The sequence below is a fragment of the Vombatus ursinus genome, unplaced genomic scaffold, assembly GCF_900497805.2.
Source record: "Vombatus ursinus unplaced genomic scaffold, bare-nosed wombat genome assembly UNPS02014806.1, whole genome shotgun sequence".
Classification (NCBI taxonomy): domain Eukaryota; kingdom Metazoa; phylum Chordata; class Mammalia; order Diprotodontia; family Vombatidae; genus Vombatus; species Vombatus ursinus.
Genome location: NW_020954584.1, coordinates 572,145 through 644,233, shown reverse-complemented (window position 1 = coordinate 644,233; position 72,089 = coordinate 572,145). Strand labels below are relative to the sequence as shown.

Here is a 72,089-nt window from a genome sequence, read left to right as displayed (position 1 = left end):
TCTTTGTATCCACAAAAGCTAGTATTGTCCTTAGAATATATTATATCCTAAATAATTTCTAGCTCTTTTACATATATTATTAATGTTTTTTCTAATCATGATTGCTTCATTATTCTCATGCTTTAAAATCTTTTGGTATCTTACTTTTGTCCTTCAACACATTAAGCTTCTTTCCCAGTTTTCTGTTTTCTCATCTTTGGTAAACTTGGTGATTCCCCACATTGTCTATGCTGTTCTCCAAGAGAAAGATGTAAGTGTTTAAGAGAAAGCAAAGGTCTAGGTATCACTTGAACAGAGGCCATCCAGAATGATGCTGACCAAATAATGCCCACTGTTTTGAAGTCATCCTTAACAATATTCAGAATCCACCTAAATATATCGTTCCACTCATATCTCCCACTTTTCACCTGGACCTTTTGTCTGTTGTGTTTATAAAATACATTATTACTATGGCTAAAGCATTCCACTATTATGTCCATCATTGGAAAAATAAAAAAAAAGTTTTATGTTCAATTTAGCTATCAGAAATAAAATTTGGGCAAAGAAATATTTTTTACTATTATCATTCATGTTAATATCCACTTCCAATTATTCTGTTTATTTCTTATCCTAAAGCATTCTTTGTTTCCATAATTTTCTCATGGCATTTTTAACTTCCTCATTCCTTAGTGTGTAAATTAAAGGATTTAACATAGGAGTTATCATTGTATAAAACACAGCCATGGCCTTATCAATGGGGAAGGTTGTCATAGGTCGTAGATATGCAAACATACATGGTACAAAGAACAAAATGACCACCGCAATGTGGGATACACAAGTTGAGAGAGCTTTGTGCCGCCCTTCTGAGCTGTGAGTCTTCAGGGAGTTCAGGATGATGATATAGGATATGAGAAGCATGAAAAAAGTGAGTATACACATTATTCCACTACTGGCAGCAACAAAAAGGCCAAAGGGATGGATATCAACACAAGAGAGTTTCAGCAAAGGAAAGAAATCACAAAGAAAATGGTCAATAACATTGGGACCACAGAAAGGTAGCCAGATAATGAATATAATAATTATAATGGCATGAATAAAGCCTCCCATCCAGGCCAATCCCACCAAAAGAATACATACTGATCTACTCATGATGGTCAAGTAATACAGGGGCTTACAGATGGCTACATATCTGTCATAAGCCATCACCATTAGCAGGATGATCTCAGCTCCAGCAAACAAATGTTCTGCAAAAAGCTGGGTCATACATGCATTGAAAGATATCATGTTCCTGTCAGAGAGTGAATCAACTATCATTTTGGGGCCCATGGAAGAAGAATAACAACTGTCTAAGAAGGATAAGTAGGAGAGAAAGATATACATAGGGGAACTTAGAGTCTGACTGGTTGCAATGGTGATGACAATCAGCAGATTTCCTACCAAGGTCAACAAGTAAATGAATAAAAATACCACAAAAAATATTTTCTGCATCTCTGGATTCTGTGTGAGACCCAGAAGAATGAATTCAGTCACATTATTTGCACCATCCATCTTTACATTTTTGGTGATAGTCACATAAGTGAAAATTGGTTCACCTGAAAAGAGAGAAAAAAAATTACAATTAGATATACATTGAATTAAAGAGCCAGGTAAGACAGAATCCAAATGTCAGAATTTCAATCAAATCAAGATATGATTAAGCAGCCATTAAGTAAAAACTATACCTCAAGAAGACTCCCTTCTACACCATTCCTAAATAAGGTTATTCATATTTTTTTTGTTTAATGGTCTCCAATGAATGTGAATCTGTTTCCTCATGAAGCATCACATTCCAATTGGAAATTATATAGCCTCTTTGCCTGTCTTTCTATCTTTGCTTATAGAATATAATTCTATTTTTTGTTCAAACAGAAAACATGTATAAGTAAAAAAAAAAGTTGTTCTCAGAATTCCGTTGCTGAATAAGTGGAGGAATATTACTTATAAATCCTAAATCTCCAAAACTCCAATATCAGTTCAGTATGCACCTCTACTTTTATAACTAAAATTATATAAATTCTTTGACTTTCTGTCCATGAAATAAATTATATCAACATTTACAATTCTGATCTGTTAACTGAAGAAAATGATCATCAGCGAAATGAACTTTGAACTCAAAAGAACATACATTTTGAATTTGAAGGGCATTGTATCATCATTGAGCCTAATTCCCTCAATTTACAGAAGAGGAAACTGAGAGTTCATGAAACAACACGATTATTCAAAGGTCACACAGGTATTGATAAGAACTCAAAATTTGTAACCAAGTCCTCTAAACCCAAATCCAGCATAAGTTACGCTGCATCATTTCTATCTCTCATATTTCATCTAAAAACTAACTACATATTCATTTTATTTTTCTACTAATTTTATTATTTTTCCTTTTTTTATACTCATTTAAAAGTCACTGACATATTTTGAATTTATATCACTTTCATTTTAGAATATATCTTTTTTTTTCTTGTCCACTCAGTGAGCCATACATTACATCATCAACAACAACAACAAAAATAAGAGTGAAAACAATAAAAATGAGCTATCCAATATAGTGAATATAAAAGTATATAGTGTTCTTCACTCATATTTCTCATTTGTAAAGAAATGAGGGAGATATATTTTTCTTCTATTTGGTGACAAGCTTTGTTGTTATAATTACATAGTATATATATTTTTTCTTTGTTATACTTCCCAGTTTTGAATTTATATATCCAATATCAAGATGAACACATATTACAGAAAGATATCATCTACTCTATCTCTCTCTCTGCCTCTCCCTCTATTCCTCCTCTATACACCAAAGCACACATAATCAAACATAAAAGAACAAATTCATAATGAACTATGATGCAATGAATAAAAAAACACACTTTAGAATCCAAGAGAGTTTGGTGTCTTCTCATCCCAATGTAAGCATAAAAAAATAAATTTATATTTATTGAGTATAACATTTTTTCCCTTAAATTTATTTTTTAAACCAATGTTAATTCCAATCAGGCAAAATCAGTTTCAAATACTTCTAAAGTGCTGTGGTCTCCAAACATATTTGCATTGATATCTCAAATAGTCTTTGATATTATTACCTTTATTTAGGTATTCCCTGCTCTGGAAAGTTTTCAAGTTTTTCACATTCTAGTAGAAACATCTATAAGTTATCCTGGTGACCAACTTTCTGATGAAAATTCCTTAAAACCAACCTGTACTACTCAAGTCCTAATGATATAAAATCATGCTTGACTAGTTACTCTTTTGGCAAAGCCTTCAAGAAGGATGACTTTACCTCAATATTAATACATAAAAAGAAAGAAAGTTGAGTGGAAAAAGTTGTGAATATAGAATTTTCATATAGAATAGAATAAGGAGACATTCATAGCAAACATAGATGGCAGCTGCCAACAAACAATTCAAAGAAGAATTCTCCTCAATAGAATTAAACTACATACATAGCAAATTGTTGGTTTCTGTAGAAAATTGGAATGGGGAAAGTCAGTTAGCTTGGAAATAACATACTGCTTGTAGCTGGTCACAATTGGCTTTATCCAAATGACACAACTTGAGACTGATTAATCTTTTATTAATTCACACTAGAAATTGCAACTTCAGAGAAGGAGCAAAATCAATTCAACAAAGTTGAATTGGCTTTTCAGAAAGAGTTAGTTTCAAATGCAGATGTGAGAAAGCCTGTGTTAGTTACTTTGCTTGCTCAAAAGAACAAAAAACACATCACTATCATCCCTAGGTAGCATTTGCATGCCGCTTTAAGGTTTACAGGTACTTTAGGTATATTATCGCCTTTGATTCTGATAACAACCCTGGGAGTTAGGTCCTAATAATATTTGTATTTTACAGATGGAAAAATTGTGGCAAAGAGTAGTTAAGTTACTGTCCCAGGACCACACAGCTGGTAAGTGAGTCTAGGTTTGAACTCAGCTCTTCATGATACCAGATCTAATTCTCTATCTACTATATCAATTAACATTCCATAGTCTTATTTATAACCTTAAAAAGAAATATTTAACTTTAAGATTAAAAAAAGAGAAAATATGAAGCTACCTCATGCCTGAGATTTGATTGTCTTCTTATCCAATTACTCCAAATTAACATCTCAAGGCTTGGGAGCACATTTAATAAATCACTGATAAAATGGATACCTTAAAAACTGCTGAACTAGAGGATCCACATGATGTGATACCAGAGAATACAGGATCTGTTTTTAAACAGGAAAAGTCATGGTAAATGGTACATTGACTTTAACAGTGGGACATAGTTTCCTGGATTTAAAATCTCCTCAATACAGCACTTCCAAATCCTGTCTTCAGAACATCAATGCTCAGGTTGGAGATATTCTTTCAATTGTAGGGCTTTAGCTCTCCTTCCCCTTCTTCCTTCCTCCATAGGCAGGATCAAATTTAAGAAACAGAAAAAGTGATGGCATTATTGATAGAGAGATACTTCTGTTATGGATAATTCTTTTTGTGAAAACTCCAGCCTGTCTTTCATATCTTTCTCCTTTAAATGCAAATATATATTTAATTTGCTCTTTGGGCACTACAAGGACTTGGTGATGCAATGATCACAGAGAACTCAGCAAATGTATAATTGCTCTTATTAGGAATTTTGCCATAGTTGCAGCAAAATTGTTTCATCCTCTTACAAATGCTGATATTCATAAAAAAATAGACCTTATTCCTTTGCCTAAGCAAAAACTTTCTGTGATTCTCTTTACCCTTAGGATAAAATATAAACTTCTCTGACATATAAATCCTTTCACAATTTGGCTATTTCTGAGCTTTCTGGACTGGTAGAACATTTCTCCTCAAAACACACTTTCAAACTAGACATCCTTTGGACATCTTAGAGATAAGATATATAAAGTAAACTCATTTTCCACTCTAAACTCTTCTTTCTTCTGAACTGTCCTACTATTATTGAGTAGTAGGAATCATCCTCCTAGTCACTGAGATTCATAACGTAGGTATTACAATTGATTCCTCACTCTCTCACACCTTATATCCAACCTCTTTTGAAGGTTTGCTGATTTTACTTTCATTAAATGATATCCATATCTATATCAGAGGCCCTCATGCCCTCATGCCATGACTATCACCATAATTTACTAGTTGGCATCCTCACCACAAATGTCTCCCAACACTGCAGTCCATCTTTCAGTCACCTATCAAATTGATGTTCCTACAGGACCAATCTGACTAAGCCACTTAAATTTCAGTGTTTTCTTATTATTTCTAGAATTTAATATAATATACTGTTTGGTGTTTAAAGTTCTTCACATTCTGCACCTCTCTCAACTTTCTAAGATTTATGTACCTTATATTCCCCCCAACACCCACACACATTCTAAGATCCAGTGACACTGACTTCCTTGCTGTTTCTCATATAAAACCTTCCATAGTCTTGTTTCTGGCATTTTCGCTTGCTGGCCCTAATGCCTGGAATTTTTTCCCTCTTCATCACAATATCTGGGCTTCCCTCTAATCTCAACTAAAATTCCTTTTCCTACAAGAAGCTTTCCTGAATGCCCTTTACTTTTAGCATCATTCTTTCATTGATTATTCCCCATCTGTCCTATATATGTCTTATTCCTAAAGGATGTTTAAAGTTTGTCTCTTGTAGTAGAATGTGAGCTCCTTGAAAATGGGGAGATAATTCTGCATTTTGGGGGGGTCTTAAGTGTTAATACTGTGTTTGGGAAAGGGTAGCACTTCCTAAATATTTATTGATGGACTGATACCATATCCCATCCAGACTGGTCTAGTTGCTATTTCTTATGCACTAGATTCCCTCTCCAGCCTCCTTAACTTTGAACAGCCTGACCACCATCATTAATGTCATTATTGTTCATTCATTGCAGCTATGTCCAACTCTCTGTGATCTCATTTAGGGTTTTTCTTGACAAAGATATTTGAATGGTTTGTCATTTCATTCTCCAGTTCATTTTATACATTAAGATGCTGAGACAAACAGGTTTAAAAGACTTGACGAGGGTCTCACAGCTAGTAAATTTCTGAGGCCAGGTTCAAATTCACAAAAATGAGTCTTCCTGACTCTAAGTCCAACACTCTCTCCACTGCACCACCTAGCTGCCCACTATCATTAAGACTTTCCCTCTTTGTCTCTGCCATGAGGAATTCTTAGGATTATCCTGGCAAGGCTGAGATCAAGTGCTCACTCCTACACCAAGCCTAGCATGATGGCTCCAAGTTGTTAGCATTCTCCCTCCCACATATGACATTATCTATCTATGTATCTATTTATCTCTCTATCAACACACACATAATCACATATATAACATATATAGGTACACATCTATATATGTGTGTACATATGTATGTATATGTGTATGTGTATATGTATACAGATATAGATATAGATGTGTGTCTACATCTTTTTCCAAAGAAATATAAAATTTGTAAGGTCAATGATAACTTACTTTTTGTTTGTTTGGTTTGTTTTTGGGTCATCAGAACCCAGACCTACATTCTTCTCTTAAAAGAACTTTTGAAATGTTTGTAGAATTGAAGTAAATTCAACTGACTAAACTGAAATGTATTTGTGAATTAAATCAATTGTTAAGATTTGTATAATGGGTTAAGTGTCTTGGAGATCCAGGATGGCTGGCCAAGTTTTGGCTTTCAGATTGTATGTTGAGTAGGGTTAGTGTAACATAGTGGTAGAGGTGGAGGTATATTAATGATAAGGTAGTGTTTCAGGATAGGAGCTCATCTATGCCTAGGCTGACAGTTGTCCTATACTCTTTAGATAGCTTCTTTGTCAAAATAGGGTTGAGAGATGAACTGCTAACTAGGGTCAAAGTTATGCTTTACAGGAGTCAAGGGTAAGATTGGGGCAAAATTGTTGGGCGGGTGAAATTTTTGACCAAAAATTGAATGTATAATTTGAATTGATTCAGGTGGTTATTTTTAATTGATTCATTCTCTCTTTTAGAATCTAACAATGATGGGGAGGGAATTATCTGTTTGATGCTATCTGCCCTATTAAAAGCATCAAAAGTCATGATACCTTTGCCTGCTAAACCAAACTGAGAAAAATACACTTGACTGTTTTGAGAAGCATTTAGTTTCATCTTGTTTCTTCATACATACTAGGAGTATTAAGTGTCATCTCAGAATTCAATTGGTTGAATTTTGCAGATTGGGGAAGGCAGGTTGAATATCATGGTCAATGTGTATGGCTGCTGAGATCAGACAGATGGCTGGATGCTTACAGATGGATCACTACCCTCAAAGACAACAGCTGCACAATACAAGAAAACTAATATTCTCAATCCAAATTGCATCATGTGACTACATTGAAGGGAAAATTGAGCTCACAAAATATTTTTCAAGGGATAAAGTAGAAAAAAAAATTGAGGGAGCCAAATGCACACCTCTGAAATTTGGGAAAGATATTTATAAGTTGATAAAAATATTGATGAAGAAATGTTTAATATTTGTGTGTGTTACAAAAGACATTAAGGTAAATTAAGATGCAAAATTCTGAACACAATTTATTAGATTAACAGTAACCAGTAAATTTGGTCAATTGCCTCTCTGGATGACCAAAGACCTTCAGTGAGGACTGACAGCATCTTTTATAACAATTGGTAGAGCAAAATCTCAAACAACATAGATGTCATCTTCCAATTGTCTGTTGATAACATAGTCATAATTAAGAACACATCATTTGGACCTCTCCTTCTGAACCCCCATAACCATGGCCAAGCTGTGATTTGAGTCACTAGACAAAAGTTCTCAAGTGATGGGATTAGTCTTCAGGCAATGGGAATTGTTACAATGGTTTAAATGGGTGAGATTTGATTTTTTAGCATAATTAAGTCTCTCTGGATAGTGGGTAATGGGTGGAGTTGCAAAGGTGGAGGTAATTACAAGATAAAAACTTGACCTTTAGTCTAGTTTCTCTGGAATGTGAGTAGTGGGTGAAATTTACAAGGATAAGGAAGCTGGGAAGGGAATATTAAATCTAGCTTCATTGTTTTAGCAAAACAATTAAAATCAACTTTCAATTTTACATATATGCAGGTATATATGTGTATATACATGTGTGTATGCATATATGTATATATGTGCATATGCATGTTGCTATTGTTCAGTCATTCAGTCATGTTTGATATTTCTTGACCCCATGGACCAAAGTCTTCATGGAGTTTTCTTGGCAATGATACTGGAGTGGTTTGTAGATTTTCTTCTCCAGTGAAATAAGACAGAGAATTGCCTATGGTCAAAATGCTAGTAAATGTCTGGGGCTGGATTTGAATACTAGTCCACTTGATTCCAGTCTCTAGCACTTTATCCGCTGATCCACCTAGCTGATTTTATATGTGTGTGTGTATGTGTGTCGATACATGTGCATGTGTATGTGTGTGTGTTTGTGTGTGTGTGAGAGAGAGAGAGAGCACACTTTTGGCTTGTGTTCATCACAGTGAGTTATTATCTAAGCATTACATATTCTAATGCATTTACATATATATATAGATCTCTTCTCTGCATATATTATATTTGCAAATGTATATATGTATGTATCTGTTAAATATATACATATATTTATAAGTACACATATACATGTGTTTGTATATACACATGTGTGTAAATATATATGCATATACACACATAAATTGATACGTGTATATATGAGGTGTTCAAGAAGGACTAGCACCTCTGATATGAAAGCTTGCCAAGCTCTTGTCAGGGTTGCTAATATAACTTTGGTGTCCACCTGTCACACAACTCTCACTTGTGGCTCCAAGAAGCTATTTTATGTGGGGCAGCTAAGTGGCACAGTGGATAGAACCCTGGCACTGAAGTCAGGAGTGCCTGAGTTCAAATCCGGCCTCAAACCAAACACTTGACACTTAATAGCTGTGTGACCCTGGGCAAGTCACTCAACTCAATTACCTAAATAAACAAATAAATGAAAAAAATAAAATAAAAAGAATCTGAAAACATCCATAAAAATTATAAAAAAGAGAAGATATTTTATGTGCAGAGGTTACACCCTGGTAGACCATTTCAACTGAGAGGCTAAACTGGGTTGAAGTGAACCGATAGGCATCAAATCTGTCAATAAGTTAGGGGGATATCTTCCCCAAGGATGTGAAGACTTTCTGCAGTAGAATGAGTAGATGAGAACAATTTGTTCCGACAGAAATGCAGGCAACTGAAGCAGGCACTGTGCAGTGCTTAGAGATTGGTCAGATATTGAAGACACCAAGGTGATCCACTACATCCTGGCCCATCACCAGTCTTTCTGACTTTTGTCTTGCCACTGGGCTTTGATGACTCAGGAAGGGAGAGTGAAGTTGATGGCTTTGTGGAACTGTAATTCACTTAAATCCAATTCACATGAAACTCAAAACACTCCATGATGTCCTTTGTCCTCTTTGAAAATTAAGGATGAACAACATGCATATAAACATATGTGTGTACCTATATCTGTGTATATTAAGATTTGTCTGGGTTCAACATGATTTATATTTCTATATCATCTCAATCTCTATTTCTATATTTATCACCCACATATATATATTATCTATATATGTGTATGTGTCTTTGTAGATGACACAGAAGTTAATATATACAGATACAGATAAAGCTGATAGAGATAAACATGGAGATAGAGATGGATTTGCACTCCTACCTCTGACTCATTGTTGTATTGAACAGCAGCCAAAGCCTGAAAAACCTTGCCAATTTAGGGCAAAGAATCTCAACATTGCTTTGCTATATAAAGTTTTCCTTGATTTATTATGTAGAAATTTCACATAAGGCCTAAATACAGTCTCAAATGACAGTGTGGGAATTCTGGGTGACTAGGAATCCTTTACTTGTGCCACATATTAGAGCAGGTTTCCGACCCCTGTCTTAGAATCTACGTTTGAATATCCCCAAGTTATGTGATCATTTATACTTGAATACCCAGAGAAACAGAATAAGAGCTTAAGTGTATAGGTTGTATTAAATCATGTCTGTATGTCATGTAAAAAAATAAAACATCTCATAGAATAGTGGAAATAGAAGGGACTGAACTAGGAAAAATATTGTCCCCAGTTGCAAAATTAAATAAAAGGGAATTGAAACTCATGAAGTTTAATTTACTTTGCAAATATCACATAATTAATGATTATCATGTGTAGGATTTGAACTCAAATCTTCTGACTCCAAAGTCAGCATTCTTTCCACTATAGTTTCCTTGATTTCAATCCAACTAGCCCCATAGACATTTAAGTATTTGTTCAGTCATTTCAGTTGTGTCCAACTCTCTGTGTCCCAATTTTGGAGTTTTCTTGGCAAAGATACTGGAGTGCACTCATTTGCCATTTCTTTCACCAGCTCTTTTTATAGAAGAAGAACTAAGGAAAACAGGGTTAAGTGACTTGCCCACGGTCACATACCTAGGAAGTGTCTGAGGCTGGATTTGAAACCATCAGGATGAGTCTTCTTAATTCTAGGCCCAGTGCTCTATTCATTAAGCCACCTAGCTGGCCCTATATAGGAGAGCAAATGAACCAAATCCAAAAGACTCTGGCCAGGAATTGGAGCAGCCCAAGGTTTCCTCCTCTCAGGCTACATTTATTAGTCAAACCACACCTCCCCCTTTACCTCATCTTTACAACTTTTTTTTTTCTCTCTACGATATTCTAAAGCTTTTACTTTAAGAGACCACTTGGGTCAAGTGAAGACATGGAAGAAAGATTTTTTTGTTTTATTTTGTGGAGATGATGATGATGATTATAATGATGGCGATGATTTTGGTGAATTTTCATTGTTAAAAAACTCATTCAAGAAAATATTGGTGTCTTAAAGATAAAGTGTGACAGAAAGTTATTCACCATGGGAAAAGAAATATGAAAGGGGCAGGCCAAAAGGCTAAGATTTAGAGTTGAACCTAGTTGAAAGGATAGATATCAGGGAGGAGATAAGGCAAATAAACATATCAGCAACCTATTATAGAATTGCTAACATTTGCAATTGTGGACTAAAGGACCTAGCAAGTGACTTTGGAGAAAAGAAAGGAGAAGTTGCAAGCCTCCATAGAAAACAGGGGCCTGATCCCCTTTTCTCTTTCCCAAAGAAGGTTTATCTCCTTGATATGTAACAAAGAATCTTCCAGGCCCATTCAGTATATTCTTTTTTCTAGGAAATGTTTGCCATATCAACTAGACATTCACTCTCCATGAGGCATAGAGTTTCTGCTGGACAGTACTCTGGTATTTTCATCATCTTTTCCTTGAGGTACTCTGCTTATCTGTAGTTGTCACTAGGCATTGCTCTCTTTGACACAAGATTGTATAATTTCTCTCTCCTCTGGCAAAAGGGTTACCTTCAAGCTATTTCAGGAACCTTATTTTAGGTGCATGGACAAGAAAACTTCTCCCTGATTAGGAAAATCTGAAACTGTTTTAGTCAGTCAGATTATGAACCACTAGATCCAGGTAAAGTGATTGCAAAACCAAAAAGAACAAAAAAGAAAAAAATGGGAGGTGGAGGAAAGAAAAAAAAGAAAATGAGAAAGGAAAGAAGGAAAAAAAAGTAAGAGAAGGGAAATGATTCAGAAAACATATTTTAAAGTAAAAAATAAATGAATATTTCCCCAAAACACATTCATTATGGAAAATATTATGATATACAGATATTTTCTACCACATACCTGTTTTCTGAGTTTATAATATATTGGCATGTATGGCTTTGTGTATACATATACTCCATAGATAGAGAAAGAGAGAAAGAGAGAGAGAGAGAGAGAGAGAGAGAGAGAGAGAGAGAGAGAGAGATGGATAGATAGAGATTGAAAGATTGAAAATATCTTTTCTTTACAATTATAGCTGTATTCCTATATTTATTAACTATAGCTATACCTCTATCTATCTCTCTATTTGTCTGTCTGTTTCTTTTCATCTGTTTCTCTATTTTTTATTTATCTACCTATATCACACATGTAAATCTTCCTCCTTCAGGAAGTGGTATTTAGTCTGAGATTTGAATAGAGCTATGAATTCTAAGAGATCAAGCTTAGGGGGCTATTAGTCCAGGCACTGGAAGTCTTCTGTTATAGCATAGAGATGAGAGATGTCATGACACCTAAAGAGAATCAGTTAGCCAGGTTGGCTGGAATGTGGAGCATTTACTATATTTGGCCTAAAAAAATTCAACTTGATAAGATGGATTCATAATGAATGAATAATAGATCATTTAATAAGAACTTATTATATATCAGAAACCAAAATGGACACTAAATATAAATATAAATATAAAGAGTAATATAACCCTTGTCTTGAAAGAGCTTATGTTCTAATAGGGGAAGCAAGCATAATGGGGAGAGTTATGGACAGGCAGAGATGTTTCAGTCTGGGATGTCACAAAGAAGTTATGTGGAATCATAGCACAAATGATTGTAATGATACTGCCAGCAAGGTTAGTGGCATTATGATTTCTGATCTCAGAGCTAGAGGAAGAAATTATCTAGGAATAAGGCAGAAAGGAAGATTACACACATGACAATATGGCAAGAATATAGCTTGATGGGAGTGCAATTGGTGTGGGTTGGACTAAAAGTGTCTAGACCAATGTTAATATGGGAAAATCTGGGAGTTTCAGTAAACTGTAAGGTCAAGATGAGTCAGAAGGATGATTTGCAAGTAAAACAAGTGAATCCATTCACAGAACCATAGAAACCACAAAGAGGATATTATGTAACACACACATTTATACACACATATGCAATATGCATATATGTGTGCATTATGTATATATATAAAAACATACATACATATACATTGGAATTGAACAATGGGAAAGCAGAGACCATTATCCCATATCACTTATCATTTATCAATTCATCAATCAATAGATAGGGATAAAGATAGAAATGATAAAAAGTGAGATCCTGAACCAGAACTTAAGATTAGTAATGAGTTAAACCAGATTGAAGAAAGAGAAGAACAAGCTAAATTTCATTTGGTAAGTTCCACAGTGCTTTTAACTAAGGCTTTTTCTGTCCAAGAAGAGTATTACTCTAATATTAATATCCATCATATAATTCTCCAAGACTATGAATTTTGGAACAACACCACATGAAAAGAATCAAGAAGGAAGTTTGTCCAAATAGAAATGGAAAGATGCATGGTGGGTGGAGCATGTTACAAATATGAATTTCATGTGATAAGTGAATAAATGAAAAAAGAAACAAAGACATGGGTAACAGGAAAATAGAGGTTGACTATCCATGAAACAAGGACAATAGATATAGTTAACAATTATTACATGAATAAACTCAACATATTGAAAAATGAGAGTAAAGTCTCCATAATGTTGAATCAATCATGTATGAATTATTTACAAAAAGACTTGAAAAATAATAACACAAGATAGTGTTGTGATTGGAAGGATATTTCTTTGAAGATAAGACAATTTAATAAAACAACAAAATTATTTTTATATTATTAGCTATTATTATTATTTAGGATTGACAATTTGAAAATAATACTTAGCTTACTAAACATCATATCACACATAGTTTTCATTTATGAATATCACTTAATATATTATACACTTGTGTCTATATCGATATTGATATCTGTATGCCACATTTTCCCCAAAAGACATTTACTATTCAAAACATAATATACTTCCATACAGATATTATATAACATTATAGCACCTGATGTTAATCTGTTTTAAAACCACATAGGTCAACATTATACATGAAGCTACTTGATCTATATGTACAACTTATAGCATCAATATTTTCATTCAGTAAAGGCTACACACACTTATGTGTGAATATTCACTCTATTTACCTATCATCTATTATCTTTTTCTCTCCATCAGTTCTTTCCCAAAATACATGCTAATCTTTCAGAAACAAATCATATAAATAATAAATCCTTTTGATAGAATCCATCCCCCTTTCAACAACATTCAAATTATTCATTCACAGTATACCTTTTGGTTTAACAGAGATATTTTTCTTTAATCATGGCTCCTATTCAAATTAAGCAGACAATTTCCTGAAAAATTATGATGTACTTAAAGAAATTATTTCAGCAAAATAATCCTAAGGGGAAGGTATCTGGCAAGGAACAAATCACAATTGAGAAGAAAGAAAGTGACTTTCTTCTATACTTATTGAGGAACCACTTTGTTGGTCTCAAGAAAACAAAATCTAAGAATTAAATAGCCTTCTCATATGTAACTACATCACTGCTTGATTAGTGTAATCACTGCCTTACCATTAAATGAGTGATATATGAATACAACTAATATTATACTCATTGCCACAACCACCACCACCATCACCACCATCACTATCATCAACATCATCATCATCATCTAATCAAGTTCCAATAAAGGGTACATGTCACAAGCAAAGTGATCAATGATATTGGGTTCACAAAATGGGAGGCTAACTATAAAAAGGAGTTGAATTAATGAATGCATGAAACCTCTGATCCAGGATGCCACCAAATGCAGAACACATACCTGCCCCCTCATAATGACTAAGTAATACAAAGGTTTACAGATAGCTACATAGTGATCATAGGCCATAAAAACGACAAGGAAAACTTCAGCCCAACCAAATTGTTCTGTTGTAACAACAAAGATTTTTTTCTTCTTAATATACATATTAAAATGCGAGTTACCCATTAAAAGATATCACTTTAAATGATTATTGACACTTTTCTAATATGTTTACCATATCCTAAAATTGAAAATGGACTAAATAAGTGGTGTTTTTTTTTTGTAATTTAAGGGATCTATTTCAGAACTAGAAAATAATAAGCATTACATAAATGTCATAAAATAATTTTTATTGTTATTATCATCATCATTTCATTTCATCAGATAATCCAATATGGATTGAAGAAAGGAAAATGATCATTTTTTTGTTTTATAGTTTGTCTGAAACTGTTTTCTTATTAATAGCCAAAACCAGATCACTAAAATACTCTTCTGAAATCTATAGCATACGCCATTTTCTGAATAATTTCCTAAGCCTAATATTTGTACTTTTCTGGTCTCTTTGGAAAATGTCACTTCACAATGGATAATTATATAAAGTGGACCACATATATTACATCTCAAAATAATAGGTTGAATAATTCAATTTCTCCATCTATATCCTGAACTACTTAAAGAGATTAAAAATTGGACATGTGAGAAGACTACCACCAGGGATTTTTGTAAGTGGTTTAATTCTTTATTTTGACAAGATTCCCATTTGATACTGAATTAAGTAAAAAACACTCATTGAGCTTATGTTAGTATCTGCTTTATAATCTTAATGCAAAGCATAGTTTGGGATAGAATCAGAAACATGAATGACATTTATAAATATATTACCTCCCCATGAAGTCAATTGTTCCAAGTCTTAGATTCTGCAATGTTTTCCTTGAAGTTGAAGGATGGCAGCTTCAGGCAATGAAAACATTATTCGTCACCACTCACACAGTTGTCACCACAGAGACAGAAATGTCCTTGGTAATTCATTTTGGCTTAAAAGGCCTACACGGATTTAAGTATTTCCAATTTTTTCTTCCAATTCCCTCACATCAGTATTTTACAAACAACTGTATTTCCTCAGATTGTGAAGTTGATTTCATGTGAGTCTATGGACATTCTTGTTGACAAAGGAGGATTTTATTTATATTCAGTAAAAACACCATCTCATGTCTGTGAGTCATTCTGATACTTTGTTCTTAATATTCTTTTCCCTTTAATTAAGTCCTTTGAGGAATTTGCCCAGAAAAGAGGGACAGTCCACATGGTTTTTCAGTTCAATGTCTCTTGAGATGTAGCAGAGTTCAAAACCTTAATTGTAGAGTGAAGGAAATAATGAGTCCAAAGGAAGAAGCAGTAGAGATATTTTCAAGAGCAATTAATATTTCATTACAGAGCCAGGACTACTAAGAGGCTTTATGTGGTTCCTTTAAAGTTGTTCCAAATGAAAACTGCAGGATCAGGATTCTAGTCTCTTGAATAGCTAATTTGCTACAGAATTTAGAAAACATGAAAAATAATGCATACACCATGCACATATGAATACATTAAAATAACTTTTTTTCCCTGAGGGTGGCCTATAGAAAGATAGCAAATGGAATAAATAACAATACTTTTATTAATGTTTAAGTTTAATATTACTTGTTACTGGAATGAAATTTATATTATGTTTAATATTTCACATATATCTTATAAGTCAAAAATTTTCTAGCACATGAATCCAAGAGCATGGAGAATAGACTAGAGTTGGAAGAGCAATAAAATATCATTTCATATGAATTACTAAATTAAATGAAATATAAGGCTATTTTTATTTTTTAATATTCTATTTTCCCCAATTACATGGAAATGTAATTTTCAACATTAATTTTTAAAATTGAGTTCCAAATTTTCTTTCTCCCTCCCCGCTCCCCTCACTAAAAAGGTGAACAATTTGATAAAGGTTATACATGTGTACTTGTGCAGAACATTTCCATATCTGTGATATCATAAAGGAAAACATGGATCAAAATAAAATCCCAAGAAAAATAAAGTTAAAATACGTATGTTTCAATCTGTATTCAGTTCTTTCTCTGGGGATGAATAGCATTTTCCATCATGAGTCCTTCAGATTTGTCTTGGATCATTGTATTGCTGAAAATAACTGTCATTCCAGTTGATCATCTTACAATATTGATGTTACTGTGTACAATGTTCTCCTGGTTCTACTCATTTCACTTTGCATCACTTCATATAAGTCTTTCCAGGTTTTCTTGAGAGCATCTAGCTCATCATTTCTTACAACACAGTATTGCATCCCTACATACAGCAACTTGTTCAGGCATTCTCAGATTGATGTACTTTCCTTCAATTTTCCAATCTTTGACATGAGATGAGAGTTGCTATAAATATTTTTGTACATATAGGTCCTTCTTTTATCTCTTTTAAGATGCAGACCTAATATTGGTATTTCTAGGTCAAAATGCATATATGATTTTATAGGCCTTTGGGCATAGTTCCCAATTGCTTTACATAATGGTTGAATCATTTCATAACCCCAACAACAACATGTTATGCAGACCTAATATTGGTATTTCTAGGTCAAAATGCATATATGATTTTATAGGCCTTTGGGCATAGTTCCCAATTGCTTTACATAATGGTTGAATCATTTCATAACCCCAACAACAACATGTTAGTGTTGCAACTTTCCCACGTGCTCTATGACATTTTAAATTTTCTCTGTCCTATTAAACAATCTAATAGGTGTGAAGTAGTACCTTAGAATTGTTCTAATTGACATTTTTCCAATGAATAGTGATTTAGAGCATTTTTTTTCATATGACTATAGAAAGCTTTGATTACTTCATCTGAAAAATTGATTATTCATATTTTTTAATCATTTGTCAATTGGGAAATGACTCTTATTTTTATGAATTTTACTCACCTCTCTATTTTTGAGAGATGAGGCCTTTATCATGGAAACTTGATTCATTTTTTTCCTAGTTAGGATGGCTAAATCTATTTAACTCCATCCTATTTTCCTTCTCTTTATTTTATTCTCTCAATCCTTTCATCCTGTCCCTCCTGAAAAAAAAAACCTTTTTTTTTCTTCTAACTACCACCTCTTCATATCTGCCCTCTCTTCTATGAAAACCTGCTCCTTCTCTTATCCTTCTCTCCTCCTACTTTCCTGTAACGTAAGATAGGTTTCTATATCTAATTTAGTGTGTATGTTATTCCCACTTTGAGCCAATTTTGATGAAAGTAAGGTTGAAGTGTTCCCCACCACCTTCCTCATCTTCTCCACTGTTAAAGCTCTTTCTTGACTCTTTTGTTTGAGATAATTTACCTTCTTCTACCCCCCCTTTTTTCTCTCTCCCAGGACATTCCTTTTTCTCATCCCTTATTCTTTTAAGATATCAACACATCATATTCAACTCACTTCTATACCCTCTGTATATATATACTTCTCCTAACTACCCTAATAATGATAAAGTTCTTATAAGTTAAAAGTATAATCTTCCTATGTTGGAATGTAAAATGTTTAACCTTGTTAATTCCCTTATGTTTTCCCTTTCTTGTTTACTTTTTTATGCTTCTCTTGAGTCTTGTATTTGAAAATCAAATTTTCTATTCACATGTGGTGTTTTCCTCAGGAATGTGTGAGAATTTTCTATTTCATTTGAATATCCTTTTTCCCCCTGAAGGATTATACTCAGTTCCCCACCACCCAGGTGTTTCATAGTTAGTAGTAATCTTAGCTCCTTTGTCCTCCAGAATATCATATTCCAAGCCCTCTGATCCTTTAATGCAGAAGCTTCTAAATCTTGTGTTATCCTGATTGTGGCTCCATGATACTTGGATTATTTCTTTCAGGTTACCTACAATATGTTTTCCTTTTCCTAGGAGCTCTGGAATTTGGCTATAATATTCCTGGGAGTTTTAATTTTGGGATATCTCTCAGGAGGTCTTAAGTATATTCTTTAGTTTTTGTTTTACCTTCTGGTTCAAGAAAATCAGGGCAATTTTCTTTGATAATTTCTTGAAAGATGATGTCTAGGCTCTTTTTTTCTTTGGATTATTGTTTTTGACCAGCCTGATAATTCTTAAATTATCTCTCCTGGATCTATTTTTCAGTTCACTTTTTTTTTTGTTTTTGTTTTGTTTTCCAATGATTGTCTTCTATTTATTTTTTTCATTATTTTGCTTTTATTCTATTGTTTATTGTTTCTTGATTTCTCATAGCATCATTTGCTTCCACTTGGTCAATTTTAAATTTTATGGAATTATTTTCTATAGTGAGCTTTTGTATTAACTTTTCCATTAGTCCAGCTCTACTTTTTAAGGAGTTCTTTCCTTTAGTGAATTTTTGTGCCTCTGTTTGTTTGTTTGTTTGTTTTATTCAATTTGGAAAATTCTGCTTTTGGATGCATTCTTCTCTTCATTGGATTTTTATACCTCTTTTACCTTTTGGCCTATTCTGGTTTTTAAGGCATTATTTTCTTTAATTTTTTTCTTTATTTTTGGTGCCTTCTTTACCAAGCTGTTTACTCTTTTTTTTCATGATTTTTTGCATCACTCTCATTTCTCTTTCCAATATTTCCTCTACCTCTCTTATTTGATTTTTAAAATCTCTTTTGAGCTCTTTTATGACCTGAGAGCAATTTTTATTTTTTCTTTCAGACTTTGGATGTAGAAGTTTTGTATTTGTTGTCTTTTGATTGTGTGTTTTGATCTTCCTTATCACCACAGTAACTTTCTACAGTCATAATATTTTTTCTGGTGTTTGTTTGTTGGTTTTTCCAGCATTTTTTTTGACTTTTGACTTTTTACTAAAGTGAGAGTCTATTTGTAGAATGAAGGACACACTGTCCCAAGCTTCAGGGATTTTGTGCCACTGTTTTCAGAGATGCTTCTAGGGACCAGTAAGTTTTCAATTCTTCCAAGGTGGTATGATCTAAGCAGAGCTGGATTTACTACTCTCCTGGCCTATGCTCTGGTTTGTGAGTACCAACAAGCACTCTTCTGCTCTGAAATTGTGATCAGGGTCCCTACTCCACTGCAGCAGGAAGTTCTGGTGTGTTACTGCTCCTCCTCACCCTGAGGCTGCCACCCAAGACTACAACCCAAATTTGAGTATGGGCAAACAACAGGGTCCTGCCCCCAGTGTTAGCAAAGAGATCCTTCTAATCTCCCTCTGACCAGTTGTCCAACTAATGTTCCCTTTCTGTCTGTTGGCTGGGGGCTCCAGAAGCAGCTGCTGCTGTGTCCTGATTCAATTTCTTTCAAGGCCTGCTCCAGTTTTGCTGGGGCCCCATCTGTACTGCTGTGGCCTGCAATGGACTGTGTTTCACTCTCACTGTGATGAAATGGACATTTCCTGCCAACCATCTAAGTTATCTTGGGCTAGATAATTGTTTTACCCCATTCTTTTGTGCTTTTGCTTCTCCTGAATTTGTTTTAGGGCATTATTTAAAGATTTTTAGAGTAGGTTGGGGAAGAACTTAGGCAAGTCCCTCAAGTTTCTGCCTTTTGTCTGCCATCTTGAATCTGCCCCCATATAAAGCTATTAAGAATAGAAAAGACCTCTGAGACTTGAACAACAATGAACTGACCATTGGCAGTCAGGATATTTGAACTCAGTGCATTAGTATATAGGGGTATGCAAATAAGACACTTTTATAGAATCCCTTGATTTTATGACAATTACAGAAAGTTAATCTAAAGAGATTGCCTCACATTATATTAGCATAATATGTTATACTTTTAGGCTGTCATTTCTAGTAAGGACTTTTTATGAGTGAAAACAGATATTTTCTTCATTTTTTTTTACTTTCCTTTTTTTTGGTATTAGATAAGTTTGAATCATTTTTCCACTTCCTACATAAGGCCATGTGTCTTCAACACCAGCTGTTAGTACTTCTCTCCAAAATCATTTTATATTTCCTTTGTGCATTCTTTATAAGATGAAGAACCATGGTGTTATAATGAGACTGATAATGACAGGTAAAATTGTTGCAATTTTACATTATACCTTCTCAAGTATGTTTTACTAAGTTGTCAAAGGGAATGAGATTTGCATCAGTGAATGGAATACCTATAAAGAATGCTTTTGAAATGTAGGAATCAATAATATTTAAAATATTCATAAATATTTTGCAATTTACAAAATGCTTTAATGGAAGTACCTACACAAAATTTATTTCAATATTCCATAAAAATATGACTTCATGAATGAGGGTATTATTTTTGTCACACTTATCAAAATTCAAGATATCTACATATATAACTTAATAAATTGTGATGGCCCCTCAAATAAATGCTTATACATGTATGTACATATAATATGTGTATAGGCATGTATTTACAATGAGAGACTCAAAATATCTATAACATATTCATATAACACATGAATATATGAATATTTCAAAAGGTGGTCAACCTCCACATACAATCACAAAACATACACACTTGTGTGCATACATGCACATGTACATGGGTGCATATGTCTATATGTCTATATCTATACATCTATACATATATACATTTATTCCTAAATCATTATGATTCAGTCAAGGAAATCTAAATGAAATCCCAAATTTCACTTCATTAAAAGAACTCCAGATGAAACTACTGGACAAAATTATCTCAGTAATATCACACACATCACAGAGAATGACAAGACTGTTGTGCCTTCATGCAATGTAATATTTATTGTCCTTACTTACCTTTTGAGTAGGAGATGGTGATGGAGTTTTTGTTCTTCTTTTGTCCAATGTTCCAGTCTTCCCATTTGTTTATTCCAAGGGGACAGGTTTCCATTAAGATGAGAGTTAAGGAACCACAATTTTATCAAGTAACCAATTATCTGACTTTTTAATTTAAATACATATCATACAATCCTCTTTCATTTCTTTAGTATTTATATGAGTGAGAAAAAGAAATTGTATTTTAACATGGTCACACAGTTAGTGTCTGAGGCCAGATTTGAAGAACTCAGCTCTTCCTGGATTCAGGTCCAGCCCCCTATCAATCATGCCACCTCTCTGAGATATCTTCTAGCCCTCATTTTCTGTGATGTACTGGATTCCCCCACCATCATTAATTGTTTTTCAAGGTCCTAATAATCTGTCAAAGCAATGTCAGAAAGACTAGAAGATTCTTCTAATCTCTAAGATTGTTATCTACATTTTCAAAAGAAGTACACCACTTTCCTCTCCCCCAAGGGCCCTTGTGAGAATTGATACAGTAGAAAAAATAAGAAAACAATTCTACAATGGCAATTGCAGAAATAATTTGAGGAAAAAGAGGTGGTTTCTTAGCCTTTCAATTTCTTTCTTCATATAATACTTCATTGCCTGTCTTGATCATTTCTTCTTACTCCTCAATCCAGAGTCTTCAGTAAAAGTCCATTCTATTTCCCACTTCCTAACTCCCAGATAAGGGAAAAAACATATATATTTGGGACCTTTCAGGATGAGTCTCATTAAAGTTTCAAGCTTTATCTTTTCCAATCAGTCTGTGGAGTGTTCCATATTCTAAGGCAGCTAGGTAGCACTGTAAGTAGACTACTAGGCCTGGAGTCAGGAAGATTTAATTCAAATCTAAACTCAGATACTTACTAGGTGTTTGACCCTGGGCCAATCACTTAACTCTGCTCAGTTTCTTCAATAGTAAAATGTACTGGAGAAATGGTAAACCACTCCAGTATCTTTGCCAAGAAAACTCCAAACGTGCTCACTAAAAGTTGGACAAGACTGAAAAAAAAGGTGAATGAATCACTCTATCTCCTTATATTTCTGCACCCTATTCCCCTTTTTTCACTTTCTTTCTCTCATCTCCCCTCTACTCTCTTCTCTTCTACTCCATTCTCCTACTCCCTTCCTCTCAACACTAATCTACACACTATATCATTCTGAATATATGTATTCTTTACTTTCTGCTCACAAATGTTCCCCTTTCATCCTCAACTTAAAACAAACAAAAACTCCCACAACCTTATTTTACCCGACCATGCCCACTGGTTATACTATTTTGTTCTCTATCTCCCCTCCTCCTGGAAGATACACTTCTTGAGAAAGCTATCTACCTTTTGATGTCTGCATTTTTTCTCCTCTTCTCCCTTTAGATTTTAGACCATTTGCAGTCTGGCTTCCAACATCATCATTTAATTGAAAATGATCTTGTTATACAGTTATCAATGATCTCTTAATTGTCAAATCTAAAGGTCTCTTTATTTATTTTTCTCATGCATATACAATATGTATTTTTATGTCCACAGCTGCATCAGGAAAAAATGTAACATAAACCTCTCTCATAATCATTTATAGTCCAGCAAAACAAATTATTACATTGGCCATATTCCAACAGGTATGTCCCTTTTTGCATTTTAAGTTGATCTCCTCTGTGTCAGGGGGGGAGTGGAATGATTCACCTTTACTCTTCCAGACTTGTGATTGATCAATAAATTAATCCAAGGTCTAAATTCTTTAAAAGTAAATTTGTCTATAATGTTGCCAATTTTGAATAAATTGCTCTTCTGCTTCCATTCATTCCATTGATCATCTCTGTGCTTTTTCATGTGTTGTCCTTCATACTTAAGAAGATCTGCCTACTTATCTGTCTACAAGTTTCCCTGGCTTCCTTAAAGACTAATCTCAAATTCCATTTTCTGTAGGAAGCTTTTACCTCTATTCCCTCCCTCATGCACAACTAGTGCCTTCCTTCAGGTGTTATCTTCCACTTACATTGTATATATGTGTGTAAATATGTATGTATGTGTATGCATGTGTATACACACATGTTACTGCAGCATTAAAAAAATAACTTCTTTGGAAAGGGGAATCAAGTTTTTATTTTTCTTTGTATCTCTAAATTTAGCAGATTTCCTGGCATGAAGGGAAATGATTCAGAAAACATTATAAAGTGAATATTAAATAAAAATCTCCCCAAAATAGATTCATTATGGAAAAATGCCATTTTATCCAGATATTTTCTACCACATACCTATTCTCTGAGTTTACAGTATATGGACATATATGTATGTGTGTATATACATGCATGGTAGATAGATAGATAGATAGATAGATAGATAGATAGATAGATAGATAGATAGACAGATAGAGATTGGTAGATTCTCTCTCTCTCTATATATATATATACATATACATATATATATATATATACATATTTCCCTACAACTATAGCTGCATATCAATATTTGTTAACTATAGCTATACTCTATTTGTCTCTCTGTCTCTCATCTACTTCTCCAATTATTTTCTATTAATCTACCTATATCACCCATATAATTTATGCTCCTTCGGGAGATGGTATTTAACCTGAGATTTGAATGGAACTGTGAATTCTAAGAGATCAACTTTAGGGGGGGTAGAGGGGCTATTAGCCTGACACTGGGAAAAGGTTATGTCATAGCATGGTGATGGGAGATGTAATGCTACCTAAAGAGAATAAGTTGGCTAGGTTGGCTGGAATATGGAGCATTTATTACATTTGGCCTAAGAAATTCAACTGCATAAGATGGATGCATAATGAATGAATAATAAATTTAGTAAGCACTTATTATATTTGAGAAAACAAAATGAACACTAGAAGCATATATACAAAGAGTAATATAACCCTTGTACTGAAAGGCCTTATGTTTTAATAGGGGAAGACAGCATATTGGGAAGAGTTATGGACAGGCAGAGATTTTTTAGGCTAAGATGTCACGAAGAAGGTAAGTGGAGTCAAAAAACAAATGATTGTAATGATACTGCTAGTAAGGTTAGTGGCATTGTGATTTCTGATCTCAGAGTTAGAGGAAGAAATTATCTAGGAACAAGGCAAAAAGGAAGATGACACACATGACAATATGGCATAAATATAGCTTGATGGGAATGTGATTGTTGTGGGTTGAACTAAAAGGACCTACAAAAGTAGGTATATTTTATCAAATATAAAAACCTGGACAAAAGGATCAAAGCTTTGGGGAAATAGTACAACTTATATAAACTTTCCTGTTGTCCTTACTGATTTTGGAGTTGTGCGGAAGATGACTTCATTAAGATTACCATTGGGATGAATTTTCATTGACAAATATTGTTAAGCAACTCAAAAAAATCTGTTATATGAAAATACAGCTGTACCACAATCTGTATGATGTCAAATATAAATTGAAGCAAACAAACAAATGAAAATACCCTCATAACATCTTGTCTCAGGAAGTTTTTATTAGAATCCATTGGAAAAATATAACTAGGTAATTTTTGTCACTATTCATCATAATAACACTAATTATACAGGTTAGGAGAGGTTTAGTAATTCATAGAGAGGCAGAGGTGATGTAAGCCTGGTTCTTCTACGCTGTAGCTTCAAAACTCTATGCATGCTATCTTTGTCTTTTTTAAAGTTAATGAACAAAATTTATGATATAATTATTGATAATATTTAATATCCCTATTTGAGACAATTGGAACTTGATATTTGATTTTAAAATTTCAAGTCACATCTTTTTTGGCATGTTTAATATACATATATACATATATACATATATATATATATTAATTTCCCAGTTAAAAAATATTCCTATATTCCCAGATTTACCTCACATTATAAGCCTCCAAATGGAGTTTTAGGAAGATAAAATTAAATATTACATGTGAAGCTAGTTGATTTAAATTAAAAACAGAGCAATAATAACTTTAAGTTAACAGAGAAATTGATTATTTTTTTCCTCTTCTCTAGAATATCCATGGACAAACAACTATCACATCATATGGCATATCACTTCCCATCATTAAACACATGTGACCAATAATATTCACAGCATGATCTTTGCATTTTTGTTAGAAGAGATAATTGTTCTTAAAAGTGTCACATAATTGAAGTGAATTATTTTCCTTATGAACCATGACGATCTTTTGAAAATTCCATTTTAGTTCCAAATTATCTCCCTCCATGCTTACCTTCCCCAACCCATTGAAAAGACAATTGATTAAATGTGTTTTATACATATGAAGTTATGCAAAACATTTCTACATGACATGTTACAGAAAAAAGAAGAAAAGAAAAGAAAGAGAAAATTATGCTTCAGTCTTCAGAATTCATTTGTCTATCTGGACACGAATAACATTTTTCAACAAACCATAGTGGTTTAAAAGAAATAGTTCTAACAAAAGAAGTAGTTCTGACAAAAACAACCAAAATGGAGTTTCTAATATTAAGGACATAAAATCACCTTTTTTCTTTATTTGTTCAGGATCTGTTTTCTCAACCTCAAAAAACAAACTTTTAGGAATTTAATAATCTTTTACCATTTCTTTTTGTAATTAAATAATTAATTTTGATTTATCAACAATCACTTCCAAATGCTTTTGAGTTTAAAATTTTTCTCCCTCTTCCTCCTCACCAAGACAGTGCACAATATGATATAAACTATACATATATATTCCTATTAAAAATATTTTCACATTAGTGATGTCATAGGCAAGAATTAGAAGCAATAAGAGGAACCACCAGAAAGAGGAAACAAAACTCAACAGAAGAAAAAAAAACTATCAAATACTCTGCTTCAATCTGCATTCAAACTCCATAGATCTTTCTTTGGATGTGGATAGCATTTTCCATCATGAGGTCTTTGGAGATGTTGTAGATCCTTGTATTGCTGGGAAGGGTTAAGTCTATCAATATTAGTCATTGCACAATGTGGCTGTTAGTGTACAATGTTTCATGGCTCTGGTCACTTCCCTCAGCATCAGACCATACAAGTCTTTCCAGGTTTATCTGAAGTCATCCTGTTCATTATTTCTTATAGCACAATAGTATTCCATTATATTAATTTACCACAACTTCTTCAGCCATTCCTTAATTGACAGGCAACCTCTTAATTTCCAATTCTTTGCCACCACAAAAAGACCTGCTATAAATATTTTTGTACATGTGGATCCTCTTCCCATTTGTATGATGTCTTTGGATTATAGCCCTAGAAGAGTTATTGTTGGGTCAAAGGGTATGCACATTTTAATAGCCCTTTGGGCATAGTTCCAAATTGCTCTCCAAAATGGTTGGATCATTTCACAACTCCACCAACAATGCATTAGTGTTCCAATTTTCCCACATCTTCTCCAACATTTATCATTTTCTGTTTTGTCATGTTGGCCATTCTGATAGGTGTGATGTGGTACCTCAGAGTTGTTTTGATTTGCATTTCTCTAGTCAATAGTGATTTAGAGCATTTTTTTCATATGACTATAGATGGCTTTAATTTCTTCATCTGAGAACTATCTGCTCATATCCTTTGACCACTTATCAATTGGGGAATGACTTGTATTCTTATAAATTTCACTTAATTCTCTATATATTTTAGAAATGAGGCCCTTATCAGAGAAACTGGTTGTAAAAATTCTTTCCCAGTTTTGTACTTTTCTTCTAATCTCGGTTGCATTGACTTTGTGCAAAAACTTTTCAATTTAATGGAATAAAAGTTATCCATTTTGCATTTGTAATGTTCTCTATCTCCTGTTTGTTCATGAATTCTTCTGTTCTCCATAAATCTGATAGGCAAACTATTCCTTGCATTCCCTAGCTTGCTTACAGTATCAGCCTTTATATCTAAACAGTGAACCCATATTGACTTATTTTGGTATATGGTGTAAGATTTTGATCTATGCCTACTTTCTGCCATACTCTTTTCCAGTTTTCCCAGCAGTTTTTGTCAAGTAGTGAGTTCTTAACTCGGGAGCTGGGGTCTTAGGGTTTATCAAATAACAGATTACCATAGTCATTGACTACTGTGCCTTGCATACTTAACCTATTCCACTAATCCACCACTCTATTTCTTAGCCAGTACCAAGCAGTTTTGATGATTGGTGCTTTATAATACAATTATAATACAATCTGGAATGGCTAGGCCACCTTCCCCTGTATTTCTTTCATTAGTTCCCTTGATATTCTAGACTTTTTGTTCTTCCAAATGAATCTTGTTATTATTTTTTTCTAACTGTATAAAATAATTTTTTGGTAGTTGGATTAGTATGGCACTGAATAAGTAAATTAGTTTAGGTAGAATTGTCATTTTTATTATATTAGCTTGGCCTACCCATGAACAACTGATGTTATTCCAATTATTTAGAACTGACTTTACTCGTGTGAAAAATGTTTTGTGATTGTGTTCATACAGTTCCTAGGTCTGTTTCAGTAGGTACTCTCTTAAAAATTTTATAATATCTACAGTAAGTTTAAATGGAATTTCTCTTTCTATCTCTTGCTGTTGGGTTCTGCTGATAATATATAGAAATGCCAATGATTCATGTGGGTTTATTTTATGACCTGCAACTCCACTAAAGTTGTTAATTATTTCAAGTAGTTTTTTACTTGATTCTCTAGGATTCTCTAAGTATATCATCATATCATCTACAAAGAACGATAGCTTTGTTTCTTTTTTGCCTATTCTAATACCTTCAATTTCTTTTTCTTCTCTTATTGCTAAAGCTAATATTTCCACTGTGATATTGAGCAACAGTGGTGATAATGGACATCTTTGTTTCACCCCAAATCTTATTGGAAATGCTTCTAGCTTGTGCCCATTTTATGTGATGATTGATGAAGGTTTTAGGTAGTTGTTATATATTATTTTAAGGAAAACTCCATTTACTCCTGTGTTCTCTAGTGTTTTTAATAGAAATGGGTGCTGTATTTTGTCAAAAGCTTTTTTCTGCATCTATTGAGATGATCATGTGGTTTCTGTTAGTTTTAGGGTTGATATGATTAATTATACTGGTGGTTTTCCTAATATTAAACCAGTCCTGCATTCCTGGTATAAATCCTACCTGGTCATAGTGTATTATTCTTTTGATAAATTGCTGTAATTTATTTGCTAATACTTTATTTAAAATTTTTGCATCTATATTCATTAGCAAAATTGGTCTATAATTTTCTTTCTCTGTTTTGACACTTCCTGGTTTAGCTATCAGCACCATATTTGTATCAGAAAAAGAATTTGGTAAGACTCCTTCTTCACCTATTTTCCCAAATTGTCTATACAGTATTGGAATTATTTTTTCTTTAAATGTTTGATAGAATTCACACGTAAATCCATCTGGCCATGGAGATTTTTTCCTAGGGAGTTCATCAATGGCTTGTTCAATTTCTTTTTCTGAGATTGGGTTATATAAGTATTTTATTTCCTCTTCTGTTAATCTGGGCAATTTATTTTTTTTGTAAATATGTATCCATTTCACTAAGATTGTGAAATTTATTGGCATACAGTTGAGCAAAATAGCTCCTAATTATTGTGTTAATTTCCTCTTCCTTGGTGGTGAATTCACCCTTTTCCTTCTTGATACTAGTCATTTGGTTTTCTTCTTTCTGTTTTTTAATTAAATTAACTGAAGGTTTATCTATTTTTTTTGGTTTCTCATAAAACCAGCTCATAGTTTTATTTATTAGTTCAATAGTTTTCTTAATTTTTATTTTATTTACTTTTCCTTTGGTTTTTAATACTTCTAACTTGGTGTTTAATTGAGGCTTTTTAATTTGTTATTTTTCTAGTGTTTTTTTTTGTTGTTGTTGAATGCCCAATTCACTGATCTCTTCTTTTTCTATTTTATTCATGTAAGCATTTAGAGATATAAAACTTCCCCTAAGAACTGCTTTCACTTCATCCCATAAGTTTGGTATGTTGTCTCATTATTGCCATTTTCTTGAATGAAGTTATTGATTGTTTCTATGATTTGTTGTTTGACCCAATCATTTTTTAGGATTAGATTATGTAGTTTCCAATTATTTTTAGTCCATCTTTCCATGGCCTTTTATTACATATAATTTTTATTTCATCATGATCTGAAAAGGATGTACTTAATATTGTTGCCTTTCTACAATAGATTGTGAGGTTTTTATGCCCTAGTACATGGTCATTTTTTGTGTATGTGCCATGTACCATCAAGAAAAACGTATGTTCCTTTCTATCCCCATTCAGTTTCTCCAGCAGTCTATCATACTGAATTTTTCTAATATTCTATTCAACTCCTTAACTTCTTTCTTGTTTATTTTGTGGTTAGATTTATGTAATTCAGAGAGGTGGAGGTTGAGGTCCCCCACTAGTACAGTTTTGCTGTCTATTTCATCCTGCAACTCCCTGAACTTCTTCTCCAAGAATTTGGATGTTATACCATTTGGTGCATATATGTTTAGTAATGATATTTATTACTTCATTGTCTATGGTACTTTTTAGCAGGATGCAGTTTCCTTCCTTATCTCTTTTGATAAGAACTATTTTTGATTTTGCTTTATCTGGGGTCGGGATTGCTACCCCTGCTTTTTTACTTCAGCTGAACCATTATGTATTCTGCTCCAGCCTTTTACCTTTAGCCTGTGTGTCACTCTATTCCAAATATGTTTCGGGTAAAAACATATTGTAGGATTATGGTTTTTAATCCATTCTGCTATCCACTTCCGTTTTAAGGGAGAGTTCATCTTATTCATATTCACAGTTATAATTGTTGTCTTTGTCTTTCTCTTCATCCTTCCCCTCCCCCCATTTATGCTTTTCTTTCTCCTTTTCCCTCTTCACTAGAGTTTTGTTTTTGACCACCACCTCCTTCAGTCATTCCTCCCTTCTATTAATCCCTTCCCTTTTCTTCCCCTTTACTCTTAATGCTTCTTCCCTCCTTTCTCCCCCCCCTTTTCTTCCCCCTTTTCCCTCCTTCTGTCTGTAGGGCAAGTTAGATTTCCATACCTAACGCTTATGTTATTCCCTTCTTGAGCCAAATCTGATGAGAGTAAGGGTCAAATGATAATCATCTCCCTCACTTCTTTCCCTCTTCTGAAATAGGTTTTTTACATCTTTTCCTGTAATGTAATTTACCAAATACACAATCTTTCAATCAATTCAATTCCAATTTACAATCTCAATTTGTAAATTGAGATGTCAACATTTTCAATGAAAGTATATAGCTTTGATTCATGAAATAGATAAGAACAAACTTCTAATAGACATTTACAGTTCAAAAACTCATAATGTCTCACCAGCAAAGAACAAGCAACTTCCATAGCATGGAAATCTGGACAAGAGAATCAATGGAGATAGGAAAACTTAAATAAACTTCCCTGTTCTCCTTGCTGTTTTTAGAATTGAACTGAAGATAACTCATTGAGATTATTATTGAGATCTATTTACATTTATAAATATTGTTATCTGATTAAAAAAACAATATTGTTATCTGATTAAAAAAACAATCTGTCATATAAAATTCCAGCCATACTGTAATCCATAGAGCATTAAACAGAAATAGAAAGAAGACAACAACCTAAAAATATCCTTATCACATATTGTTCTTGGACTGTTTTTTCAGAAGCCACATTTTAAAAAAAGTAAATGAGATTATTTTTGTCACTATTTATAATAATAACAATAATTTTAAAGTCTGAGGGGTTAAATAATTCATATAGTGGCAAAGGTGATTTAAGGCTAATTCTTCTACACTACAGTTACAAAATTCTATCCATTATGATATGCTACTTTTCTTATTGAAAAATATAAGATAATAAACGCCAGTTTGAAATTTAATTATTGATATTATAACATAATATTATTTTTGAAACAATTGAAATGTTATCTGATTTACAAAGGTAAGATCACACATCTTTATGCATGTTTAGGCTCCACATAGACAATAAAAAAAATTCCTGTTAAAAACAAATATCCTGATATTACCAGATTTTATATCATATTTTAAGCCTTGAGGTAAAATTTTAGGATGATGAAGTTAAATATTACATGTGAAGCTGCTTAATTTACATGGAAAACTTGGAACAATGATAACTTCAAGTAAACAAGAAATTGATTAGTTTTTTTCTCTTCTGTAGAATATCCACTGCCACATTACAAACATATCTTGTGACATATTATTTCCCTTCACTAAACATATTTGATCAAAATTATTCTCAGAATTATCTTTGCATCTTTGTTGGAAGAGTCAATTACTCTTTAAAAGTGTCACCTAATTAAAGTGAATTGATGCTTTCCTAATGAATTGACAGTCTTTTTAAAATTTTATTTTAATTTCCAAATTATCTCCCTCCCCTTATGCCCTCACCCAGCCATTGAAAAGGCAAGAAATATGACTTACATTATACATAGGAAGTCATATAAAATTTATTTCTACATTAGATACATTGCAGAAAAAAATAAAAGAAAAGAAAGAGAAAAATTTGTTTCAATCAGTAGTTTGAGACAAATAGTTGTATGTTTTCGTGTGGATAGCCTTTTTCATCAAGTCATCATGCTCCTGAACAAATGATTCCAACAACAACAAAAATGTGGATTCTATTGCTAATAACAGAATGCTTACTTTTTCTTCACATATACAGAACCTGCTTTCTAAACCTCAAATAAGATCTAGCAATTTCATAATCTTCTCTCATTTCCCTTATGAAACATCACTGCTTGGCCAGGATATCCATTACCTTACAGCTGGACATCACATTTCTGTTCCAAAGCTTCCTCATGGCATTTTTCATCTCTGTGTTTCTCAGGGTGTAGATCAAAGGGTTCAGCATAGGAGTGATGGTTGTATAAAACACACTTACAAATTTATCAAAGGAGAAGGTACAGACAGGCCTAACATATGTGAAAATACAAGGGATAAAGAAGCAGACAACCACTGTGATGTGGGAGGTGCAAGTAGAAAGGGCTTTTTGTTGACTTTCCAGACTTTGCCTTTTCAAAGAGTGGAGAATGACCCCATAGGAGAGAAGCAACAGCAAAAAGAAAATTGTGCACATTAATCCTCCATTTGCAACCACTGAGATGCCGATTATATAGGTATCTGTGCAGGAAAGTTTCAACAAAGGATACATGTCACAAATGAAGTGATCAATTACATTGGGTCCACAAAATGGAAGACTAACAATAAAAAGGAGCTGGACTATTGAATGCATGAAACCTCCAATCCAGGATGCCACCACAATTAGAACACATACCTGCCACCTCATAATGACTAAGTAATACAAGGGTTTACAGATGGCTACATAGCGATCATAGGCCATAAAAACGAGGAGGCAAATTTCAGCCCCAGCAAATAGGTGTTCCAAAAAGAGCTGCACCATGCAAGCTTGGAAAGAAATGGTTGCCCTTTCATGGAGCATGTCTAGGGTCATTTTAGGGACAATGACAGTGGAATAGAGAGTATCTACAAATGCCAAGAAGGCAAGAAAAAAGTACATAGGGGACCTCAAGCTCTTACTTCTAATGACAGTTAGGATTATTAGAATGTTGCCCATTATAGTTGAAATGTAGATAACTAAGAATACAGCAAATAGTGTTTTTTGTACCTCTGGATTCTGGGTAAGCCCCAGGAGGACAAACTTGGTGACATTGTTTCTGGTTTCCATGTTTTTTTTGGGTGGGGGGGCGGGGACAGTAATTGTTTATTGAATATAATACCAAACTTGTAGTTAGCAAAGCCTAGAGTTCAGCTCATACATTTGCCCATTTTAATGGATAATCTTCTTAACCTTTTTGGGCATCAGTTTCCTCACCAGAATACTGGTCATAAAAGTGAAACATCTGCTTCACAGAGATTTTGTAGGGGGGAGGGCAAAGAAGAAATGATGGAGAGTCTATTTGCAAATTTTAATCTCACTTACAAAAGTTGGCTGTTCTTCTGTAGCTTCAACAGTCACATTTCACCTATAAAGATAATTATGAAACATAAACATTTTAATGACCCCATTTAATTTCTTTCATTTCTTAATATAACTCCCTTTATCTGATAGTATATGAAATAAGCCTTAGTTATAGTTTCTTTTCTTTGTAATAAAGGGAATAAGGAACCTTTCTCAAATATTTCCTGTGATAAGTTTGATCACTCTAATTACATTACTTTTGTGTTGTTGTTTTTTATTTTTCAATTTTTGTTTCTATTTATAGTTCTGTCATCATTGTGGAGATTGTTTTCCATTTTCTGCCTATTTTACTTTACTTTAATTCATGAAGAATCTAGTATTTCCCTAAATTGCAGATATTCACATTTTCTTGTAAGTCAGACATATTCTGTCCTCTTTGCGTATTCTCCAATAAATGCTCACTTATATTATTTTTAGATTTTGTTGCTACAAAATGCATTTTAATGAATATTTTGCTGTACAAAGGACTACAAAGGCAGTCTGGGGTGACTGCCTGACAGTACGTTTCCCCTTTTCCAATGGCATAAGTATTTTAGTTTCTTTTTGGAAATACAACCTTTTAAATTGAAGCATCAGTGACCTAAAATTTCCAAGACAGTTCCACTTCAAAAATAAAATATTTTTCTCACAAAGGAAGAAAAAAATTGGTGGTTATTCCAATGGAAAAAAGGCTAAGGCACAGAAATATAAGACTGATTCAAGGTACCCTCATAACCTCAATGACAAGATTTATTGTTTTTAAGTAATTAATTATTTTCCTTAAATAATCTGAGAGTCATTCAAATGACCCTCTATGACTAAAGAGTTAAATACTAATAACATGTCATTTCAATCAATCAATTGGGATTTGTTCCATTGTGACAATAAGGATTTTTTTCTCCATAATACCCTTATTAAAATGCAAGTAATAAATCAAAAGATATAACTTTAAATTAATATTGACACTTCTCCAAATATGTTTATCAGATCCTAAAATTGTATGTTTCCTAATAAGTATGTTTTTTTAATTAAAGGACTTATTACAGAACTAGAAAATAACAAGCATTACAAAATCGCCATAAAATAATCATTATTGTTATGTTATTATCATTATCATGTCATATTCATCAGACATTTCAATGTGGATGGAAGAAATGAAAGAGATCATGTATTTTTTCTGCTTTATAGTTTTTCTGAAGCTATTGTCTTATTAATAGTCAAAATCAGATCCCTAAAACACTCTTTTGAAATCAATATCATATGGCATTTTCTGAACATTTTCCTAAGCCTGATAATTATACTTTTCTAATCTCTTTGCAAAGATGTCACTTCACAATGGATAATTCTCTGAAGTGCCCCATGTACCTTACATCTTTAAATAATCAGCTGAATCATCCAATTTCTCCAACTATATCCTTAACTTCTTAAATAGATTAAAAATTGGTCATGTGAGACTACCAACAGGGATTTTTCCAAGTGGTTTAATGCTTTATTTTGATAACACAACTCCTTACCATTTCACACTGAATTAAATGAAAAACACTTATTCAGCTTAGGTTAACATCTACTTCATGATCTTAACACAAAACATAGTTTGGGATAGAAGCAGAATGCGAATATCTTTTAGAAATATATTACCTCTCCATGAAGTCAACTATTCCAAGTCGTGGATTCTGATATGTTTTCCTTGGTGTTGAAAGCCAGCAGCTTTGGGCAATAAAAATGATATTCACTACCACTCATCCTGCTGTCACCACAGAAACAGGAAAGACCACAGAAATTCATTTCACATTAAAAGGTCTAATTGTTTCCAAATTTTTTCTCCCAATTTCCTCACCTCAGTATTTTTTGAAACAATTGCAATTTCTTAGATTGTGAAGTTGTTTCCATGTGAGTCCATGGCTGTTTTTGTCTGCAAAGGAGGATTTTATTGATATTCAGTAAAAACTCCATGTCATGTCTGTGAGCCATTTTAATATTGTGTTCTGAAAACTTCTTCTCCTCTAATTAAATCCTTTAAGGAATCTGTCCAGAGAACAGGGACAGTTCACATAGTCCTTCAGTTCAATTTCTCTTGAGATGTCTCAGAGCTAAAAACTTTAATTGCAGAATCAAGGGAAAAAATGAGTACAAATGAGAAACAGTAGAGATATTTTCAAGGTAAATAATCTTTGCCTTTCAGAGACTTTATGTGGTTTCTTCAAAGTTCCACCAAATATCATTTACAGGATCAGGATTTTAATCTCTCAAATAGCTCATTTGCTACAGAATTTAGAAAACATGAAAAATAATGCATTCATCAAGAACACATGAATACATTAAAACAGCTTTTCTAAGGGACCCTATAGAAAGATAGAAAATGTAATTATTAACAATACATTTATTAACCTTTAAACTTTAATTTTGCCAGTTACTGGAATGAAATTTCTATTAAATTTAATATTTCTCATATGTCTTGCAACTCAAAAGCCTTCTAACTTATGAATCTTTGAGAATGGGAAATAAACTATAGTTGGAAGAAGAGAAATATATCATTTTATTTGAATTGGTAAATAAAAAAAAGATGGAAGAATTTCTTTTAGTATTTTATTTTCCCCAATTACATGGAAACACAATTTTCAACATTCATTTTTAAAACTGAGTTTCAAATTCTCTTCCTCCTCACCCTGGTCCCCATTGAGAAAGTGAGAAATTTGATGTAGGTTGTACATGAATAGTGGTACAAAACACATTTCCATATTAGTGATATTGAAAAAGAAAACATAGATCAAAAGAAAACTCAGTATTCAATTCTTTCTCTGGGGATGAATAGTTTTTTTCAATCATGAATCCTTCAGAGTTGTCTTGGATTATTGCATGACTGAGAATAGCTAAATCATTCACAGTTGATCATCTTACAATATTGCTGTTACTGTGAACAATGTTCTTTTGGTTCTACTCGTTTCACTTTGCATAAATTGAAGTAAGTCTTTCCTGGTTTTATTCTGAGAGCATCTAGCTCATTACTTCTTGTAACACAATAGTATTCCATCACAAACATATACCATAACTTGTTCAGCCATTCTGCAATTTAAGGTCTTCCCTTCAATTTACAATTCTTTGCCACCAGAAAAGAGTTGTTGTAATTATTTTTGTACATATAGGACCTTTTTTGTTCTTTTTTTGAAATCTCTTTTGGGATACTGACCTAGTACTGGTGTTGCTAGGTCAAAGGATATGCATGGTTTTGTAGGCCTTTAGACATAGTTCCAAATTGTTTTTCATAATGATTGAATCAGTTCATAACTCCACCAACAGTGTACTAGTGTTTCAACTTTTCCACATCCACTCCAACATTTTTCATTTTCCTTTTCTGTCCAAATAGACAATCTAATAAGTGTGAGGCAGTATTTCAAAATTGTTTTAAAATGTATTTTTCTAATCAAGAGTGATTTAGAGCATTGTTTATATATGGTTAAATATAGCTTTGATTACTTCATCTGAAAAATGATCATTTTTATCATTGGATGATTGGGAAATGTCTCTTATTTTTGTGAATCTGACTCATTTCTCTATATTTGAGAGATGAGGCCTTTATCAAAGACACTTGATTCAATTTTTTTCACTGTTTTGATTGCTAAATCTATTTCCCTCCATACTATTTCCCCCATTTATTCTATTGTTTTACTCCTCTTATCCTATCCCTCCTCAAAAGTTACTTTGACTCTGACTACCACCTCTTCCAACCTGCTTTCTCTTCTATGAAATCCTTCATCTTCTCTTATCCCTTTCCCCATATCCTTTCTTGTAGGGCAAGAGAAATTTCTTTATATGATTGAGCATGTACATTTTTTCCCTTCTTTGAGTCAATTCTGATGATAGTAAGGTTGAAGCATTCCCCACCATCTCCCCCATTTTCTCTTCAACTCTAAAAGTTCTTTCTTGTCTTTTAGGTGAGGTAATTTACCTTATTCTACCTCCCATTTAGGTATGTAAACTGTTTATCTTTATTAATTCCCTCCTGTTTTCCTTTTCCTATTTGCCTTTTTATACTTCTCTTGAGTCTTGTATTTGAAAATCAAATATTCTATTCAGCTCTGGTCTTTGCATCAAGAATGCTGGAAATAACCCTATTTCATTGAATATCCTTTTTCCCCCTGAATGATTATACTCAGTTTTTTTGGGGGGGGATTTGATTCTTGGTTGCAAACCTAGTCCCTTTGTCCTCTGCAATATCATATGCCAAGCCCTCAGATATTTTAATATAGAAACTGCTACATCTTGTGTTAACCTGACTGTGGCTCCATCATACTTGAATTGTTTCTTTCTCGTTGCTTACAACATTTTCTCTTTTACCTGGGAGCTTTGGCATTTGGCTATAACATTCCTGGGAGTTTTCATTTTGGGATCTCTTTCAGGAGGTAATCAGTGGATTCTTCAATTTCTATTTTACCTTCTGGTTCTAGAATATCAGGGCAGATTTCCTTGAGAATTTCTTGAAAGATGATGTCTAGGCTCCTTTTTTGTCATGATTTTCAGATAGCCTTAAAATTCTAAAATGATCTCTCTTTGATCTATTTTCCATGTCAGTTTTCCAACGAAATATTTCACATTTTCTTACATTTTTTTTTACTCTTTTGGTTTTGTTTTATTGTTTTTGATGTTTCATAGAGTCATTAGGTACCACTTACTCAATTTAATTGGTACAGAATTATTTTCTATAGTGACCTTTAATACTTCCATCTCCATTAGGTCAATTTTACTTTTTACTGAACTATTTTATTTAGTGAATTTTTGCGCCTATTTTTCCATTTGTCCAATTCTGCTTTTCAAAGCATTCTTGTCTTCATTGGATTTTTGTATGTCTTTTAACAATTAGCCTATTCTGTTTTGTTTTGATTTGTTTTTTTTTTTCTTTTTGGCTAGGCAATCAGGGTTAAGTGACTTGCCTGGGGTCACACAGCTAGTCAGTGTCAAGTGTCTGAGGCTGGATTTGAACTTAAGTCCTCCTGACTTTAAGGTTGGAGCTCTATGCACTGCACTACATAGCTACCCCTATTCTGTTTTTAAGATGTTATTTTCTTCAGTCCTCTTTTATTCAATTCAAGTGTTATTCAATATTATACTGGAAGTGTGAAATATAACAATAAAATAAGAAAAAATAAGTTGAAGAAATAAAAATAGGCAATGAGAAAACAAAACTATCAATCTTTGCAGATGATATAATATAGTTAGATTGCCCTAAGAAAATCAATCATTTTTTTTCAAATGATCAACTTTAACAAAGATGGAAAATATAAAACTGAAAAAATCATCACTCTTGTAGAGGGCAGAGCCGTGATGGCGGAGGGAATGCAGTGACTTGCTTGAGCTCTCCCCCCAAACCCCTCCAAATACCTAAAAAAATGACTCTAAACAAATTCTAAAGCAGCAGAACCCACAAAAAGACAGAGTGAAACAAATTTCCAGCCAAAGACAGCCTGGATGGTTGATCAGAATGGTATAGCATGCTGGGCAGGGAGAGGAGTTCAGTTTGGCTTGGGCACAAAGGCCACAGCAATCCTGGAGCAGTCCTCAGAGGACTGAATCATGGATGCCTGTGGCAGTTTCCAGACTTCTCAACGCAGGAACACCAAAGACATTTTAGAAAGTCAGAGGGAAAAGTCTGTGACTGCAGTGCTAGAGGACCCAGGTCTCAGTCTCAAGTCTCAAGCATGGGCCAGGGCCGTTGCTGTTTCCTGAACTTCCAGCCCACAGACTGAGGGGGAATCAAGTAGCTGAACAGAGGGGGATTGCAGGGATCTCTTTGCCAGTGCTGAGGCAGGAATCTCTTGCTTTACTGGTGCTTGGATCTGGGTCACAGTTCCGAGGGGCAGGCCTGGGGAGAGGAGGAATGCTGGTGTGGTGGAGCTTGTTGTGGTGGTGTAGAGAAAACACCTCTCCCCTTATCATAGCACCTTGGAAGAACTGAAAATTTTCAGATCCCTAGAAGTGTCTCTGAAAATAGCTTTACAAACTCTGAAGTTTGGGACAGTATATTCTACACATTGGAAGCAAACTTTTACCTTAACAAAGAGTTTAAAACTCAAGTAATTGGCCAGGACCATGAGCAAGCAGCGCAAAAAGAATCAGACTATTTTATCTTACTTTGGTGACAAAGAGGATCAAAACATACAACCAGAAGAAAACAACAAAGTCAAAGCACCTACATCCAAAGCCTCCAAGAAAAATATGAATCAGTCCCAGGCCTCAGAAGAGCTCAAAAGGGATTTTGAGAAGCAAGTAAGAGAAGTAGAGGAAAAACTGAGAGTGATGCAAGAAAATCATGAAAAACAAGTCATCAGCTTGCTAAAGGAGACCCAAAAAATACTGAAGAAAATAACACCTTAAAAATAGCCCAACCCAAATGGCCAAAGAGGTTCAAAAAGCCAATGAGGAGAAAAATGCCCTAAAAAGCAAAATTGGACAAATGGAAAAGGAAATCCAAAAGATTGCTGAAGAAAATACCTCCTTAAAAATTAGAATAGAGCAATTGGAAGCTAGTGACTTTATGAGAAATCAAGATTATGTAAAACAAATCCAAAACAATGAAAAATTAGAAAATAATGTGAAATATCTCATTGGAAAAACAACTGACCTACAAAATAGATCCAGGAGAGAGAATTTAAAAATTATTGGACTATCTGAAAGCCATGATCAAAAAAAGAGCCTAAACATCATATTTCAAGAAATTATCCAGGAAAACTGTCTTGATATTTTAGAACCAGAGGGCAAAATAGAAATTGAAAGAATCCATTGATCTCCTCCTGAAAGAGATCCCCAAAGGAAAACTCCTAGGAATATTGTAGCCAAATTCCAAAGTTCCCAGGTCAAGGAGAAAATATTACAAGCAACAAGAAAGAAACAATTCAAGTATTATGGAAATGCAATCAGGATAACACAAGATTTAGCAGCTTCTATGTTAAGGGACCACAAGGCATGGGATATGATATTCTGGAGGGCAAAGGAGATAGGATTACAGCCAAGAATCACCTACCCAGCAAAACTGAGTATAATACTGCAGGGGAAAAAATGATCATTCAGTGAAATAGAAGATTTTCAAGTATTCTTGATGAAAAGACCAAAGCTGAATTTTCTATTCAAATTTTCAAATACAAGACTCAAGTGGAACATGAAGAGGTAAACAAGAAAGAGAAAATCATAAGAGATTTATTAAGGTTGAACTGTTTACATTCCTGCATGGAAAGATGATATTTTTAACTCATGCCACCTTTGTCAGTATTAAGGTAGTTGGAGGGGGAAAATTATATGTACGTATATAGTGATATAGATAGATGGATAGATAGATAGATAGATAGATAGATAGATGATAGATAGATGGATAGATAGATAGATAGATAGATAGATAGATAGATAGATAGATAGATAGATGGCACAGGGTGAGTTGAAAATGAAGGGGTCATATCTGGAGAATAAAATTAAAAGGTGATAGAGAATTATACTAGGAGAAGGAGAAAGGGAGAGGTAGAACAGGGTAAATTATCTCACAAAAAAAACAGAAAAGAAAAGGGTCTTACAGTGGAGGGGAAATGGGCGAAGGTGAGAGGGAATGAGTGAATCTTATTCTCATAGGATTTGACTTAAGGAGGGAATAACATACACACTCAATTGGGTATGGAAATCTGTCTTACCCTACAGGAAAATGGGGGGGGAAGGGGACAAGAGAGTAGGGAGATGACAGAGAGGAGAGCAGATTGGGAAAAGGGGTAATCAGAAGCAAATGCTTCTGAGGAGGGACAGAGTCAAAAGAAAGAATAGAATAAATGCGGGGGGTGGGATAGGATTAAGGGAAACAGTTTTTCACAGCATGTCTACTATGAAAGTGTTTTGCATAACTGCACATATATAACCTATATTTAGTTGCTTGCCTTATCAATGAGGGTGGGTGGGGAGGGAGGAAGTGAGAAAATTTGGAACCCAAAGTTTTAAAAACATATGTTTAAAAAAAAGTTTTCACATGCAACTGGGAAATAAGAAATACAGGAAATGGGGTACAGAAATCCATCCTGCCTTACAGGAAAATTGAAGGGGAAGGGGGTAAGAAAAGGGGGGGGAGAGATAGAAGGGAAGGGAGACTAGGGGAAGGGGTATTCAGAATGCATGCCATCTTGGGGTGGGAGGAGGGGCGAGATGGGGAGAAAATTTGGAACTCAAAATCTTGTGGAAGTAAATGTTGAAAAGAAAAAAATAAATAAAAATTACCATAAAATAAATAAATTAATCAAAATAAATTTTAAAAATAATCATCACTCTTTCTATATTTTACCAACACAAATGAATAGGAAAATATAAAAAAGGCATTTAAAATAACTGCAGACAATATTGAATATTTGGGTGTCTATCTACTAATACAAACCCAGACAATATGTGAGCACAATTACAAAACACTTTTCTGTACAGATAAGATATATCTAAACGACTGCAGAAATATTAATGGCTCATATGTAGGCTGAGTTAAAATAATAAAAAAATTACAATGCTATTTAAATTAATTTACTTATTCAGTTCCATACCAATTGACTACTAAGAAACTAATTTATAGAGCTAGAAAAAAACAATAGCAATTTTATTTTTCTGGAAGAACAAAAGGACAAGAATCTCATAGGAATTAATAAAAAAATATGAAGGAAGGCAGTCTATCACTATCAAAGTTCAAGAAAAATATTAGAAAATGTTAATCATGAAAACAAGCTGATGTTTGCTAAAACTGGAATGGTAGATCAGTCAAATAGATTAGGTCTACAATACGCAGCAGTAAATGACTACAGCAATCTAGTGTTCGATAAACACAAAGATCCAAATTTTGTAGGAAGTACTCACTATTTGACTTTTTTTTGAGAAAACTAAAAAGTAATTTGAGAGGAAGTAGGCATAGATTAACATCTTACACTGTTTGAAAAAACAAGTTCAAAATAGATAAATAATTTAGTTATAAAGGATGATAGCATAACAATTTGTGAAAACATGAAACAATCTACTTGTCCGATCTATGGATTAGAGGAAAGTTTATGCCCAACGAAGAGAAAGAGAGGATCAGAGGGAAAAAATGAATAATTTTGCTTACATTAAATGAAGAAAAATTCCAATAAAAAAACTGACAGTCAAATTTGGAAGGAAAACAGGAAAATATTGGGGGGATGAAGTTATAGAAAATTTCCCTAAGGTTTCATTTCTCAGAGATATAGAAAACTTAGCCAAATTTATAAAAAAATATATGAATCATTGTCCAACTGATAACTGGTCAAAAGATATGAACAGTTTTGAGATGGTAGGTCTGAAAGACTGCTTTCATAAGCAGATTTCATAGCTGCCAATAATCATGTAAAGATGATAGAAATCATTAATGATTAGAGATATGCATGTTAAAATAGCTCTGAGATAACACTTCATACCAATCAGAATGGCTACCATGACAGAAAAGGAAAATAAGAATTCCTGGAGGTGATGTAGAAAAATTGGGACATTGATGCACTGTTGGTGGAGTTATAAACTCATCTGACTATTCTGGAGAACAATTTGGAACTACACTCAGAGGGCTGTCAAACTGTGCATACCACTTGATCCAGCAAAAGCACTCCTCACTGTCTATCACAAAGAAAAGGAAAAGGAGTAAGAATTTATTCATTCAGAAAAGTTTAAATTAGCTCTTTTTGTCATGGTAAAGATTGGAAATTGAAAGGATGCCCTTCAACTGGGGAATGGCTAAACAAGTTTTTGTATATGATTCTGGTTGAATACTGTTGTGCTATAAAAAAGTAATGAGCAAAATATTTTCAGAAAAATGTGGGAAGATATGAAGTTAGGTAAAGTGAAGTGAGCAGACCCTGGAAGAATATTGTAGAGAGATAGATCCATATTGTAAGGATGATCCACTGTGAAAGATTTAAATATTGTGATCAAGACAATGATTCGAGACAGTTTCAAAGCGCTAATGATAAAAAATGCTCTCTGCCTACCGAGAGAGAACTGATGAACTCAGTACAGATTGAAGCATAATTTTTAAACTTAATTCACCTTTTTTGGGTATTTTGGTGTATGGCTATTTTATTTTGCCTCATGGCTAATATTGAAACATGTTTTGTGTGATTTCATATGAATAATTGATATCATATTGGTTACCCTGTCAATGGGTGAGGGAGGGGCTAGAGGAAGGGAAAGAATTTAAAACTCAAAATTTTGAAAATAAATATTAAAAAATTTATATATATTTTGAAACTATTTTATCAAATAAACATAGATTTAATTTTTTTAAATCTGTGTTTAAAAACACAGATTTAAAAATATTTTTTCAAAATCCAGACATTGTTTTGTCAATCTTTTTTTCTCTGGTATATTAGGAAAATATGACAGCACACCAGTCATGTTCAGCAGATTTTCTCTGGGAAATCGATTCTCAGACAAATAGGTTAAATAATGTGTCATAGAATTTATAACTAGAAAAAAATCTTAGACAAAATTTAAAATACACTGTGATACTTTGAAAAAAATAGTTTGTGTGTGATCATGGATAGATATTTTAACTCATCTCATCCTTAGATTAATCTTATCTAAATTCATTCTTTTGCGTCTTTAGGTTTTTTCAGGGGTTCTTTACTTAAATATGAATAATCTTCCAAGAACCATTGTCTTAAAGTATTATAGATGCTTTCGTAGGGATAAGTTTAGTGAATATATTCAAAAATGAGTGAACTAAATAATGTATTTTGTGAATGAAGTACAATGTATATATGTACTATGTTTAACAGATGTGTAAAGAAGGGGAGAAGTGAAACTGAGGACATGAATGACATACGTTTTCCCCCTCCTACTCTACATTTTGCCTTGAAACAGTGACATTTATCATTAGTAAGATGGAGATGTTGATATCTCTGCTACTTTGCTCACAGAATGCTGAGGAGTAAGATATTTAAAAAACCAAATAGTATAAAAATTCAGTATATATATACATACATATATATATATTATATATATATATATATATGAATGTGTGTGTATGTATGCAAGCATGCATGCAGATATGTATGTATTTATGTAGGACCAGGGGTAGATAGTGCTATACAAAAAGCATAGAAGTTCTGGTTGAATTCCTCATTCTGATATCAAGTACTGCTTATGGATAAGTAATTGAAACTTTCTGAGTCTCCATTTGTTCAACTGTAAAACGGGGACAGTGATAATAGGTTTATTGGGAGGATCAAATAAACCACTTTTCATAAAACATTTTCATTCTTGTTATCAATATTTTCATTGATAATAATAATAGTTATTGTTGTCACAACAGTATATCTCCTTTTATTACTGCAAAGGAAATTCCTCCCTGAACTGCACCAATCCCTAGACAAGCCCTATTAAATATGGTCCATTTCTATGAAAAAAAAAAAAAAGACAAATGCCTATATGGCTAAAAGCAAAGAGTGAAACCATGAATGCTAGAGTGGCAATAGTAGTGATACTGGAGTCGTAATACCTGGGTTGAAATCTCACCTCTGTTGCTGAAAAGCTCTTTGATATTTGTCAGATGAATTCACTTTGTGAGCCTCAAATTCATTCTCCATTGTCAGCTCAGTGGTGCAGTAGATAAATTGCTGGGACTGGCATCAGGAACCTGAAATCCAACACTCCTTACACTGCTCCACTCTTGTCTCTCGTGGTTCATTTACAAAGTAAGTTATTTTTCTTATCCCATTTATTTTTTTCTCATTTAAATATATCAATATCTATGTCTTTGAGGGAATTTTTTTAATATAATATATATGCACATAAGGAGGATATAGTCCAGAATGGTATTAATGGGTTCCCTCAAGTACTCAGAATTCAGAGAACTGTAGAGCTGAGAAATCAACCCCTTCACACACACACACACACACACACACACACACGTACCCTTCCAAATGACTGTTCTTTCCAGAAAAGGACTCATAAAAACTTGCTCTTCCATAAGGACCTCTCTTAGAAATCTTTTTTAGTTTCCTCTTCATGTTCTCTTTGGGTCTTTTTGCTACACCTGTCTAAGGAGGATACAGGGAAATCCATCTTTCCGCTTAGTCATTCATGTTCAGATCAAATTCAGGGTGCAGACCCTTCATGGTGACAGTTCTGATGATGGTTAATTTTCTCATTCACATCAGTCAATATCTTTAATGTCATTCTACTTATGTAGCAGGGAAATGTTGTCCTCCAACTCAGACACAATGTAGGCTTCAGCTATTCATTTGTATAACCACTTTAAATTAATGTCTTTCTTCTGCTCAACTAGTGATCCCTGCCTTACAGCAAATTATAAAAAAAGAAAAGAAAGAAGCTTAGCAAATATAATCAACATATTGAGTCCAGTATTATAGATGATGTTCCACACATATACTCTCCCACTTTTGCAAAGAGAGTGAGATATTTCCTTATCTCTTTTTGGGGGCCAAACAGTGTTTATAATTACAAAGCAAATAGATTCATCTTTGCTACAGATGCCAGCTTTTATTTACACATTCCATTTCAAGAGCATATGATTTTATGACAGTATACATTTTCTTGGATCTACTGTTACACGAACATTTGAGAGAGAGACAGAGAGAAAGAGAAAGAAAGAGAGAGAAACAATTAATTATAAATTCATCCGGAGGAAGCCATAATGTTATAGGAAACAAAAATTTCAGAATTCAAGAGCCTATGACTTTCCTATCCTCCCCAAGCATGAAAAACTATCATCTCTCTCAAGCCAAGTGAGGGCTCCCTATTGAGATTCCTTATCTGAAACTATTACCTTGATTGTTTCTAAATTATCACAGGGGCAAGTACATTCTACAATGCCCGGAGAAACCCAGAAAGAGTTTATATGTACAGGTTTGTAGCTCAGACCTATATGATATTTGCAGAATGCACATTTAAAAGAAAATCATAAGAAGTAGAAGAGATCTTAGATGTAATCTAGTCTAGATCCATGATATTATGGAGAAGGAAACTGAGGCTTAAAAAGTAAATTCATTTACAATATTAAATAGCTCATAGAGGTAAAATTTCAACTCAGGTATTCTGAGTCCAGAGTTATCACTATTGCCACTTCACTGTTCATGGTTTCAATCTTTGATAGATGGTATCCAACAGGCAGTTTCCAGGTGAAGAAATCAAAGTTATCAATAGTTACATGGAAAAATGTTTTAAATCTTTTTTAGAGAAATGCAAATTTAAACAAATCTGCAGGAAAATCTATCATGCTAACTTAAAAAACAGAAAAGGAAAATGATAAAAGTAGATACAATGTGGGAAAATAGGTACAGTAATGAATTCTTGGTGGAGTTGTGAAATGGTCACAACATTCTGGAGAACAATTTGGAACCATATGCAAAAGGTTACAAAATAGTTCCTTCCCTTTAGCTCAGAAATGCCACTACAAAGAGATCAAAGATGGGGAAAGGCTCTATATGTACAAAAATATTTATAGCAGTTCTTTTTGTGGCAAAAAAGATTGTAAATTGAAGAGAAGTCCATTAATTTAGGAATGACTGAATAATATGTGGTGTATGATTTTAAATGAATATTATTGTGCTATAAGAAATGAGAAGCAGAAGCATTTTAGAAAAACCTGGCACAACTTATATGAGCTGATTCAAAACAAAATGAGTAAAACCTTCTACACATTAACAGCAATATTGCATGATGATCAATTGTAAAAGGTTACCCACTCTAATAGATACAACGATCTAAGGTAATTTCAGTGGTTCATGATGAAAAATGCTATCCACCTGCAGATAGACATCTGATGAATTCTGAGTGGAAAGGGGTGGGCATCTGTGGAACACCCCAGCTTTCAAGAAGTGGAGGTAATCATATGAAATCTGTAATCAAATATTAAATCATGTAATATTTATAAAGCTTTTTACAAAACATCAAGTGCTATGTAAATTTTAATTATCACTAATCTAATGATATATATCCATCACAATATCGAGACTTTGAATAAGCACTGCCAAGTGACAAAGGCTGGAGCCAGAACTGGGTAGGAGAAGATTAAGCTTCACCTCTTCTGCAAAATCACATGATAATTCAAATAACCCTGAAATACTCCCTGCTTCACAAATTCATCTATGTAACACCACTGTTGTCCTGGCAAGAGGCAGTGATGGTGAATCATGGGATATTACCTCTTCAAAAGAATCAAATTTAAAAATACTAAAAAGTAAAGGTAGGCTATATGGTAGGTAGACCATGTCATAAAAATCAATTTCAAATGAGAAATGATAAGGAAGCAAAATCAAGGAAGTATGTGAGAGAGAAAAAAAAGTGGAATATCTATAAAGCAAGAATGAAAGAAAATAAATACACTACCTATATATAGTGTTTATTACCTCAAGATATTAAAAGAACCTGAGGAAAATCTCCATTTCGTTCATTGGATAATCCTTGAACTATTCACCAAAAGGTTTAGGAAAGAATCACACAATATGCTACTGGAATAAGAAGCCCGGTCATTTGAAGATAAAACATAATTATATTAGAATAACAAAAACAATGATTATGATAATAAAAATATATGAATATGACAATAGTGCAGTAAGTTAACAGAGTGGTTAGAGCCTAGGGCCTGGAATTAAGAAGATGTGACTTCAATCTGACCTCAGGCACTTACTAACTGTGTGACTTTGCACATGTCACATAAGTTCTGTTTGCCTCAGTTATCTCATCTACAAAATGGTGATAGTAATGGCACCTACCTCCCAGGGTTGTGGTGAAGATAAAATGAGATAAAAATATCAAAATGTTTATTGCATTGCCTGGCATTAACTAAATGCTATATTAATGTTAGCTATATTTATTTTCATTAACACGACTACTAGCACTACCATCATCTTATCAAGCCTCGGCTCTATTTCCATATTGTTGGGAGAGGAGAAAACAACAACAAAGATTGATAATCCCAGCTCTTGGAGTATCCAGAGTTAGTAATCAATGAAGATCATGTGAGGGCATTATGCAAACAGTGAAACACATCCCAGCAGCCCTTAAAAAAGTACTTGTGAAATAACCAAGTGGTCTAAAATATACAACAGAAATTGGCAAATATACAGAGTACAAATTGAGATCTCAATATTTTTAGAGGAAGTATATAACTTTGATTCATAAAATAGTTAGGAACAAATTTCTAATAGATATTTACAATTCAAAAACTCATAATGTCTCACCAACATAGAACACACAACTTCCCTAGTATGGAAATCTGGACAAGAGAATTAAAACTTCTGGAAATAGGACAACTTAAACAAACTCCCCTGTTGTCCTCACTGCTTTTAGAATGGAACTGAAGATGATTCATTGAGATTATTATTGAGATACATTTACATTTACAAATATTGTTATCTGACTCCAAAAATCAATATGTTATATAAAATTACAGCTGCGCTATAATCTATAGGGCATCAAGTATAAATGAAAACAAGAAAACAAACAAAAATATCTTTATGACATCCTGTTCTGTGACTGTTTATATCAGAAACTATTTTTTTTAAAAGGGAATGAGGGGCAACCAGGTGGTACAGTGGTTAGAGTATTGACCATGAAATCATGAGGACCTGAGTTCAAATCCAGCCTCAAACCAAATGCCTGACACCTGTTAGCTCTATGACCCTGGGCAAGCCACTTAACCACAATTGCCTAAAAACAAAGGGGGGGGGAATGAGATTATTTTTGTCACTTTTCATAATAATAATAACAATAATTTTAAAGGCTGAGAGGGGTCAAATAATTCATATGGTGTCAGAGATGATTTAAGGTTAATTTGTCTACATTAGAGTTACAGAACTCTATCCAATATGCCATGCTACTTCTTTTATTGAAACTTATAAGATAATAAACATCAATTTACAATTTAATTATTGATATTATAATTTGACATTACTACACAATTGGAACATGTTATTCTATTTACAAAGACCAGGTCACACATCTTTTTGCGTGTTTAGGCTTTACATATATAATAAAAACTTTTCCTATTAAAACATATATTCCCATATTATCAGATTTTACATCATATTATAAGTCTTGATGATAAAGCTAATATTACATGTGAAGCTGGTTGATTTACATTGAAAACTTGAAGCAGTAATAACTTCAAGTCAACAGAGAAATTGATTAATTTTTGTTTCTCTTTTATAGAAAATCCACTGCCACACCACAAACACATCACATGACACATTAATTCCCTTCATTAAACATATGTGGCCAATATTATTCTCAGAATGATTTTTTTCATTTTTTTAAAGAGTCAATTTCTCTTAAATGTGTCAATAAATTAAAATGAATTGATATTTTCCTGATGAGCCATGATGATCTTTTTAAAATTTTATTTTTAGTTCCAAATTATCTCCCTCCACTCCTGCCTTCACCCACCCATTGAAAAAGCATGAAATGTGATGTCTGTTATAAATATGAAGTCATACAAAATGTATTTCTGCATTAGGCACTTTGCAGAAAAAAGAAAAAAAAATATTCTTCAATTTGCAATCAAAGACCATCAGGTATCTCTCTGGACATGGATAGTATTTTTCATCAAACAATCATGCTCTTAAAGAAATAGTCCGAGTAACAACAAAAATGCAGTTTCTAATGCTAATGACAGAACAATTATTTTTTTTCTTCACATATTCAGCATCTGCTTTCTCAACTCTAAAAAAAACACAACAAAGTTTTAGTAGTTTAACAATCTTCCATCATTTCTTTTGTGAAACATCATTACTTGCTCAGGACATCCATTACCTTACAGATACTCATCACATTTTTGTTCCAAAGCTTCCTTGTGGCATTTTTCATCTCTGTGTTTCTCAGGGTATAGATCAAAGGGTTCAGCATAGGAGTGATGATAGTATAAACTACAGTTAGTGATTTATCAATAGGGAAAGTACAGACAGGCCTAACATACATGAAAATAAAAGGGACAAAGAAGAAGACAATAACTGTGATGTGGGAGATGTAAGTAGAAAGGGCTTTTTGTCGACTTTCCGGACTCTGAGTTTTCAAAGAGTTTAGAATGACCCCGTAGGAGATAAGTAATAGCAAAAAGATAATTGTGCATAGTACTCCCCCATTGGCAACCACTGAGATCCCAATTATATAGCTATCTGCACAGGAAAATTCCAACAAAGGGTACATGTCACAAATGAAGTGATCAATTACATTGGGTCCACGAAATGGGAGGCTGACAATCAAAAGGAGCTAGACTAATGAATGCATGAAACCTCCAATCCAGTATGCCACCAAGAGCAGAACACATACACGCCATCTCATTATGAATAAGTAATACAAGGGTTTACAGATGGCTACATAGTGATCATAGACCATAAAAATGAGGAGGAAAACTTCAGCCTCACCAAATAGGTGTTCCAAAGAAGAGCTGCCCCATGCAAGCTCCGAAAGAAATTGTCACCCTTTCATAGAGCATGTCTAGGGTCATTTTAGGGACAGTGACAGTGGAATAGATAGCACCCATAAATAGGGGAATTCAAGTTCTTACTTCCAATGACAGTTATGATAATAAGAATGTTACCTACCATAGTTAAAATGTAGATAAATAAGAATACAGAAAATAGGGTTTTTCAAAAATAGAGATTTTGAATAAGCCCTAGGAGGACAAACGCGGTAACATTGTTCCTGATTTCTATGTGTGTATGTGGGACGATGTTGAGGGGAAAGCAGACTAAGTATTTATTGGATACAGCAACAGACTTGCAGTTATGAGAGCCTTGAGTTCAGTTCTGATGTCTGGCTGTTTTGATGAAGAACCTGCTTAACCTTTATGTGCTTCAATTTGTTTGTCAGAATACTGGTCACAATAATGGAACATTACCTACTTCATAGAGCTTTTCTGGTTCTATTCTCAAATTTTAATCTCATACAAAAGTTGGTTATTCTTCTGTAACTGCAGCTGTGGGATCTTTATCTATAAAGATAATTATGAACCATAAACTGTCACTGGACCCACTTTTCATAACATGTTCTCTTCTCAATATATTAATCCCTACATCTGACAGTATGTGAACTGTGCCTTACTCAGAGTTTCTATTCTTTGTAGTAAAGGGAAAAAGGCACACCTTCTTAAGTATTTTATATGACAAGTTTGAGCACTATATTATGCTCAGTATTTTTTTTTTTGGTAAATTGTTCTTTCTGTTTATTTTGTGGTCATTAATGTGGAGATTGTTTTCCATGCCCTGTGTATTTTAATCTGCTTTGATTAATAAAAATTAATATTTTTCTAAATTCCAGATATCCATATTTTCTAATAGTGAAGATATAGTCTGAATATTTAAGTATTCCTCAATAAATGGACATTTACTATTTATTCTTTTTTGCACATGCACAAGAAGTACTTTAATGAATATTTTTGGTATAAATTATTTTTACTGGACTCCTATTGGATGTTTCCCTAGCAATTTCCCCATTTTCAATGGCATGAGCATTTTAGATTCTTTTTGAAAACACAATATTTTAAACTGATGTATCAAGACTCTTTTAAAATTTCCAAGACACTTCTATTTCAAGAACTGAATTTATTCACATACAAGAAGAATATAATTGGTTTTGATTCCAGTGGAAAAGAGGCAAATGCACAGGAATATTAGTAAAGGTCCTCTGATTCAAGATCCTCTGATCACTTGCATAGAAAGAATTTAATTTTTATGTAATTAGGAACTTTCCTATAAACTGAGGATCATTTGGATGACCTCTATAACTAAAGAGTTAAATACGAGTGACATCTTGTTTCATTTGATCAATTGAGATTTGTTCTATTGTTATGATAAGAACTTTTTTATCCCTAATGAATATATTAAAATGCAATTGATCCATCAAAAGATATCACTTTAAACTATTATTGATGCTTTTCCAAATATAAATTTAACTAATTATAAGTTTGAAAGTGTACTAAATAAGGGTATTTTTATTAAAGGGAAATAATGTAGAACTAGCACATAGAACTTTAGAAATGTCATATTATTATTATTAATATTATTACCATTATCATCATCATTATCATTATCATTTCATGTTCATCAGATATTTCAAAGAAAAGGGAATAAGTGAAAGAGATCATGTATCTTTTTGTGCTTTACAGTTTCTTGAAGGCTATTGTCTCTTAATAGCCAAAACCATATCACTAAAGCACTATTCTGAAATGAATAGCATATGCCATTTTCTGAGTATTTTTCTACACTTGATCTTTATACTTTTCTAGTTTCTTTGTAAAGTTGCCACTTCAGAATAGATAATTCTGTAAAGAGTCCCATGTACTTTACATCTTAAAATAACCATCTGAATCATCTAATTTCTTCATTTATAATCACAACTACTTAAAAATATTAAAAAAATTGGTCATGCAAGAAGATGACCACTGGGGCTTTTTGGTGGGGATTTACTTCTTTATTTTGATAACATAACTCCCATTTCTCACTTAATCAAGTGATAAAAGCTCATTCAGCTTAGGTAATCATCTACTTTAAAATCTTAACTCAAAGCATAGTTTGGAATAGAATTAGAAATGTGAATAACTGTTATAAATATATTATCCTTCATGGAATCTAATGTTCCAAGTCTTGGATTCTGATATGCTTTACTTGGTGCTGAAACACAGCTGCTTAGAGCAATGAAAACACTGTTTACCACTATTTGCCGTGTTGTGATCACAGAGACAGAAAAGTCCATGGTAATTCATTTCAGTTTAAAAAAAAAGTGTACATGGATTTAATTATTTCCAAATTTCTCCTCCAATTCCCACATATCATTATTTTTTCAAACAGTTGCACTTTCTTAGATTTGAGTCCATGAACTTAGTGATAACCCATACATTGTTGTCAACAGAAGAGCATTTTACCCATATTCAATAAAAACATCATCCTATGTCTGTGAGTCATTCTAATACTGTATTATTAAAGCTCTTTCTCTTCTAATTAAATCCTTTGAGGAATCTGCCCAAGGAACAGGAACAGTCCACATAGTCTTTCAGTATGTCTCTGGAGGTGTCTCAGTGAATAACCTTAATAGTAGAGTCAAAGAAAAAAAAGTTTCCAAAGGACAAAATAGTAAAGACATTTTCAAGAAGAATTACTATTTAATTTACAGAGCTAGGACTATTAAGAAGCTTTAAGTGGTTTATTCAAATATATATATATATATATATATATACACACAATATACACACACACATATATATGTATATATACACATGTATGTATGAATTTATGTATATCTATGTATATATGTATGTATAGGTATATGTGTATGTATATGTGTGTATATGTGTGTGTGATCATGCACATATATGTGTGTATATTTTGATATATATGTATATGTATGTATTATATATACTCATACAATTACAAAAGGGAGAAAGAACAGATAAATGATTTCAGCATGCAACTAAAAAAATCTAGAAAAAGAACAAATTAAAAAAAAACAATTAAACAACAAAATGGAAATCCTGAAACTCAATGGAGAGAAGGATAAAATTAAGAGTCAAGAAGAAATTGAACTAATAGATAAAACTAGGACCTGGTTTAAACAGGGGTACAATACACAGAGAATAGAGTACTGGGTCTGGTATAAGGATGATCTGAGTTCAAATTCAATTTCAAACATTTGCTAGCTATGTGCCCTGGGCAAGTCATTTAACATCTGTTTGCCTCAGTTTCCTCAACTGTAAAATGGGGACCCCTGAGAAAGAAATAATCAACCATATATATATCACACACACACATACATCTATATATAACACATACACACATCTATAACACACATATGTATATATATATATAGTTCCCAAATTAACAGAAGAGGAAGTAGAGTGCAGAAATACATTTATCTCAGAAAAAAAATGAGCAAGCCATCAATAAGCTCCCTAAGAGAAAAATCTTCATAATCAGATGTATTTTGAAGTAGATCAACCAAATACTTAAGGAGTACTCATTACCAATATTATATAAGCTACTTGAAAATAGTAAGTAAAGAAAGAATCTTTCCAAATTAGTTTTATAACAAAACAAGAGAAAGCAAAACCAGAGAAAGAAAACTATAGACTTATTTTAATGAGTATTAATAAAACTGCATATAGAATATGAACAAGAAGATTATAGCAACCTCTTTCAAAGATTACCATGACCAGGTGAGATTTACACCAGGCATGCAGGGCTGGTTAAAATTGTATTTATGTAAGTTTGTATGTAAGTATGCATGCATGCATGTATATTTGTATGCATGTATGCATGCATGTATACATTTATGTGTGTACATATATGTGTATATGTATATTGTGTGTATGGATATGGATATGTATGCATGTATATATGTATGTATTTGGATATATTTATCTATATATGTATGTATAAACTATAATAATGACTGACAATATCAATAACAAAAACAATAAAATATATAATTATATCAAAAGATGCAGAAAAAGCTTTTGACAAGATATGATGATCATTTCTATTAAAAACATTTAGAAAGTACAAGAATCAATAGAACCTTTCCCAAATAGATAACTAGTATCTGTCTAAAAGCAAGAACCAACACAATACATGAGATGATAGATGAGAGACCTTTCCAATAAAATCAGGGGTGGAGGAAAGATGTCTATTATCAATACTATTGTTCAATATTGTTGTAGAAATTCCTGCTATAGCAATAAGAAAAGAAAAAATAAGTGAGAGGAATAAAAATAGGCAAATGAGGAAACTCAGTGAGGTATTGCTGGATCAAAGGGTATGCAGAGCTTGATTTCCCTTTGGGCATAGTTACAAATTGCTCTTCAAAATGATCGGATCAGTTAACAACACCACTAACAGTACATCATTGCCCCAATTTTCCCACATCCTCTCCAACATTTATCGTTTTCATTTTTTTGTCATATTAACCAATCTAATAGGTGTGAGGCAATATCTCAGAGTTGTTTTAATTTGCATTTCTGTAATCAAAAGTGATTTAGAACACTTCTTCATATGTCTACAGATAGCTTTAATTTCTTCCTCTGAAAACTGTCTATTTATATCATTTGACCATTTATCAGTTAAGGAATAGTTTACATTCTCATTAATTTGACTCAGTTCTCTATATTCTTGAGAAATGAAGCCTTTATCAGAGACACTTGCTGTAAAGATTGTTTCCTAGCTTGCTGCTTTCTTTCTAATATTGGTTGCATTGGTTTTGTTTGTGCAAAAGCTTTTCACTTTAATATAGTCAAAATAATCTATTTTACATTTCATAATGTTCTCTATCTCTTGTTTCGTTATGATTTTTCCCCTCCTCACAGAACTGACAAATAGACTTAAATAATTCTTTAGTATCTATATAATTTTACCATTTATTAAAGGTGAAAGCAAATTTGCATACTAATGAGATGGATGTGCTTGTTTATTTTTACTCAAAGAATTTAATCTTGATAGAATATTTAATTCTGCAGGACATAGAGTATCTTCAAAGTTTTTCTGAGTTGATTGATATTTTGATTTTATAATCATCAATGCTGAGAATGCCGTTTTGCATAAATACATAGTACAAACTGGCAGAAGTATGTTTAGTGTCATTTCAGAAATGGTCGGAAAGTCTATTCTAATCCCAAGCCAAAATTTACTTAATGATTTTGCATGTGCAGTATAAACACTGCAATTCATTACATACAATAGTCTTGAATCTGAGTAGAGGGGTTTCTGGCAGCATTAATTAGTGTTGTTTGGTGTGATGGCATGGGCAGTGCAAAGTGTGCATTTTGGGAGGGTCAGAGCCTAGATGGCAGAGGGAAATCAGTGACTTGCTTGAGCTCTCCCCCAAACCCCTCCATATACCTATAAAAATGGCTCTAAACAAATTCTAAAGCAGCAGAACTGACAAAAAGACAGAGTGAAACAAATTTCCAGCCAAAGAGAGCTGGGATGGTGGATCAGAAAGGTATATCGCGCCGGGCAGGGAGAAGAGCACAGTGTGGTGTGGGCGTGAAGACCATAGAAACCCTGGAGCAGGCCTCAGAGGACTGAATTGCAGGGAGGTGTGGTGGTTTAAAGACTTCTCAAACCACAAATGCCAAAGACAACTTAGAAGGTCAGTGGGAAAAGTCTGTGAGTGCGGTGAGAGAGATAAGTTAGGTCTGGGGCAGCAGTTGCCTCCTGAGCCAGCCCACAGACTGAGGGGGAATCAAGTGGCTGATCACAGGGGGATTGTAAGGACCTCTTTGCCAGTGCTGAGGCAGGAATCTCTTGCTTTGCCTGTGCTTGGATCTGGGTCACAGTTCTGAGGGGTGGTCGTGGGGCGAGGAGGAATGCTAGTGTGGTGGAGCTTCTTGTGGCAGTGGAGAGGAAACACCTTGCCCCTCATCATACCACCTTGGAAGAACTGAAAATTTTCAGGTCCCTAGAAGTATCTCTGAAAACAGTTGTACAAACCCCGAAGCTTGGGACAGTACATTCTCCACATTGGAAGCAGACTTTTACCTTAACAAAGAGTTTAAAACTCAAGTAATTGGCTGGGATCCTGAGCAAACCTCACAAAAAGAGTGAGACTGTATTATCTTACTTTGGTGACAAAGAAGATCAAAACATAAAACCAGAAGAAGAAAACAAAGTCAAAGCTCCTACATCCAAATCCTCCAAGAAAAATATGAATCAATCCCAGGCCTTGGAAGAGCTCAGAAAGGACTTTGAGAAGCAAGTAAAAGAAGTAGAGGAAAAACTGGGAAGAGAAATGACAGTGATGCAAGAAAAACATGAAAAACAACTCAACAGCTTGCTAAAGGAGACCCAAAAAAATACTGAAGAAAATAACACCTTAAAAAATAGTCTAACACAAATGGTAAAAGAGCTCCAAAAAGCCAATGAGGAGAAGAATGCCCTAAAAAGCAAAATTGGCCTAATGGAAGAAGGAAGTCAAAAAGATTACTGAAGAAAATACTTCCTTAAAAATTAGAATAGAGCAATTGGAAGCTAGTGATTTCATGAGAAATCAAGACACTGTAAAACAAATTCAAAAGAATGAAAAATTAGAAAACAATGTGAAATATTTCATTGGAAAAACAACTGACCCGGAAAATAGATCCAGGAGAGAGAATTTAAAAATTATTGGACTATCTGAAAGCCATGATCAAAAAAAGAGCCTAGACATCATCTTTCAAGAAATGATCAAAGAAACTGCCCTGATATTTTAGAAACAGTTGACAAAATAGAAATTGAAAGAATCTACCGATCACCTTCTGAAAGAGCTCCCCAAATGAAAACTCCCAGGAATGTTGTAGCCAAATTCCAGAGTTCCCAGGTCAAGGAGAAAATATTACAAGCAACCAGAAAGAAACAATTCAAGTATTGTGGAAACACAATTAGGATAACACAAGATTTAGCAGCTTCTACATTAAGGGACCGCAGGGCATGGAATATAATGTTCTGGAGGGCAAAGGAGATAGGATTACAACCCAGAATCACCTGCCAAGCAACACCGAGTATAGAAAAAAAAAGGAAGCACTGCTCTATTTAATTCTTCCATTTTCCAGATTTGGACCCGAGGAACTTTATTCAATTTTGTAAAGATTTTGTAACCTTTTTGCGGAATCAAAATCCATGCCTCCCCTTTCTGGCTCCCTATAATTTCCACCAACTGATCTTAGTTATTCTTTCCAGGTTTAGTAAAAATCAAGGCTAATGCATTTATTTTCCCCAAAATATGTGAGATATTTGAAGAAAATTATAATATTTTTGCCTTCCTTCAGACAATTCTTCTCTGGGATACATATCTTGAATTCCTAAAGCTAATTTAACAGTTGAGTGGTTATAGTTTATCAATAATGACTTACTCCTAAACCTAATGGTCTTTTTGCAACCTCTATGCTCTTTGACTTTGCTGTTCTTGGAATGATTTTGGTGCCAAATCCTCCTGGATACTATGTCTTTATTTTCCATATCTTTTACTTTTCTTAATTTCCCATCACCCCCTCCAATTTTTTTTAGTCTTCTCTGCTGACTCATTATGTATTACTTCTTCTCAAAACAAGGACAAATCTCCAAAAATCTTTCCTTGATCTTACTTTCATTAATCTCTGCATTCAATCTCTTGATAGTCTCTTCTACTCCCATGGATGCAAATATCTCTACAAAAGTGACTTTAATATCTTCATATTTCTGTTAATGAAATATTTTAAGAATCTCCTGTTGTTGCATTGTTATTGAGTTGTTTCAGTCATTTCCAACTCTTGCTGACTCCATTTGAGGTTTTCCTCACAAATATACTGGAGTGGTTTGCAATTTCCTTCTCCAACTCATTTTACAAATGAGGAGCTGAGTCAAACAGGGTTAAATGACTCACCCAGGGTCACACAGCTAGTAAGTGTTTGAGGCTAGATTTGGACTCTGGAAGAAGAGCCTTCCCAATTCTCAGCCCAGTGCTTTGTCCACTGCGCCACCTAGCTGCTCTATTTTTTTTTTAATGGAAAATGAATATTGAGATTAACAACCAACTACAAAATGCAGTCATAAAGGGGCAGCTAGGTGATGCAGTGTATACAGTTCTGACTTTGGAGTCATGAGGACCTGAGTTTGAATCCAGTCTCAGATACTTGACATTTACTAGCTGTGTGACACTGAGCAAGTCACTTAACACAAATTGCCTCACCAAAAAGCAAAAACAAAATGCAGTCATAAGACCATAGATGTAAAGCTGGAATGGACTCAAATCATAAAGTGCAACTTCATCTGCCCCACCAATTCCACCAACATATTTTTTAATTTTTTAAATTAATTTTTCTTTTATTTTTAGGCAATTTGGGGTTAAATGACTTGCCCAGGGTCACACAGTTAGTAAGTGTCAAGTGTTTGGTCTGAGGCAGATTTGAACTCAGGTCCTCCTGACTTCAGGGCCAGGGCTCTATCCACTGCACCACCTACTGCTCCTATTTATTTTTTTAATAAAATAGGAAGATGAGGTCCAAAAAATTAAGCAATTTCCCAAAGTCAGACATGTCCATTGGCAAATTTGGAGTTGAAACTTAGCCTGCCTCTAAAATGAGAACACTTGCCATTGTACCATCATTCCTAACCACTAATCCTCTCTGACACATCATAATGGAAAATAGAACAAAGAAGACAAACCCACAATGAAGTGATTACCTTGATAATGGGACACTTTTTCCATTCAAGTGGGCCCATAGTAGACAAATAAATGAGGAGCTGCTTCTATCTCGAGAATGCTGCTTCTATTTGGTTGCTGAGAAGCTCACAGTTAACTTCTTTTTCTCTAGTTAACTGTTTTCTAGTTGTTCCAAAAGCTTTAGAGCAATTTTAAATTTTAAGAGCTTAACTCTGACCCAAAACATTTGGAATGTGCAGAAAGACATACAGATAAATAGATATTTCTGTGAAATAGAGTAGTATGTCTAGACTATCTTCTAGCAAGAAAGAACTTATTAATTAAAAATCAAAAATTAATGCCAAAAAGGAGAGCTTTTCACTGTTTTTTGTTTTAGTTTTCACTGAAACATATGTCTTTTTAGCTGGCAAAATATTTTGCATTCATTTAAATTTCATGACAGCATTGTGAGGTAGATAATGAATATTATTACTTGATTTTGTAGATGAAAAGTTTCAGGAGGAGAGAAATTTAATGACGGAGATACATAGCTAATAAATATCCCAAGTCAAATTTGAATCCTGTCTTTCCTGGCTTCAATTTCATCATGGTATACTTTATACCAAATAGCCCTCTCTAAACAAAAATAAAGTTATGAATTCTTATATTATTCATCAAAATTGAAACCATATTTGTTGTCAATCTGTCTTAGGATTCCTTAGGATAAATTTGAGAGCATGTAGAAAATATTTCATTTCATAGTTTTAAAAAAGTTTCATATTTTATTTACATTTTGTAGGATTTTTTTTCATTTTCACAATTCTGTCTTCATTGTATGAACTACTTCCAATATGAATCATATAGCATACTTTGGAGAGAATACAAGAATATTTTCATTATGCTTTTCCTTCAATAGAATTTCAAGGAATAGTCAAGAAGCTGGAAAACAAAATTCTTATTCTGAAAATAAATACTCTGTTTTGCTTAATTTCAGGGGGAGAAACTTGAAACAATGTCATGAAATCACTACTAAGTACACCACAAGAGTCTGTTCTGTCCTCTTTTCTCTACACATTCCCTTTTGATAACCTTATCAACTTCTAGATGTGGGAGATAACAAGTGAAAATTTTTGGAATTAGGAGATTGAGTCTTAGTTAGGTAAGTGTCACTGAATTGCAGAGTACATATAAGGGAATAACATATGAGAAGACAGGAAAAGTGTATGTGGGGAGCGGTATGAAAGGCCTTGAATAAAATTTGAATGATATCATAATAAAAATGGAGTAAACAGGATGATTGTCAACCCTATATAAAAGGGGGCTTTGTGAAGAGTTTAGTGCTTTATCCTTCAGGACTCCAATCATAGGGGAGAGGCAACTAAGGTAGAATTGAGAAAGTTCAGAAGATCAAAACCGGAATAATATTTCATGATGATGACAGTGAAGGGGGTCAGCTTTTCCTGGAGTGGGGGTATGTAATGAGGTGGGGGTTGTCCAAGAAGTCAAAACCAAACATCTGCTAATGTAAAATGGAGTTCTAAATCAGAGTTCTAAAGTCATTTCAATTTTTTTCCCTTTATAATGATGTTATTGTTGTATAAATCATTCTCTTGATTCTGCTCACTTCATTTTGTATCATAAAATTCTCCCCAGGTTACTTTGAAACTTTTTATTAATTTTTTCATTCAATAAGCATTTTAAAGTACTTATGTTATATTTGGAATTGTATTGCACAAAGAGGCAAAATACAATCTTTACTCACAGAGTTTACAATCTAATGTGGGAGATAACATGCAAACAAATATATACACAGGAAGCTACACACAGGACAAATAACAAATAATTAAAGGAAGAAAGCACTAGAATTAAGAGACATCGGGGAAGGCTTCCAGTAGAATATGGTGTTGTATATTGGATTTAAAGAAAGCCAGAGAGGTCAGTCATTGGAGCAGAGGAAGGGAAGAGGAACAGCCAGAGAAAATGTTATGATTGAAGAGATGAAGTGTCTTATTTGTAGAATAGCTGGGAGTCCAATGCCTCTGGATCAAAGAGTAAATATTGGGGCATAAGGCATAAGGAGACTTGAACGATAGGAATAGCTAGGTTACAAAGGACTTTTAATGCCGAACAGAGAACTTTCATTTTTGGTCATGGAGGCAATAAGAAATCATAGGAGCTAATGTAAGTAAAAGAGGAGTTGATGTTATCATACCTATGTCTTAAGAAAGTCACTTTAGTGGCTGAATGGAGAATGGATTAGAGTGGGGAGAGGCCTGAGGTAGGCAGAACCACCAGGAAGTTTTTGCAGTAATCAAGGTGTGATGTAAAGAGGGCTGGCATCAGACTGGAGAAAGTGTTAGAGGAGAGAAGGGGACATGTTTGAGAAATAATTCAAAAGTGAAATTAATAAGCCTTCACAATTTATTGGTTATGGAAGGAAAGAGATGGGGATGAGAGATAGTGAGGAACCCAGAATGACTTTTAGGTAGTGAGCTTGAGGGATTGGGAGGATGGTGTTGTTCTCTACAGTAACAGAGAAAGTAGGAGAGGTAGAATTTAGGAGTAAAGATAATGGATTATATGTTAGAGGTATTGAGTTTAGTATATCTACTCAGCATCTAGTTTGAAATATCTGAAAGGCAGTAGAAGATGTGAGATTGTAGATCAGCAGAGAAATTGGGCAGGAAATATAGATTTGAGAATCATCAGCATAGACATGGTAATTAAATCCATTGGATCTGATGAGATCACCAAGTGAGGAAACATACAGGAAGAAAAGAAGAGGGTCCAGTTCATAACACTGAGGAAAACCTACAATTAGGGAATGTAATCCAGAGGAAGATATTGTAAGAAGACAGAGGAGGAATTATCACATAGGTACCACAAAACTAGGAGAGAGTGGTGTCCTGAAAATGTAGAGATAAAAGAATATCAAGGAGGAAAGAGTGATCAAAATGTCAAAGCCTGTGAAGAGGTCAAGGAGAATGAAGATTGAGAAAATGATATGACAGTTAAGACATCATTAGTAACTTTGAGGAGAGTAGTTTTAGTGGAATGTTAAAGTAAGAAATCAAATTGTGAGAGATTAAGAAGAGAGAAAGAGGAGAGGAAGTGGATGCTTGTGTTGTAGCTGACTTTTCAAGAAGCTAACCTGGGAAGGGCAGGATAGGAATGGGAAAATAATTAGCATAGATGGAAGGATCAAGTGGTTGTTTGTTTGTTTCATTGTTTTTTCAGCATGAAGAGATGTGGGCATGTTGGTAGGTAGTAGGAAATGAACTAGTAGAGAAGGAGAAATCAAAATAAGTGAAAAAAATGGGAATAAAAAAGTGAACAGTTTGTTGAAGGATATGGGATTAATGGGATCACTTTTACAAGTAAATGAGTTAGCGATGGTAAAGAGTAAAGACATTTAATCACATGAAATAGGGGTGATTGAGGAGAAAGTGGCAGATGCCTCCTGAGTTATAGCAGATAAGGAAGAGGGAAGAAGAGGGAATTCAAGGTGAAAAGCCTCATTTTTTTTTGTCTGTACAATATGCGGCAAGGTTCTCTGCTGAAAGTGTGGTGATAGAGAGAGCTAGGGGAAGTTTGAGAAGGGATAAAATGTTTTGGAAGAGCAGCTGTTGAAAGTGGAATAGAGCATTGATAAGGAAGGCACAATATGACTGCCTAATAGCAGTGATGGTCCATTTGAGATTATATAACATAAATTTGTAGTGGACAATATCCCCTTTAACATTTTTATAGCACAATAGTATTGCATGCTATTAATAAACCATAATTTTATCAACTATTCCCTAATTGATTGGCACACATTCATTTCTTTTTATTTATCATTTTTCATTCATTTTAAGCTTCAATACAAAATGAGAGGCAGAGAGGAAAGAATGTTTCCATGTACAAAGAAGAACATAAAAAAGATGATTCAATAAAAAATCATGAATTTCCATTTCAAAACATTTTAAAAAACTATGTAATAAATATTATATATTGTTTTCAAAGCTACCCAACCTTCCTGTGTTTTCTTCCGTTTTCTTTTGTTTTCTGTTGTACACTTTTTATTTTTTATTCCCTCCCTCCCTACTCATTCCTAGAGAAAGTTACAATTTAATATGAACACGCATACATGGGTTTACATATTTTCACATGTGCATCTATGTGTATGCATGTATGTGTGTGTATACATACATACATATACATAAATGTGTATGGGAATATATGTAAACCATACTTACATACTTCTACTTATGAGTTTCTTCCCTGGATGTGTATATCATCTTTATTCATATGTTTAAGTTTTACAAGTTTTTTTTAATTAATGAGCTCATCATTTCTTATAGTGCAGTGTTATTCCATCATAATCATATACCATAACTTCTTAGTCATTTCCCAATTAAAAAGCATCTATCATTATAACAGATCTGATAACTGTAAGATGATATCTCAAAGATATCTTAATTTACATTTCTTTCATCAAAGATTTAGAGCATTTTTTGTGAAACTATGTATTTATATACATATATTTGTATAATTTTGTTTTATTTAATGAATAGTTACCTGTTCATATATTTACACCATTTATCAATTGGGGAAATGGCTTGTATTCTAATAACCAACAAAGTTCTTTATAAGGCATCCCTTCATTTCATTTGCTGGCACAAAAGAGCTGTTATAAATATACATGTATGCATGTATGTGTATGTGTATATATATATGTATACACATATTTTTGTTTATGTATATGAATTTTATATATGTATATGTGCATTTGTGTGTATATGTGTATTCATAACAACTCTTTGTGGTAGCAAGGCAGTCTTCAGCGAACATGGAGGAGGCCTCAGAGGACTGAATCATGGGCAGCTATGGCAGTTTCCAGACTTCTCAACCCACGAACACCAAAGAAAATTTAGAAGATCAGTGGGAAAAATCTGTTTCTGCAGTGAGAGAGAGAAGCTAGGTCCTAGGCCCAGTTCCCAAGGGAAGGAAGCAATCTGGCCTTGCCTGCATGGCCAGGCCAAACTGAGCTCCTCTCTCAGCCAGCATGATATACCTTTCTGATCAAACATCCAGGTTGTCTTGGGATGGAAATTTGTTTCACTCTGTCTTTTTGTGGATTCTACTGCTTTAGAATTTGTTTAGAGTTATTTTTTGTAGGTATTTGGAGGGGTTTGGGGGAAAGTTCAAGCAAGTCACTGCTTTTACTCCACCATCATGGCTCTGCCCCCCTGTAGATGATTATTCTAAAAGTAATAGCAAAAATCATCACAGAAACAATCTGAGTCTCTGCTTTGGGGATGGTCATGTTGACTGAGTTGAATTGGAAAATCCACATCATTGCAGTGGATCTCTGAAACAATAAGTATTAACTAAAAGTTTAAAAAAACAAACTAAAAAATAAACTAAATAAGACAAAAACAACAAAACCTAATTGTTCCTAATATACCCTGTTCTATCCAATATCCAATCCAGTCATTTTATTCAGTCGTGTTCTATTCTTTGTGATTCCATTTAGGGTATTCTTGGCAAACACACTAGAGTTATTTGCCATTTTCTTCTCCAACTCACTTTATAGATTATATAGATATATAATACTCCAACTCAGTATTGCCAAACTGAGGCAAACAGGGTTAAGTAACTGGGGGTCACACAGCTTGGAATTTGAAACTTTCAAGATGAATTTGAACCCAGGAAGATTAATCTTCTTGACTCCAGGCTTGGTACTCTATCCACTGCACCACCTACCTGCTCTGAATCTTCCAAAGCTTTATGGACAAACATGATATGACTCTTTCATTTGCATCCATAATTAGAAACAAAACAGTCATAGTGATTGGATGTCTAGGCATTATTTCCTGCCTGCTAATGTATTTGACCACAACTTCCAAGCTGACAAATGTCAGAGGAGTTGACAAAGTAAGTGAAAAGTCACCTGAGGATCCACAGTGATCCATTTTTCCCAAGCCCATGTGAAGGGTGCACCAGGGACATGTCAATGGTATAGCATTCCCTGATTCTTCCCTTTATACTGGACACAGTATCCCTGGTGAGCCAGGTCTTAAAAGCATAATGGATTTATTTCATTATTTCTCTTTTATGGCAAATAATTGATGCCTCCAATATATTGAGAAGAATGAAATAGATATGTCTGCATTGTTTCACAAACACTTTCCCAAAATAATGTATATTTTAGGACAAAGCCTTTCTGGCACCAGTGATAATTAATTCCTCTGAGAGCTAAGCTCTGGGCATGAAAATAGGTCCTTAAACTTTATAATATGCACTTTAGTTCCATTTCTTATGAAAAGGTTAAAGGAGAGGTGGTATAAACATAGATGGTCATTTAAAGTCATTTCTACCTGTTGTCATAAAGGCATGTATAGAATGAATGAGACCTTCTTAACATCTCAATGTTTTTATTTTGCTTTGTTTTGTATTTATTATTGTTAGATAACATAGTTCTGAATAAGGTTGAGTTTTCCTAGATGCAAGGTGAGGGAGATCCAGGATGCAAAAATCCTGAGAATATTTCCATAAAAAAAAGCCTGACTGACTCTATGGTTGAACCATGGCCACTATCTTCCTGTCCAATGAAAATACCATAATGAAAGTGAGAATTCTCTTCAATACGTGAGAAAGCATGACTATCCATACAGCAGACGAGGGTGTTTCACTACTCATCCCCACAAACTCTATTTGAGCTGATACTCTGATTCATATATATCATAATGATCCCTTATAATGATTTACTTCTTGATTGTTAAATGGATTGAATCTACAGTAAGAGACTTGATTCTTAAGATACACTGGAAAGATAGCTTAATGTATTTTTAAGTGCTTGAATTGCTGTGAGGCAGACAATTTAAATTTGCATCCAGTTTCTTTCATTTCTCTGAACCTTAGTTTGCTCCTCTGCAAAATGAAAAGAATAACATTTGCAATGGCTACCACCTAGGGCCGGGTGATAAGAAAGTTCTTGGAAAACTGTAAACTGTCATATAAAAGTGATTTTACATTTAACAGGAAAGGGAACTGAGGAACAAAGATTGTATAAATAATTCAAGGTAACAGGCAGATGCAGAGATTTCAAGGAATGTCCTCTAACTGTTATGTTAGACTACATTGCCTTTAAAGATTTTTTTTTTAGTTAGGTGATGGTGATGTCTAAACTAAGACCCACCTTTTGAGTCTTTGAAGTGGAACAATTCTATGGATTATAGGTGTTCCTGAGCACATATGACTGTTCATGGCACACAGCAAGTGATTAATAAACTCTTATTGACTGACTTGAGGAGGCCAATGTACTGAGAGACAAAGGCATTCAAGAGAACATAAATATGTTGAAGCCTTCAATTGTAAAGGATAGCTTTGAGCCAGAGAGAAGACCAAGGACCAGAAACTGAACTCCTTCAGAAGTGGAGGACAGTGATTTCAAGACAAAGCTTGGCTGGGGAAGATAAAGATGTAGATACATTAGCCATAGATGATAAAGGTATGGGCAAAAACAAGGCAATACACAACTGAAATATTTCAGAATTAGAGAAATTTCAGAGTACAATCCATACTCTTTCTCCCAAATAATTTTCATTATAATATTCACAATAAAGAGTCATCCAAATATTGTTTGAAAACCCCCACATGAGAACCTGAGAACCTATGTATTCCTGAAATGGGTCATTCTACTTCTCAACTGCTACATTGTGAAGGTTTCCCCTCTACCCCCATGACATCATAACTAAATACGTTCAGTCCAGTGGAATGAACATTGTATTTGAAGTCAGAGGAAATTGGTGGACTGAGTTCAATCCTATCTCAACTATTTCCTACCTCTTTGACCAAAGGAAGTCAATTAAAGTCTCTGCCCTTTGTACTATGTAAAATCAGTGGAATGAAATAAGTAGCCCTCAAGATCCCTTTTAGCAATAAAACTTTCAACACTTGCTCCAAGTTTTGCAATTTGGAGGCATATGTGACAAATTCAAACCCTACTACACACAGCAGCTCTCATATGCTCTCTAAATCATTTCATTTAAAATTTTAGCATGCTATGTTCTTTCAATTGATTGTCATAAAGCATACACTGAATCCCTTCAATCATTCCAGGTTCTCTTTCAATGGAAAATCTACCATTTATCAATATTCTTCCTGCAATATATCATGTGGAATTGAAAACAATATTCCAAATGTAGATTGTTTCTTGAAGAGCCAAGAGGGACAACCTCCTCCTTATTTCTGTAAGCTATGATTCCAGTTTGACACCTTAAAATCAAATTTGCTTGTCATAGCACATTGTGTACTCATAAAGAGCTTAGAGAATGCCAGTTCAGAAGAAAATGATATTTAATCAAACCTTTGTCAATTTGTCACCATGAAGATGATATTTTTAAGGCCAAGTAAACTTTAATTTTTTTCCTATTTTATTATAACTTCTTCAATTTGTCATACTGTTTTAGCCTGTTAAGAATTCATTGAAATCCACCTGTAATCATGGCATTATTTATCCTCCTAGTTTTGTGTCATTTGCAAATAGATTAGGAATATCAAAAATGTCTTTATCCAATAGCATGACAAAAATGTTAAATAATCTAGAACCAAGAAGAAATGACTATGGTTTTTAATGAACAATTAATTCTAAGATAATATGAATTCAGTGTTTACTATTTGTTTCCCAACATTCAAGGAATTGCAAATCTATCTAAATATTATTAGGTAGGCTACATGACTATTCTTTTTTACCAAAAAATAGCAGGAGAGATTTGATGGAATACTCTGCTAAAATGGTTCTTTGAGGTTTAAAAAGACTTGTTGTTCAAGTACTCACTGAGTTAATAAATATAAAAACATCATAAGAACAATTACAGCTAGAAGAGAGCATACAGGGAAGGGATCAATCCACTCCAACAATATTCAAATGAAGAAACTGAGGCAAAGAGAAATTAAGTGACATGGTCAGGGTTACACAACTAAACAGTGTAGAGAATAGAATGATGGACTTGAAATCTGAAATACATGAAATTAAATCCTATTCCAGAAACTTATTAGATGTATTATTCTGGGAAAATAACTTAACCTCTCCTAGTCTCAATTTCCTTATTTTTAAAATGAATAGAATAATAGTATCTGTCCCAAAGGGTTGTTGTGAAAATAAAATGTGATCGCATATGTAAATCACTTCATAAAGTAATTACAAGTATGAAACAACTATGTAGTACATTTCAAGTACTCTATAAATGATAGCTAGTATAATTATTAGTAGTATGTAACTGAGGGGGATTTGAAACTAGGTCTTCTTAACTTCAGAGCCTGTATTCCATGCTCTACACCATATGCCTCTTATCTAAGCCACTTTAAGTGTAATAGCTTACAGATGCAGAGGGTATAAATTGGGTACTGCAAGTTCATCCAGTGACAAGGGCAACTGGGATGTAAATCTAGTCTTCAGGCCATTCTTTTTCCACCAGACCTTTCTAGAGAAGAGTCTAATAAATATAAGACTCCCTTACCGAAAACTTCTAATTTCTTTGCAGACAAAACAACTCTTGTCTAAATCCAACATCCGTATGGAATAAATGGATAATGGAAATAATGTGACTGAATTTATCCTATTGGGGCTGACCGAGAATCCAAAGATGCAGAAAATTATTGCTGTCGTGTTTTTCATTGTGTATGCTATAACTATTGTGGGTAATACACTCATTGTCATCACTATTATCCTCAACCCTAGCCTGGATTCCCCCATGTACTTTTTTCTTGCCTACCTATCCTTTATAGATGCCTGTTATTCCTCTGTTAATGCACCTAAACTCATTATAGACTCACTTTCTGAAAAGAAAACCATTTTCTTCAATGGTTGTATGATGCAAGTCTTTGGAGAACACTTCTTTGGAGGTGCTGAGGTTATCCTGCTCACAGTAATGGCTTATGACCGATATGTAGCAATTTGCAAGCCCCTGCACTACACGACCATCATGAATTGGCGGTTGCGTGCCCTCCTGGTGTGTGTGGTCTGGATAGGAGGCTTACTCCATGCAACAATACAAATGCCTTTCATAATCAAGATACCATTTTGTGGTCCCAATGTCATAGATCACTTTATGTGTGACTTAAATCCTTTGCTGAACCTTGCCTGCACTGACACTCACATCCTTGGTTTATTTGTTGCAGCCAACAGTGGTTTTATCTGCTTCTTAAATTTCCTTCTGTTGATGGTCTCATATACTGTCATCCTGAGTTCTCTGAAGACTCAGAGTGTGGAGGGGAGATGCAAAGCCCTCTCTACCTGTGGTTCACACATTACTGTAGTTGTTTTATTCTTTGTTCCCTGTATTTTTATCTATATGAGGCCTGCAATAACCTTTCCCATCGATAAAGCAGTTGCAGTCTTCTACACAATCATCACCCCCATGTTAAACCCTTTAATCTATACACTGAGAAATGCCCAAATGAAAACTGCCATTAAAAAATTATTCAGTCAAAAGGAGACTTTGGTTAGCACATAAAGGGCCTCTAATAAAATCACCTGACTCAAAATCAGGTATGAGGGAGAGGAAGGAAAAATATGAAAAGAAAGACATTGTTGATCAGTGAAGGAAAAATTCAAGCACATACTAAAAAATGTTCCCTAATATTCACTGAGTCTCTGTTGAGATCTTTTTTCTCCTATTTGAATTCTTCTAATGTTTAAAAAGGACTCCTTATTTTGGGGGAGGTAATATACTTAGCATTTTCAAATCAATTTTAATATAGTCAATGGGTAAATAATAGAGAGAAAATGGAAGAATTCCAGCTGACATGAAAAGACTGCATTAGATCACTTAATTACTGAATATATACATATCTACACAATACAAATAAAGTAAGTATTAGATGTTTTTTGTTTGTTTTTAGAAATTGAAATATTAATATAGGTATAGTTTTCATTAAAAGTATCAGTTACATTTCTCAAATATTTTGTGTGTGCCTACTCTGTATCTGGCATTGTCCACATTCTCCACAAGAACGTAGCACTCAATAAATGCTTGTTGAGTGACTCAGTGCTTGGTGTGGGGGATACATACGCAGCAATAAAATCATTGTTGTTCCCCTTTTTTGGGGGGGAAAACATGAAGGTTTTTTCAGAAGTAAATACAAAAGAGGTATGAAACAAAAACTAAGTAATTTTACAGAACCCTATACATGGGGGAGCATATGGGAAATTAGTGCTCATCTCATGTAAAAGATAGCACTTTTTCTAAGTCTTTAAGTTTGCCAAAATCTTACTAGATGGAAAAAAGAAGAGGTTGTTTACGAGGCACAGGGAGCAGAAATTTCAAAGGAGATAGAATGCTGTATGTGCAGGATAGAAAGAAGACCCATTTAGGAATGCAGAATGTGGGAAGGAGAGCAATATTGAAAATCAAAGGGCCACTATCCACATTTGTGGGTCACATCTCTAATGATCTTTCCCCACAATGTACATATTATTCCTTGCATCTGGTTCAATTGGATTACAAATCCAACCAACTCTATAATCATCTAACCTACATTTATTCATCTTATCCATTACTTTTACAATAACAAAACAAAAGTCTTTGTCAAATTTACTGATAATATCTAGGTAAACCATGTAGTCATCATCATCCTGATCTATCAAGTAATATTGAAGATCTATATCTACATCTATCTAAATCTATATGCTAATCCATATCTTTATAATTTATATACTTTTATATAAGATTAAGACTTATTTGGCATGACTCTTTATATAAAGACTGACTTTTTGTTAACACTATTTATTTTTCTAGTCCTCCATCAATTTTTTAGTTTTCAAAATGTGGTCTCAAGACCCCTGGAGATTATTGCTGAGACATTTTTCAAAGTGTTTTGAAGGTCAATATTATATTGTAATAATACTAAGACATTTCATTTCCTTAACAGGAAATTTCAATCGCTTTAAACCACATAAATGAAAGAGTGTCCATCAACAAGTAGCTGCATACTTGTCATTCATAGTTATATCACCCACCCACACTCCACTCATTTTCTAAAAGGCTCTATGAATTATTGCAGTCTTTCAAAGTTCAAGGACATGGTTAAACAGGTTAATGTGATTAGTAAAAGCATGATAAGATCAAGAGGAATTAGAAACACATATGAAAGAACACAATACTTCTGTCCCAATATCCCTGTCTAGTTGTAGTCCATTTCCAATCTCTTAAGTCTCTATAGCTGAGTCAGCATGGAAATTCAATACATTGTAACACTTCTCCTGTTCTACAAAGGTAGGAACAGAACCCTAATATCAGGTAATCTATGGGCTTTGATTGATTATTTTGTTTGTATCTTCATGAATGGCCTGAATAACTTCCTAATATCATTAACCATTGTAGCAGTTTTCCTTGGAAATCTATGCATCTCTGCAACCAGTCTCTGAAAAAGGGCATTACTCAAATGATACAAAGGTTAATGTCTGCTTAGTGTTTCCCAACTGTCACAAAAATAATGTAACCAAGTCAGAAAGAATGAGCATGGTTTTGTGGGAGTCTTGATCTCCAGCTCTTTTTCCTACTCCTCAAAGTTTCAAGTAGTTATCTACAAGGTTGAGACTCTGAAGAAAGAAGAAAAAAAATATTTCAGACCAGTTTTAATGAGTTATGAGAACATGGATGGTTAAAAGATGAGAAGATATGTTCTTAACTTGGTGTCTTCAACCTTGTTTGGTCAATATTTTGATAAATATATTTCAGCATAATTGGCATCCATCATAATCTGACATTAAATAAACAATTTATGCCTTTAAAA

At 33.7% G+C, this 72,089-nt stretch overlaps 3 protein-coding genes and 1 pseudogene across 5 annotated transcripts in view; 1 reads left to right on the top strand and 3 right to left on the bottom strand.

Annotated features, from left to right (window-relative positions):
• The window catches only part of LOC114051806 (olfactory receptor 4C12-like), a 3,260-nt gene extending 1,733 nt beyond the window's left edge, over positions 1 to 1,527 (bottom strand). The window contains exon 1 of one of the 2 annotated variants that reach the window (XM_027874206.1): positions 617 to 1,527. In XM_027874206.1, coding sequence (XP_027730007.1) covers positions 617 to 1,527 — 911 coding nt within the window. Of the gene's footprint in view, positions 1 to 609 lie in introns of those variants that run through there. The other variant, XM_027874207.1, reaches the window with a different exon arrangement.
• A 24,246-nt stretch (positions 1,528 to 25,773) lies between these two features.
• On the bottom strand, positions 25,774 to 40,870 carry LOC114051849 (olfactory receptor 4A15-like). Of its 2 annotated transcripts, none has more exons than XM_027874238.1 (2): positions 32,026 to 32,918; positions 25,774 to 25,801 (listed from the first exon to the last, which is right to left on the bottom strand). In XM_027874238.1, the coding sequence occupies exons 1-2, from the start codon at positions 32,916 to 32,918 to the stop codon at positions 25,774 to 25,776; spliced, it is 921 nt and encodes a 306-aa protein (XP_027730039.1). The 2 variants fall into 2 exon arrangements, with proteins under 2 accessions (XP_027730039.1, XP_027730041.1); XM_027874240.1 differs by lacking the exon at positions 25,774 to 25,801 and adding an exon at positions 40,840 to 40,870 and having other exon boundaries at positions 31,965 to 32,935.
• A 9,079-nt stretch (positions 40,871 to 49,949) lies between these two features.
• Positions 49,950 to 50,869, bottom strand: LOC114051885 (annotated as a pseudogene).
• Positions 50,870 to 68,878: 18,009 nt separating this feature from the next.
• Positions 68,879 to 69,808, top strand: LOC114051813 (olfactory receptor 4C46-like). The gene has a single exon (XM_027874215.1). It carries the CDS (start codon positions 68,879 to 68,881, stop codon positions 69,806 to 69,808), a length of 930 nt encoding a protein of 309 aa, XP_027730016.1.
• The last annotated feature ends 2,281 nt before the right edge of the window (positions 69,809 to 72,089 follow it).

What these genes read in the sequence shown, in the direction of transcription:
- LOC114051849 (XM_027874240.1), bottom strand. Translation starts at nt 32,918, where the DNA reads ATGGAAACCAGAAACAATGTCACCAAGTTTGTCCTCCTGGGGCTTACC.
- LOC114051813 (XM_027874215.1), top strand. Translation starts at nt 68,879, where the DNA reads ATGGATAATGGAAATAATGTGACTGAATTTATCCTATTGGGGCTGACC.